This window comes from Uloborus diversus, chromosome 2 (assembly GCF_026930045.1).
Source record: "Uloborus diversus isolate 005 chromosome 2, Udiv.v.3.1, whole genome shotgun sequence".
Lineage (NCBI taxonomy): Eukaryota > Metazoa > Arthropoda > Arachnida > Araneae > Uloboridae > Uloborus > Uloborus diversus.
The window spans coordinates 18,688,493-18,739,710 of record NC_072732.1 but is presented as its reverse complement, the minus strand read 5'-3'; the positions used below and the strand labels follow the sequence as shown (position 1 = coordinate 18,739,710).

Sequence of the window (51,218 nt, the reverse complement as noted above, 5' to 3'; positions counted from 1 at the left end):
TTTCCACCAATTGAGGATACCAAACTAAAACTTTGGAGAAATCGTTTTTTTCGAACCAACCTAGCGACCAATATGTTTTTAACAAATTGGTTCATATCTTAAGGGCTGTATCTAGATTTTAGTATTAACGATTTTACCAATTTCTAAATACGAAAAGTAATTTATTTAATGAGGAAAGTAATTTATTTTGGAGATGGCAATTGACATGATTTTTTAATCGCCATTTTGTTTATCATTTAGTCGAAATTAATTTCATTTTCAAATGCCTGAAAACATTGAAAATTTGGGAAAAGTGTAGCTACAATCCATGAATCTTAAAATTTATAACAAATGGGAGGGAAGAGGGGAAAGAATGACAAAATCTGTCTTATTCAGTTCCTTGCTACATCCTGCAACAAAATTTTAAAAATCATCTTTCTCATGTTTCGGTAACATTGTTTGAGGTAAAATTTTGTGACTCACACATTTCATATGCTACTAGTTATTTAGTCCCGAATGCAGTATTTTGGACATTCTTTTGTACTGCTTGCTTTTATCTTACTTCTACTGCATATTGTCAATCTGTTTAGCACAAAAAAAATACTATTCTTTTTCGTTTTCTGCACTACTTGTAATTGAAAAAAGAGTTGTTTTATGAGAAATCTATAGTTCATTTTTTCTTCTAAACTTACAACAGTTGTTTCTTAGAAAGTTTGAACAATACTGTAAAACTATGCATTCAAGTACTAAAATGCCAGACACTGGAAAGTGTAAATGAAGTGCCTTAAATAATTTTTTATTCTTCTAGAGTTTTTAAAAATAATTAGATAAGACATTAAAACTCCTAAGCGAAGTGTTTCAACTTTATTTCTTACTAGTGGTACCCGCACGGCTTTGCCCGTAATAGAAAAATTAAAAGGTCTTTTGGTTCGCCTGTATATTTACAAATAATGTATGGTGAATTTTCCCACCAATTGGCTTGTACCCATGTTACGGTTCCACGTTATGATAATTTCGTATCTCGCCAGTTGGCTTGTGCCCATGTTACGGTTCCACGTTATGATAATTTCGTAATTTACTCATCCATCTTATGATAGTTTTGTTCTTAAAATTGGAATAGAAAAAGAACCACGTCGAATTCTCGAAAAATCGCTTCGAGGTGCACACCCCCATGCTACAAACTAACTTTGTGCCAAATTTCATGAAAATCGGCCGAACGGTCTAGGCGCTATGCGCGTCACAGAGATCCAGACATCCAGACATCCTCCGGACAGAGAGACTTTCAGCTTTATTATTAGTAAAGATCAAGTGTATAAAATTATGAATCGTCCAAATGGGCAGCTTATTATTCTCTGTTTACCTATTTTTTAAATTTGCACACCATTTCTTTTGAAGTATTTTTTACTTTTGATCATTTAAAATTTATTTCATTGTTGCATTTGTCGGTGGGCTGAAGGGGGTGATCACCAATTAATTGTACCGAAAGCCGATGTGAGCATGTAACAACGCACTATCTTTTCTCCTCCCTCGCTCTTTCTCTCTGTCGACTGCTGTCAATGAGTTGTTGACCCAAAAACTATTTTTACTGTGTATCATCTTAGTCCGCAAAAGAGTATTTAACCTTTTTAAAAAAATGATTGCCTATTCTTTTCCTAACATTTTTGCAATTCCAATTTTTCCTAATAAGGCTTCAAAATTCAGAATTTCGTATTCACTTTTAAAAATTTCCTCCGGGGGAATCTCCAGACCCCCCAAAATTGGAGATATTCTATACAGCACTTAAAGGGGAATCCTACATCACTTAATACCATTCCCTCTATTAAAGTCAATCAAATGAGGACAACAGACAACACACAAACTTTGGTACGCGAACTATCTTCGCGTTCTAGTCATGGAACCGGTTCATTGACGGCAACCTTCCCCTACATCACTGCGTGCTTGATACTGCTCACTCGAGGAAACTTTAAAATAAATTTAAAAACTACTTCCTGAAGGTTAACACATAGACTAATAATAAGAATAGACCGAGCTATGGCAACCCTTTTGCTGCTCACAAACCTAACCATGTGACTAGTGGATATCCTAGCAACAGCGAGCGTTGATCAGACGATCAACGCCGGCGAGAAATAAAATAAATAGAATTGATGGAACACGGAAGAATGATCTTTTATGGAGTCCGATTTGTAAATTTATTATTCTAAGTTGTAAATATTTTGTTAATATAGTAAGTTTTTCGTTTAGATAGTATTGCGCATTTTCTTTAGTCAATTTCATTAACTCTCTAAGCAATTAAAGATGCAAGCGCCCAAAAAGAATCGGCAAACGGTAAGATTTTTACCTACAATTTCAGTTTAAGATATCGATTAGTATATTTTTGCGTTAACGCAAAACGTTTACGCCATTGCGTTCACGCCAACGCTGACGTAGCAGTTCCAAATGAAATAAAAGTTACTGAAAACTGTGAGCAAAAACTAAGTACTAATGTCAAAATGATGCATAACTAAAAAAAAACAATTCAATCTCTGCACCTGGGAAAAAAATTATAATGAAAACACATTACGTCTTAAAATACATGTCGAGTGCCAAACTATAGATAATGTTGCCATCTAGCAACCATGCTGCCAAAGTTTTCGCCAAGCCTCCCACCAGTCACATGATGTATCCATGAACCAATTTTTTCATCAGCAAGTCCGGGCAAGCAACCCGTATTCATTGTAGTTATATATCGACGGGATTCAATTTCTACAGTTACACGTTGTGATAGACTCGATTGATTGCAAATATTTCTACCTTTTTGCCCCTTTTTAGCAATTTAACACTGCGAACAAGCCGATATGAGTTCACGGTTTCCCAGGAGTCCGTGGACCCCTATTCTAGAAAATCTGACATAACCTGGTTTCTTATCGAACGATAACTGGGAAGGAGTCTACAAAAACCAGAAGAAAAAGGCAGGTGGTCCGTGAAAAAAGTCCGGAAAGTTTTGATCTGAAATGGAATTTTTTTTTATCCCTTTGCATGTTTTTGAGCAATTACATTGTTTATTGTTCTCACTTGACTGTTTTTGACGTTCCTATGATTTTATTTCCCCCCTTCTCCCTCTGCACCGTCGACCGGCCCGTCCCGATGCTGCTCCTCTAGCGAAACCCGTCTCCAGGTTGCTTCCATATCCTGAATACACACGCATACATACACACCTACACACACACATACCAACACACTCATGCCTGCACACAGGCACAAACACATACGCCTACAGACATATACATATACACACTCCTACACACACATACATACACACATATGCACACACACATACCCACACACACATACAAACACACGCCTACACACACATACCTACGCACTCATATGCACACAAACATACCCCCACAAACACACACATACATACACACACATATGCACTCATTCATAGCCACACAAACACACACACACACATACCAACACACTCATGCCTGCACACAGACACAAACACGCCTACACACATACATACACACAAGCCTACACACACATACATACACACACATACACGCACACACACACACACACACATACACACTCGTGGTTGCGAAAAACATAATTTGAATTCAAGATGTCAAAATTCAAATTAATTTTTTTTATAATTTTCTTTTATGTAGCCTAAGAGCGATGTCCCATTACAGACAAGGAAGAAATATACATTTTACAAAATGTCCACATTACGACACCCCTTTTTATCCTTTAATGACTTCCTCACTTATCGAGAGATTCTTCTTTGTCTCTTTTGCTTAAGAGCTGTCACTCGGAACCTGAAATACAACCTGTTAGAACAATTCGATCGTAGTACTTCAACCTTGTTCCCTTCTGGCTATTGCCAAACAGCAGACGAAGGCTGGAGTCATAGCTGAAGGACCATGGTCAGTATTTTGTAGCAAAGCGTCGTAACTTAATATGGACCTCAAATCTGACAAGTTTTATTTCCTGAAACCCATTTGCTTTTCGCGAGGAACAGACAATACTTTATTCGTAGGTCAACCGACTCGTTAAGAAGTTAAAACTCTTAAAAGTATTTAACTGTGACGATGTACAGTCAGAGATATTTTTAACGATTTTACTAGAGCATTGAAATATTATATTACTAGTGGTACCCGCACGGCTTTGCCCGTAATAGAAAAATTAAAAAGTCTTTTGGTTCGCCTGTATATTTACAAATAATGTATGGTGAATTTTCTCGCCAATTGGCTTGTACCCATGTTACATTTCCACGTTATGATAATTTCGTATCTCGCCAATTGGCTTGTGCCCATGTTACGGTTCCACGTTATGATAATTTGGTAATTGACTCGTCCATCTTATGATATTTTTGTTCTTAAAATTGGAATCGAAGAAGAACCACATCGAATTTTCGAAAAATCGCTTCGAGGTGCACACCCCCATGCTGCAAACTTACTTTGTGCCAAATTTCATGAAAATCGGCCGAACGGTCTAGGCGCTATGCGCGTCACAGAGATCCAAACATCCAGACATCCTCCGGACAGAGAGCCTTTCAGCTTTATTATTAGTAACTAGTGGTACCCATACGGCTTTGCCCGTAATAGAAAAATTAAAAGGTCTTTTGTTTCGCCTGTATATTTACAAATGTATGGTGAATTTTCTCGCCAATTGGCTTGTACCCATGTTACGGTTCCACGTTATAATAATTTCGTATCTCACCAATTGGTTTGTGCCCATGTTATGGGTTCCACGTTATGATAATTTCGTAAATTACTCGTCCATAATATTTTTGTTCTTTCAATTGTAATAGAAAAAGAACCACATCGAATTTTTGAAAAATCGCTTCGAGGTGCACACCCCCATGCTACAAACTAAGTTTGTGCCAAATTTCATGAAAATCGGCCGAACGGCCTAGGCGCTATGCGCGTCACAGAGATCCAAACATCCAGACATCCTGCAGACATTCAGACATCCTCCGGACAGAGAGACTTTCAGCTTTATTATTAGTACAGATAAAGACTATGCAAGACATTTTTTATGTAATTAAATAAAAAGTCAAATTTAAGGTAAAAAGTGCTCGTTTTAGCTTTCGTGTTGAGAGAGTTCAATATATATATATAATGCTTTCAGTCGTGTTCTGATGATAATTAATATCTGACGTATTTTATTTTTTTGAGCAATCGCGATTGCTTATTGCTTTCATTTAAATATTTTGATGTTCTATCATTTTATTTTCCCACCGCCACCCTCCGCACCATCACCGTCGACCGGCTCCTCACTATGCTGCTCCTATAGCGAAAGCCGTCTCCAGGTTGCATCCATGTTCTACACACACGCGCATACATACACAACTACACACACACACGCATACATACACAACTACGCACACACATGCATACATACACACACACATACACAAACACATACACACATACATACAGACACCTACACATACACACACACACGCATACATACACACACACATACACAAACACATACACACATACATACACAAACACATACACACATACATACACAAACACATACACACATACATACAGACACCTACACATACACACACACAAAAACATACACACGACTACTCACACATCCATGCCTGCACACAGACAGAAAGACATATGCCTACACACATGCACATACCCCCCCCCCTCACACGCTATTCAGACACACAACTACCCACACACTTATACCAGCACACAGACACAAACACACATGCCTACACACACATACCGCCTACACACAAACACACACGCCTACATACACACACTCGTGATTGCGAAAAACATAATTTGAAATCAAGATGTAAAAATTCAAATTAATTTTTTTTTTAGCCATTTACATGAAAATGAGAATTTTCAATTAAAAATGACCTAATCGGAGTCCAGTTATGCGGAAGGCAAGGAAAAAAGAACACGGTCCAATGACCCGATTATTTGTTGATTTCCCCCTGGCTTGGGCATGGGGACTCTGAATACCGGAACGCGATTTTATTAAGTATGAACAAGCTAGTAAACACTACCGGGAAGTTTTATTTGTGATGCTGACACGTGATGTTCCTAAAATAGTAATTTATTAAACTACATGTGGGAGTGTCGAGTTAGTAGGAATGTATTTGGATTTTGAGGCTGACAGGACATTCAAATTTTAATCCAGCCGCTATTCACCGGAGATGAATCAGTTTAGATATTTGGAGGAAGTGGCTTCCGTGTAAGCCCATGAATATTTATCAACACTTACTTTATCGAATACTAGTAGTACCCGCACGGCTTTGCCCGTAATAGAGAAATTAAAAGGTCTTTTGGTTCGCCTGTATATTTACAAATAATGTATGGTATATTTTCTCGCCAATTGGTTTGTACGCGTGTTAAGGTCCACGTTATGACAATTTCGTATCTCGCCAATTGGCTTGTGGCCATGTTACGGTTCCACGTTATGATAATTTCGTAAGGTTCGGATTATTATAACCACGTTATAATAATTCATCTCATGATATTTTTGTTCTTAAAATTGGAATAGAAAAAGAACCACATCGAATTTTCGAAAAATCGCTTCGAGGTGCACACCCCCATGCTACAAACTAACTTTGTGCCAAATTTCATGAAAATCGGCCGAACGGTCTAGGCGCTATGCGTGTCACAGAGATTCAGACATCCTACAGACATCCTCCGGACAGAGAGACTTTCAGCTTTATTATTAGTAAAGATAAAGATAATGGTATAAAATTGAAAAGAAGTACTGGAGCTGAGCTAATATGCATGTGAGCTACTAAGCAAATTAAGCCCGGTCCTTCCTTATATCTGTAATAAACTTATAAATAAAAGTTCGTGCATTACATCCGAGTCTAACTCCCTGAGAGGAACTGCATAAGAAAAATTTAATTTGTTGACTATATTTCCGTATGAAGTCGTTTTCTTACGCCCCAGCTAGTCTTCATTTACCTTATGGACTAAAGTGATTAATCGAGGCAGTAATTTCCTTCCTCGAACGGAAAATGTAGGTAGAAAACTAGTAATTTATTAAGCCACTAGTGGTACCCGCACGGCTTTGCCCGTAATAGAAAAATCAAAAGGTTTTTGGTTCGCCTGTATATTTACAAATAATGCATGGTGAATTTTCTCGCCAATTGGCTTGTACCCATGTTACGGTTCCACGTTATGATAATTTCGTATCTCGCCAATGGGCTTGTGCTCATGTTACGGTTCCACGTTATGATAATTTCGTAATTTACTCGTCCGTCTTATGATAGTTTCGTTCTTAAAATTGGAATAGAAAAAGAACCACATCGAATTTTCAAAAAATCGCTTCGAGGTGCACACCCCCATGATACAAACTAACTTTGTGCCAAATTTCATGAAAATCGGCCGAACGGTCTAGGCGTTATGCGCGTCACAGAGATCCAGACATCCAGACATCCTCCGGACAGAGAGAGAGACTTTCAGCTTTATTATTAGTAAAGATAAAGATAATGTTATAAAATTGAAAAGAAGTACTGGAGCTGAGCTAATATGCGTGTGAGCTTCCAAGCAAAATAAGCCCGATCATTTCTTACCTCTGTAATAAACTTATAAATAAAAGTTTGTACATTGCATCCGAGTCTAACTCCCTAAGAACTGTGTAAGAAAAATTTAATTTGGTGACTATATTTCCGTATGAAGTCGTTTTCTTACGTCGCCAGCGTGTCTTCATTTACCTTATGGACTAAAGTGATTAATCGAGGCTGTAATTTCCTTCCTCGAACGGAAAATGTAGGTAGAAAAGTAGTAATTTATTAAGCCATAAACACTCAGTTTAGAGACCAGAAATCCACTAATAGATAAAGGTCTGTCCTTTTTTGTCTATTGTAGCAACAGAAAGCTATCAGTCAATAACTTTACTACAGAGAAGTGGCAACGGTCCAAAGCACAACAGTTAAAAACTCATAAAAAGATTACAAATAGACCCAGATTGATGTAGTCGCAACTAATGATAAATTTTTTTTCTTGAAAAATACAAAAATGGAAGCGTCGGTAAATTTTTGTTTCCATCAGCCAAAAGTACTACTTTTATTTGAAAAAAAAAATTGTCACTGAAGCTGATAGAATGAGCCAAAAAAAAAAAAAAAAAAAACATTTAGCGAGAAAAATCTTTTGTTTTCATAACGTTTAATTTTTAATTGGCTTTTTAAAATATCTGATTTTTCAAACAAGGCGTGGTCTTTATGACGTCACAAGTGATGAACTTTGGCGCATATCCACTGGCGCACTGAATGCCTACGCTTGCTCTCTACCGCGTTTCCAGGTTATGATTATTCAGAAGCGAACTAAATATTGCGCTCAACACTTGCTATCAACCATATCGTTGCCAACACATGTGAGTAAAGATACGAATTAAATATTGCGCTCTGCGCTAATGGTATCTGTGAATGGCGTTTTATCACTTGTGATGTCATGTGCAGAAGCGTAAAAAATGAAATTGAATCTGCGCACCGATTAAAATAATGTTTAAAAAATATTAAACTTTGTCAAATTATTTAAAAGATGGTCGGATCCTATGTTTTTAAGCATGCTTTTTCAGAAAAAAAAAAAAAAAACTCTTAAAATTTCGGAAACGACCCCATTGCAAAACAAGCCTTTCACAGTTGCGATAATCTAAAACTGTATACAGAACGAACTTTTTTCAAAATTATTGACACAAAAGCAGCGATAAAAGTCATTAAGTATACTAATAACATATTATGAAGGTCATTTTACACAAAGGGGACATAGAAATTTTAACGGGGTGTTTCTAGTGTCGTTTCCGTTTTGGGGGGGATCTCGTTCAAGGGGATGCTCAGTATTATTTCAGTGGTGGGTTTCAGTTTATGTTTGGATTCGTATCTATTCATTTTCATGGTTTCTCGCAGAAGAATAAAAAAAGAAAGAAACAGAAGAGAAATGGAAATTAAAAAAGAAAAACACAATTGAGGCAGTGAGAAGCAACGGGATGTAAGTGGCAAAATTAAAAATTTGTAGAAAACTAGTACAAATAATAAGGGAAACGTCTCCTTTGTCTTTTGGCAAGAGATAGCCCTGGTAGGTGCGGCTGTACAGCACGATTTAGAAACAAAATTCAATGAAATTCTACCTAGTACGTTCTCTTTAAATGCATTTTACTCAAAACTTGAAAATGTCCACTTACATCCCTTTGCATCTCACTGCCTCAATGGGGTTGTTTCCTTCAGTCAAAAGTACTACTTTTAGTCACTGAAATTGATAGAATGAGTAAAATAAATAACATGGATCCAGAAAATACTTTCATTTTCCCAACAGTTATTTTTTTAATAACTTTTTTTAAATGTCCGATTTTGAGAACAAGGCGTGGCCTTTATGACGTCACAAATGATGCAATTTGGCGCATGTTTCTACCACGTTTCCACGTTATGATGATCAAGAAGCGAATTAAATATTGCGCTCTACGCTTGCTATACATATATACCATATCGTTGCCAATACACGTGAGTATAGATGCGAATTAAATACTTTGCTCAGTGATTGGCAACACTGAATGGTATTTCATCATTTGTGATGTCACACGACAGAAGCGTAAACAATGAACGCGCACCGATTTAAGTAATTTTTTAAAAATATTAAACTTAAACAAATTATTTAAAAAATGGTCAGATCCTATGTTTTTAAGTATGCTCTTTCAGAAAAAAATACTTTTAAAATTTTGGAAACGACCCCATTATTAAAGAAAACAAATCTTCTTTTCCCAAAAACAACTAAACATTCACAAAAATCGCATCATAAAAATGATTTTTGAACATCCAGTAAGAATATTCGAGGGTAAAACACCGTGAGAATTTGTTGTTCAATTCAATCATTACAATTTTCAGGCACTGTTTAAATATTAGTCTTGTTATTAAAAACCGCGCAGAGGTGCTGAGAGCGGAAATGTTATTACATGGTAAAACGAAAAGTGGTTTTGTAATCCAGTTCAAGTTGTTGCTGTGACGGGCGAAAATGAACAACAGGTTTTCTTCGCTGACATTTCGAACGAGGAAGGTTCGAAGGATCAAGACACTTTGATCAGAACTCGACTTCCAAGATCCGGAATCGGACCGATTGGTGTCAGACGTCAGACAATCATTTAATCCACTTTTTTTTTTTTTTTTTTTTTCAATAAAAGACTTTGCCAGAAGCGTAAAGGCGGAATTGTAACCTCTAAAATCATTTAAGGAAAGTCTTCCGAATTTTTATTGTTTTCATCGTGTCGGTTTTTGTTTTTTTCTTTTTTTCACTTTTTCCCCGTGTTCCATTTTGGGGATCATAAATAATATTTCGCTTTCTACCAGGAAATGTTCTGTCGATGCTATACTTAGAGAAGGTCACGTGCTTTTGGGAATTAACGCTATCTGCCGGATAATCTTCGCAGGTGGTTGTATAAATCTGATATATATTGATGGAAGGAGGAAAGTTTGTTTCTGCTTTTGCTGAAAAGTTTAACAAATTTAGATAAAAATTATCACGAGATAAGAAATTCTGCAACTATTTCTTTCGTTTTCGGACAACGTTTTATTAAAACTGATGGGAAAAAATGGTAGGTCTGAGTTAAATACAGTAGGCTCTCTGTTTAACGACGCTCTATTTAACGACTTTCTCTATTTAAAGATGGTTTTTCACGGTCCCAGATGGTCAACTATAGTGTTAAAAGCATTCTATTTAAGGACGCTTTCTATTTAAGGACAATTTTTTATGGTCCCTTGAAAGTCGTTAAACAGAGAGCCAACTGTAAATACTTTTGTGCTGCAAAGTAAAATAAGACATAACAACGTCAAAAAGCGCAAATTGCAGATTGCTGCAGACACGTGTTTTGGTGTTACAAGGAATGCCTTTTCCAATGAAAAGAAATTAGCTTATGGAGGAAAAGACTTCCGACAAATGCTTTTGTCGGATGTCTTTTCATCCATAAGTTCATTTCTTTTGCATTGAACAAGTCAATTTGTGCTTTTTGACGTTGTTAGTTCTTATTTTATTTTACGGTAGTACAGGTTATTACCAATTAGGACAGATTTAATGCGTTAATAGATTGACATATAACATTCCTTTCTGGCCCTAGTAATCACTTTTTATGTAAAACAACCGTCAAAATTAAACATACTGAAGGATTGATGTTTTTAGGATCATTTCAACGATGGAGCTGGAATATGTTTCTCTGTAAAACTAGCTTTTGGAAATTTTTTAACTTCATAAATTTTTGCTACCAACCTACAAATATGCGTCAACATCAACTTTTTTTTTGTTTTAATTTTCCAAAATGGTGTTAGATTTTCTAATTTTTATATTTAAATTGAACGATTCTGATTTTTTGGGGGGACAGGTTGTGGGATTTTGCGATTTGTTAAAAATGCGCTACATTTATCGCCCAAAGTTCTTGAAATACTTTCAAGCATTAAAAAAAAAAGTTAGAATCAGTTTTTGATTGTGTGATTGCAATTCACTTCTTCAACTAATATTTCATTCGCAACTCCAATAAACTATAGGGGGCGCTGCAGCCAATGTCTAATGGCGGATGAAAAAGGTAAAACAAACAAATGCTGTAACTTATTACTTGCTTTGACGCTTAGTGAATGACAGTAATTTTTCATCATGTTTGTGGAAAGCTTTCCATTCTATTCTTCTGAAATTACATTACATCATAAATTGTCTGAAGCCTGTAATTTACCCCAAAGAAAACACGTGGAATGGAATGTTTTACCTTTTTCTTTTGTATTGTTAATCACCGCAAGGTAGCGTACTCGAGCTCTGGAGTTTCGAATTCTTAAATGAGATATTTCAACAAACACTAATATTTGAAGAATGAATCTTTCACACAAATCTTACCAGGTTTATAAATAACTAGGGGAAAAAATTCGAATCGGAATATCTACTACTTTTGTGTATTTCTAAAATGTGTAAATTTCTGCAATTAACGTTATTGTATCTTCAATTTTTTTCTCTATTGACGCCAAAAAGATAGCGTCATAGATCACGTGACATTTTTTTCTTATAGCTTCTACAACCGTATATATTCGTCGAATGGGGATAGATCGTGAGATTTCAGGTCCCTTTATCTTGTCTCATTTTTAAATTTAAAGTTAAGTCAATTTAAAGTTAAGAAAACTTTTAAATTGTATCTTCACGGTCACAAGTTAAGCTTGCGCCATCTAAGTGAATTGCTTCAAAAAAGTTTTATTTGTTATTAATATTTTTATTATTTTGGGATAATTTAGCATTTAAATTAAGAAATTTTAATAATTTCGAAATATGATGCAACTCATTTAGAACAAAATTCAAGTTCTCTGTTTTTTACTGCTTTTAGCAGAATTATTAACTTTAGAATTTCTCTGCGGTTTGCAGTTAATATTTTGGGGTTTTTTCCCAGTTTTTCTTCATGGGTTTTTCCAATTTTTAATTTGAGTAAATCAGTATCGTATTTAAGTTTATCAACTTCTCCGAATTTATTTTCTTTGATTTTTTCCATAAAGAAATCATATTCATCTTTTCGCCTTCTTTCGGCGGCATTTAATTTGTTATTTAGTTTTTCGTTAAGTAACAACTGTTCGTCAAGGTTACTTTGCAATTTGAGCATAATAGCATTTATTTTGTTATACCTTATCAGAGATGTATCATATCTGATTGTTTGTAAATCATATAAAATTTCTCTATCAGCAACATTAAGTTTATTAAAGGAAGTTATGTCAAAATATGCATTTATTGAATCATTTGTGGAACTAATTATTTCTTCATAATTAGCATTTTCAGGATTATCATATAATTTAAACTTAATTAAATTAATCTTAGTTAAGTAATCTTTAATGAGACAAGAATCATTAAAGGAACCAGAACTCACCTCCGTACAAGGCCCCGGAAATGGAATGCTCGTCGGGAGATTCGTTGTCTGGAAAATAAACTCATTTTTTCCATCCGTGCATACGGCGTTGTCGTAATTAGTTGGAGGGGATATGAGATCTTCGAATGGGGGGAACAGATCTGAGATTTCAAGGTCCCTTTATCTTGTCTCAAATAAGATTTTTACAAGTTACTAAATTTTTAAGTTGTAAAACTTAGAAATTTAAATCATCACGGTCACAAGTTAGTCTTGTGCCAATTAAGTGATTGCTTCAGAAAAAAAGAAAATATCTTCATGATATTTGGTAATTAAGTACTTTGTGACTGTATAAATTTAATATTTAAACAGTTTAAATTATCCGCGAGAGATGATGCAACTTATTCTCTGGTTGGCTAGGTAAGGAATCATGGGAAAGCGCTCTCATTGGCTGATCGCAAAGTTGGTGTAAGCCTCTTTTCAGATTTTGTAATTAATTATGAATTTTTATTAAATTGTAGTTAATTATTAATTTATTTTTTTAAGAGTCACCCGGATGGGGAAATAAACAATGGTGATGAATTTTAACAGGAAATTTTTGACATCCTTCCCTGCCAGCTATCTCTACAACCTTACTTCAAACTTCGCCAATCGGGGATTGAACTGAGTTTAGAGTTTTTCTTTTCTGTGATTGGGTGAAATGTCGTTGACGGACTTATGAAACGAAAATTCGTTTATCAAAAACTTAGTTAGTGCTTTCCTCTGAAATATTTTACCTCAGAAGAGAAAGTTAAGTAAGATTGCATTTAATCCTGATTTTGAAAAAAAAAAAGACAGTGCCTTTTACTTCAATGGAACAGTTATAGATTGTTAACAACTACATTTGTTACTCTCGTGTTAATCTACGATTGTCAATTCTAGCACCAGACTATTTTGTGATGGAGCATACTTTGATTACATTCGACTATGACGTTATTTATTTCTCAAAAACCTTTTGGCATCCGTGGCAATCATTTAAATAATGATCTTTCTTTTCTTGCAGTATTGTCTGTATCGATTGTGAAACGGCAAGTTGATGGTCAGAATGATGCTGAACTGTGCAAGAATCGATCTCCGACGGAGTATTTTCGTTTGACATCAGACGACGACTGCAGAGATGTGGTCAGGTGTTCGGTACAGGGGCTGCTCGCCCTGAGGTGCCCCTCTGGTCTGGCATTCGATATCGAAAAGCAGACCTGCGACTGGAAGAACAACGTCAAGAACTGCGAACAGCTGGAAAGTAAGTTTACTCTAAATTGATAATCTTTTCTTCAGAAACTCTCCCTACCAACAAGTAAACACAGAACGAGACTACAGTTCTACCTTTGTTGGAGATCATCAGAATTAAATAACCGTAAGACGGCTAAACTAGTGACAGATGAATTTCGGCTATTTCACTTTGGTTCAAAGACGGGACAATACCATGTCACAAGGTCCTGAATACTACGAAACCAGAATTGAAACATATAATAAACCATTAAAAATCGATCATTCACATAAAACTAATTAGTTCTACCAAAAATATTTGTTCATTTATCAGGAGCAAGGAAATGATGCACTTTTTAATACAGTAAACAATATTTACAGCACGATATAATTCTTACCGTTGCCATCGGGATGACCATTTGAACATCCAATTCTTGAAAAGCGCCTTGCTTGTCATTGAAACCCAAGAACTCAAGTAGTGCTGCTTCGCCATTTTCTTCATTTCTGAATTTTTAACCGCCCCAGCAACATTATTTGGAAAAGAGAGGAATAATTAAAAATTAAGGGGTGCAAAGGAAAGTATTCTTGGTAGCCAACGAAAGGATGCAAATCATACTGCAATGAAAAACCACATACATACCGTCAGAAAATCCCAGAGCTAGGCTGGGAAATTCATTCGCATCCACTGTATCCAACAGACCTTGTGTCCTCAAATTTTAGTTTATTCTTCTCTTTGCAAATTTCTTTGGTGGTAAAACTCTCACACACACACACACACAATAATGAGATGAAGATGTCAAAACAGCACTACTTGAAATCTTCGTCTCCCCAGACAAGGCGTTCTTAAAAAATGGAACTTATAAATTACTGTCAAGAAGTCTTAAGCAACAATTTAAATGCTATCTTACAGCAAACATTGTAAATATATTGAAAACTACATCGTTTTATTTTTCTTCACAAATCGGTATAGTTGTGTCACGGAGAGATCTCTACATAGTATAAAATGAAGTGTCCAAAAAGCGTCTGTTTGTTTAAACTCGCAATACTCGAGAACTACCCGGCCGATTTCGCTGAAATTTTCACAATTTGTTCCTTTAAGTCCTGAGAAGGTTTGCAGACCAGTTCGAAAAAAATTCGATGAATAGTTCTTTTTTTATTCCAATTTAGGCCCAATTTTCACATGAATTCCCGAATATGGGGGTTAAAAATTACTCGCAATTAGTAATATTATATATCGTTGGAAAGGGAAGAATTTTCCGTGTTCTACGCAATTTGTTCCAACGCTCTAACTTAATTGCGGCGGGAGTTATTTACGTTTTTAGCTCGAATTTGTTTAGGCTTAGTTGAAATTTAGGCACTACTTTCCTTATTAAATTTATCAATAAAAAGTGAATGAATTGTCCTACAATTTTCGTTTTGACACCATTGAAAAGAGCTACCTTTTTTACTCCAGATCTAACTCGACCTATGGTCGGAAGTTTAATTCTCTATCTCCATTAGAAAAAAAGTTACAAGCGAATGAAATGAAGTTCAAAAATCTGTTCTCTATTCAAGTTTTTAACCATTTTATTTTGCGTTTCCACGGTAACGCTTTTTGAATCCATTGTTTCTATCTTTCTCATTTTCAATTCTGAAACTTATTTTATTTTGTGTTTCCATAGTTACGCCTTTTAAATCCATCTTTCTCATTTTATTTTAATTTCTTAAAAGTATTTTAATATCTGTCGTCATTGTTTGGAGTTGAAATTTTGCATGATGATTTTTTTTCTTTTATTTATGCCTGATTGTTGAATATACGTCACTTGACACAATTTTTGTTTTCAAAATAGACCGGGCAAAGCCGGGCAACGCAGCTAGTAGCAGATAAACTGGAAGCGGAAACAAAACACTTCAATTTGTAGTAGTTACAATCAGCAAAAACACGCGAGCACGAAAAACCTTTACTGCTACTGCTTGCGCGTTCTTGCTTATCCTACCTATTACAAAATGAAGTGATTTGTTTTCGCTATAGTTCATCCACCTTCTCTCCGGGGGTAAAAACTATTGAACATTCTGGTTACGTCATATTACAAACGTATTTTGTTGCTACAAAAACTTCAATAACATGTACTACACGTCGTTGTAACGCTGTCCGGTAAAAAGCTTATTAAGTTGCTTTTCTGTGGATATATTTCCGTGTGCAATTGTGTGTTACCTACTACATGCCATTGCGACGTTGCCATCTTTATATAAACTGGTTTGTCGTTTGCTAAATATAAGTGACATTATGTGAAACCAGGGTTGGCAAGTTTCTGCCGAGGCGGTTAAAACCACTGGTAGAAACCGGTTGAAACCGGCATGGCAAAAACCACTTTCTGCCACATTTGTGGCAGAAACTGGCAAAAACTCACAAAATGAAAAAAAATTAAATTATTGACATGCAATAGGAAGTGCATGGAAAAAATAATTATTAACCAAAACACAATTTAATTACGATATAACCACAATTTAAAATCAAATGTTACATTGTTTGGACCCTGCACTTGCTTCTTAGAAAAGGTGGTTTCTAAAATCTAAACAGTTTCTCAATCTAATATGTACAAATGAGAAACTTTAGAATATTCCTGCAACAGAAGAGCTAGCAGGCAATGCATGAAGGAACAAGCAATGTTCGTGAAACTTTCATCTATTGTATATTTTTGTTTACTGGTCCACCATGTAGTAACTGAGGTAGTGGGAGAAATTCAACTGGAAAAATAAGTTTCGAGAAATAGGGCCAATTTGCTTTGCAAAGATGTGACATTAGGTACAAAATCTATGTTAATATTGGCAAGTAAAATTCTGGCACTTTCTTCTTGAAGCACGTGATAATTTCAATCACAAACAATTTAGATGAAGCATATAAGTGAGCAAATTAAAATCAGAAATGCCTTTTAATTTTGTATGTCGCTCCTCTTTCCTGAGCACCTATATGATTTTTCGTCCTTTGTTAGATTAATCCAAACATTACGAGCATCTGCAATTGAAAAGTTCCCTTCTCGAACAAAATCAAGGGCATTAGCATAGGATTTTATTTTTTTTAAATGATGAAATGAAGTTTAATATTTTAGTTTACTTAAACGAATATCATTTAGCAATCACTTAAGTAATTAAAGATGCTTTTTAGTTTTTGACAGTTTCTGCCGGTTTTTACCGGTTGTAACCAGTTTCTGCCACTGGCACGGCAAAAACTAGTTTCTGCCGGCAGAAAGCCAACCCTGTGTGAAACTGGTTATTAAAACGTTGTTGCTCTATATGAGCACACTTTTATAATACTTATCTGTCTATTCAATATTCAAATATATGTGCTGCGAAGTTTTTTCGTGCTTTCGTTTCATTGATCCCGTGAATTGCAGCCTTCTTCTTTTTTCCTTATCTTTCTGTTAAATCGCTTGAAAAGGAATTCGAAAATCTCCCTCGGGCGTCGTTACTGGCATTTGCAACCTCAAGCCTAGGCTGTTTAAATGAATAGATTTTTCGTGCCCGTTCTGTCTTTAAAGTTAGTCTAAGGGCTTTTGAACCATTTGTAAAAACCGGATCATATTTCGACAAAATAAAATAATAACACAGAATTACTTCTCTTGAAACCAATGGCTCCGAGCACCAAGCCCATTGAAGAAAGCAATCACAAAATGCGCATACGAAGCTATTTGAATATTCATACATTCCGTAGGTTGGGAAAATATCCTGAAGCAGTGAAAGGAGAACTGGTTTTTCCAATTCGTCTTCTTCAAAAGCTATTATACTCACAAGTCATCGACATCCACCATCCACTCTTAATTTGCATTTTGACGGTGCACAAAACCTGCACCCACTTTTAAAAGCATGAAACGTATGCTGATAGCCAACTTGAATAGAATGCACAAAATACATATTGAAAGATGTAATTTAACCACATTGCGCGACTAAAGCCCTCGTTACATAGTTGAGCTTTACAATATTTGAAGGAATTATTTATGATGATTTTAGTGAATGTCCTTATTATCCCATGAAAATTAACAAACCATCAGACAGTTTCATGAAAAGTAAAAAATATTACAATTTCAACAAGAGTTTCAAAAAGTATCTGAAATTGCACAGCAGTATTGATGAAAACATTTAAAATACATAAATAATCTTTCAATGTATTTCGATATAGTAATTTTGAACTGTTAGAACATCTTAATGCACTACACCAAGGCATCTTCACATTAAAGATAGCGTTTAATAAAAAATACGAATAGCAAAGAGAAAATATCTAGTATTCCGCACAGTGAAATCACACAGGCAACGACACAAAATGGCGGACTGAGCCCACGTGACTGCCCGCCTCCAATCGCAATCGAAAGCGGCGTGGAGTGCATGGATCAAAGTGTGTCGCTACTTAAGAGAAGGATCCAGGGCTTTATGCACGAGCTTTATGCACGACAAGTGCGATAAATTACAATAATTTGTTTTATGTTCAATTACAATTTTTCATGTTCTTGATTACCTAATCAAGCCACCTGTTAGGTATGTCCGTTCACAACAAAATGGCACTTCGCCCCGCTTTCTTGAACGCAGAGTTTAGTTCAGCGCGGGGATGATCGATGAACAGATTCTGATGCTTTTAAATGAGATAACCTTAACTTTGGCGCGCATTTAAGGGGGTCTTGTACACATTTTGAAAAATTTTTTTATTATATACTTTAGAGTTTTGAGTTTTTTTACACTGATTCACCATTTAATTAATAAGCAAAATCACAACATAAATAGGAAAAAAAAAATTTTTATATTTAAATGTAATTTGTTTTTTTTTAAAAAAATGGGGTTGCTTTAAATTGCTATAACTCAAAATATTGTTGGTCGAATTTCATTTTTTTTTTTAAAGTATGCACAAATATCTAAGCTTTAATTTTTATTCGGCGATTTTAAAAATATTGATTCAATAAAAAATTTAAAATATTTGAAGAAAAATTTCGAAAAATTCGAAGATACTTTTTTTTAAAAAAAATCATATTTTTTGCAGTAAACGTTTTTTTTCAAAATCGCCGAATAAAAATTAAAGTAAACTGTTTGAAAAAGACATGCTCCAAGTTTCCTTACTTTATCTTCATTAGTTCCTGACTTATAAGAGTTTGAATGCAAGAAATCGGGAAAAATTGCATCATGGAGAAAAACGCGTTTAAAGTTTTAAAGTTCAATACACATTAGTTAGGTGCGGGCAACAAAACGAATTATATCTTTTGTTCTAATAAAGATAGAAACGCGATTCAAACGTCCTTTTAAGCAGAAGAAACGGACTAATTTTTAAATGGTTAAAAAAAATTGCAAAATTTGACGATTTTTGTGTCCCGGACCCCTTAAATGTGCAAAACAGTCTTAGTGTCCTCTACGACAAAATGCTATGATCATAATCTTTCTTCCGAAAACAGCGAAATAGAATCGTCGGATACCACGTGCCGAAGGCAAAGCCAAAAACTATTCTCCTGTAAAGCGAACCATAATTACTGCTTTAAATATAACTGTTAAAAGTTTTTGCCCAAAATTTAATTTTCAAACGGGGTGGAAAAAAGACTTTCAATGTAGGTAGAATGTTCCAAATAAATTTAAATTAATTCATAAAATCTCAACAACACTGAAAGTTTGGACAATTCATGCCTATGTCTAGCCGAAGAAGTTCAATTTTTAAAAAATAATGCCTGTCATCATCATCAACAAATACATTGCAAAGATAGATATATTTCTTAACGGTTTATTTTAAATTTTGATAATGAATCATTTCTATCATTTTTGCACTACATTTTTACAATGTTGAAGTAATTTTCAGGATGTATCTTTGACTCTTTTTCTGACTTAATCTATTCAGAACGATAATAGAAAAGAGTTAAACACAATCAAGTATGTTTAACTCTTTTTCTGATTTAATCAAATCATCTGACTTTGTTTATTGAAATAAATAAGTATACATGATTTAGTTAATCAAACTGATTTACTGTGCTTTTTCATTTTACTGCTCTTCGTTTTTAAATCATGTACCATCAACAATGTGTAAAATGTAGTGAAAACATTTCCTTATTTTTTAAAAGAAAACATCCTGTTGTGTGAAACGAAACCAATATCGTAAACATTGAGCAGCTTCATGATATATATATATATATATATATATATATATATATATATATATATATATATCTTTTTATATGAAACGAAACCTATATCGTAAACATTAAGCAGCTTCGAGATAGTAATTTTTATAAGAAAAACATCCTGTAATATGAAACGAAACCAATATCGTCACACATTGAGCAGCTTCGAGATAGTATTTTTATAAGAAAAACATCCTGTAATATGAAACGACAATATCGTCACACATTGAGCAGCTTAGAGATAGTAATTTTTACAAGAAAAACATCCTGTAACATGAAACGAAATCAATATCGTCACACATTGAGCAGCTTCGGGGTAGTAATTTTTATAAGAAAAACATCCAGTAATATAAAACGAAACCAATATCGTCACAAATTGAGCAGCTTCGAGATAGTAATTTTTATAAGAAAAACATCCAGTAATATGAAACGAAACCAATTTCGTTACATAATGAACAACTTCAGGGAGAAGATAGACAGTAATCATACATAGAAATTTTGAGCCCGTTAATTCAATCCTGTTAGACGTTATTATAACTTCTTGTAACATGACTGTACAATGATTTACCTGTGAATCTGAGTTTCTTAATTTAGTTACAGAATATTGTATAAATGCAAAAAGGTATTGATGGTTGTTTTGTTTTCAGAGCCTCGTCTAGCAACACCACTGTTGGCGACAGACGAACCTTTATGCGACACTGGCAAGCTGGCCTGTGGGAACGGCGATTGTATTGAAAAGGAATTGTTCTGCAACGGACTGCCCGACTGCAGTGATGGTTCAGATGAAAATGCTTGCAGTAAGTTTTAGCACTGCTGATTTTGTATATACAGTCAACGCTCGATATAACGACTATCTCCGTCCCAGAGAAAAAGGTCTTTATAACGAATGGTCGTTATAAGAGGTAGAATTCGAAAACTATATATACATGTATCATGCATGTTCCGTTGCTCCAATAAAATTGGCACTTTTTCAAAGATTCCAGTTAAATGCCGAAATTATTTTTTATCTTAGGATTTTTTCAAAAAATTATGATAGCAAAATATTATGACCAATATTACAGAGATGCAAAGCTGTAAGGATATCCACTTCGTAATCTTCACCTTCCTCGAGTCATTTCAAGCTACAAATTTGTTTTATTGGAAAAAATACCGGAAATAGTGTACGCTGAAATCAATCACTGTATTGAATTAAAATTGTATTCGGCATAACGGTCGTTATGCCGAAAGTAAATTAACATTGAGTTCATGGGGAAAAAATTGGGGCTTTTACTACTAGTCGTTATAATGGAAAGGTCTTTATAATGTGTGGTCGTTATAATGAGCGTCAACTGTAGTAGTACTTGCTATGTTCATTTTAATTAATTTAATTAATAGTGCGAAAACTGTGAAGTGTCATAAATTGATCAAACTCGACGCAATATTTACTTAAATTGCCAACAGACAAACAAAACCCATTCGCTATCAATGGACGTTGTATAATACCATCTTTGAAGACAATACAAATTTTAACAAAATGACTCGTGAGAGATTTTTATAAATGTTTTCCAATCATTTCAGTAGCTGAAATACGTGAGCGCAATAACTTATCCTGGATGTTTATAATGCAGTATCGGATCTACGATTTTTTCAAGCCTGGGGCAAATCTTGAAATTGCCGCCCCTGCGCATCATCCTTCGAGTTTTTATATTGAGTTTCAACGACAGAACACAGAAATAGAGTGAATTGCCACCCCTCAGAAGTTGCCGCCCAGGGCAAGGACCCCGGCTCCTCCCCCCCCCCCCCCCAGATCCAGCACTGTTATGTTGTAAACAATTACTGTAAACATACAGGTTGTCCTGAAAAAGACTCACTGTTTTCAAAAATTTATAACAGGAGAACGGTTAATGATAAAAAACAAATTCTTGTAGAAAATTCTTGTGGTGGACCCTAAATTTTCCCCTCAGAGTTCCAAATTTTAGTTCAAAAATTTTTTTAATAAATGGCGCTGCACATAGTAAGCCGGTAAGTCAAAAAAGAGAATTGAAATTCACCGATTTTTCCTCCGACTGCGACATGGGATAACAACCGACGATTGTTTGAAAATATTGTTTTGTTCTTTTGTTCATTATTTTCGAAAAATTATGATGTAATTTTCTATTTTTTTCTGATTTACGGGCTTACTACCTGCAGCGCCATCTATTGGAAAAATTTTCAATTAAAATTCGGAACTCGGGGGAAAATTTTTACGATCCACCACATGAATTTTCTGCAAGAATTATTTTTTTATCATTTACCGTTTTCCTGTTACAAATTTTTAAAAACAGTCAGTCTTTTTCAGGACATCCTGTATATGTTAAGTGAAAATGTTAGCGTAATATTTTCTTTTGCTTCATTCGTTTTTCTACTTCTTCTCAGCTCTAACAGGCTTTAAAATTTACATTAATATTTAATTTCTCAATGTTCTTCTAATGCAATTTAAATCCAAAAAATTGACAAAAGAAGAATTTTCCATTTCGTACCATGACAATTAGAAGTGCTAAATATGAATACATCAGAAGTTTCCACCTAAACTATATGCAAGAAATGCTTTCTACATTTAAGAAGGCGTTTTCTTAATATCAGTTTGCAAAATGATGCTCGAGATTATGAGCTGAATTTATGTAAAATACATACAAAGGTATTATTTACACAAGAATTCAATCCTCAAAAATAATAATAATAATAATAATAATAATAATATAATAAAATCGTTGTTTCCATTTACCTCAGAGTGCAGGATTATGGGGTAAATTGAAACACTTAATTGGCACATCAAAACAGCTAGGAAGGTGAAGTTCATGAACAAATGTTGCTAGTAACCTTCACATGACAAGTAAAACTAGTTGAAACCAGTTAGTAGTTTACAATTGCTGATCTTCTGAAGTGTGGGGGAACCCCCCAAATATTCGAGCAGTTGTGCTACTGTGGAATCCCCATGCAGTTATGGAGATCCCAATTGAGGCAGTGAGAAGCAAAGGGATGCAAGTGGCAAAATTACAAATTTGGAGATAACCAGTATAGATGGTAGGTGAACCTCTCCTCTGTTTTGGGGCAAGAGATTGTACTAGTAGCCCTGGTAGACGCTGCTGTATAGCATGATTTAGGGAAAAAAAATCAATGAAAGCCTATCTAGGATCTGATCTTTAAACGCGTTTTTCTCGAAATTTAAAATAGTCCACTTGCATCCCTTTGCTTCTCACTGTCTCAATTGTGGAATCATGTACACACCCCCGAGGTGGAGTGTGAAAGTCTGCATTGGCAGAGCGTGTTTGTCACTCGAACAGTGAGGATGTAAAGGGTGTCCCAAAATTAACACAAGATTTGAATTTGCCGCCATTTTTGTAATAAATGGTTGGCAACCCTGAAAAAAGAACGATTTGACAGCTGAGAGTTTAGGGTAATCAAAAATGGAGCGTTATACGATACAATAACGCGCTTTCATTATTGAACAATTGTTTCAAAAATAATGAAAGTTGAGGCTGGTCAAGCAGTTACTGTTAGTGGCGCTCGGTATCGCAACACGGTAATGCACGGGTGGTTGTGGGCTTGTCGACATAGACCTTTGAATTCAAAAATAACCCCACAAGAAGAAATTTAAAAATGTTAAATCACACGATCTAGGGTGCCAATTCTGATGACCGAAATGAGAGAGTACGCGACTAGGAAATGCCTTATGCAGTCATTGAAATGTTTCACTCTCTCTAGCTGTATGGTACAATAACACCCCATTTTACTAACCCTAAACTCTCAACTGTCAAATTGTTCTTTTTTCATGGCTGCCAACAATTTATGGAAAAAATGGTGGCAAATTCAAATCTTGCGTTAATTTTGGGACACCCTTTAGTTTTGTGCAATAAACAGTGCTTGAACGGAGTACAGTATTCTGTAATCAATTACAACCAGGACTGCAGAGTCGGAGGGAAAACTGCCAACTCCGGAAGTTTTAGAGCATTTGACTCCGACTCCACAAGCACTGGTAGAGTTACGGTCTTTGAGGGAAAATGTCTCACTCCCACTCTTGGAATTTTGAACCTTCGACTCCCGACTCCGACTCCTTTTCCCCAAAATCAGTCTGACTCCGCAGCCCTGATTACAACCACCACAATAGGAAAATGTAAGATCACTAAGGATAAAACAAGAACTCTTTTCGCAGCGTCATCTTTCAACAATGATGACGTCTAGACGATTGTTTGGAAAGAGGCGGAGCTCTCAGAATGTCTTCTTCATGTTGCCCAGTCTTCACTCACTAATAGTTTAGTTTCAAAAATTACTACACGCAGGGTCGGATTTGGAAGTGTGAAGGCCCCGGGGCAACGAAGGAGTGGAGGCCCCTAATCAGGGTTCGAAAAGATCATCATATTTTCGAAAATATCCGATACTTTGATATGTATCCGAATATTTTGATATATGTATATATCCGATATTTTCGATTTAGAAAATTCCCATTCAAGCCATTTCGTCAAATAATTTTTAAATTTTTGAGCTCAAGAAGCGAGAAGTTGTAAGAATGACCTGCAAAGTTAACCATTTTTCGGATTTTTTTTTTTTTTACTTACTTTATTTCTTTTTAACTCATAGGTGCAAATTACAAATTAAATGAATTTAAAAAAAAAGCCATTGAAATGCTCGATCAAACTAGTATGTTGTGGCCATCACGAAACTTTCTTCTATATTTTTCCTTTTTCTGATCCCTCCCCATGCTTGACGAGGAAGCAATATTCCCAACAAAAACAAAATTACACATGCAAAAACTTGACGACCATCCCAATGTCTGAATTATTGCAAAAGCAAAGCAAAGAGCGAAAATTGAAAGTTATTTTAAAAGCCTTGCTTGAATTAATTACAAATATTTTATTTGTTAACAAACATAAGTTGGCAACAGTTAAAAATTTTAAATCATTGAGATAATATTTCCGATCATTTCCATACAATTAAAATCACGAGAAATACGCAGACGACAATCTATTACGATTTATCTTTCTTATTTCCTACTCCCTCTGGGGCCTTGGAATTTAAAATCAGAAACCCGAATTTCTGTTCAGTCAGTTTAGATCAGAACTGATTGCTATCAGGAAGGGTCTGCAGTGTGCTGTTCAGCGGGAGGAGTGTTTCCAGGAAATCTGGATTTTGACTGACAGTCGTGCCTCAATACAGCACCTCGCTAATTGGAGTAATGTGGGCGACAAGACCAGCCTGGACATTCTGAGTCTACTACATACTCTTTCATCAGGACATACAATTCACTTTCAATGGATCCCTTCCCACGTTGGAGTTGAGGGTAATGAAAGGGCTGACTTTTTGGCTAGATCTGCTGCTGCGGAGGGTGTGAGCCCTTGTGGAGATCTTACTTTCAGTGAGATCTCCACAATTTCAAAAATGGAGCTCAATCGCCAATTTAAAACACCTCCCAGACACGCCTGGTATTTTGCAAAATGTCCTGGTGAGTCCTTTAGACTCAAGGGTAGACTCCTCCAGACAACATATTCGAGATTCCTGAGTGGCCACACAAAAGCTCTTAGATTCTCTGGGAATATCAAGACTTTTCCGGAGTGTCACTGGTGCTCTGCTGGAGAGGTTTCACCTGAGCACATTCTATCTTGTTTGGGTTTTACGAAGGACGAGGTCCTTAGTGACCCATTGCTGTTCTTGGATTTTTTGCAGATATTTGGATTCATGGGGGTTGTTTAGCATTGCTAAACATGCCCGAGATAAGTCAAAAAAAAAAAAATCTTTCTTATTGTTGCATTAATAAAGCTATTTTTATTCGCTAAAAAAATAATGATAATAAAAATAAATCAGCACCTCTTGGCGCGATTGGCGCCAAAGTTGAACCAAAGCCTGTTTACATATGGATTCACATATATTCCAAATTTCAACCAGAACGTAGCATTACTTCTTGAGATAGGGCACTCACAATGGAAAAAAAGAACGGGTGATTGCGCTTCCCCCCTTTTTAGCTGTTGACACCAAAATAAAATCAGCTTTTATACCCACTAAGGGCTACTTGCCGATAAATTTTTCTTTCATTCCGTTCATTATTTCTTGAGATACAGCAGTCACAATTGACGACAAAAAACGTTCTATAGCTCAACCCCCGTTTGAGTTATTGACACCAAAATTGAATCAGCACCTGTTCCTGTTACTGGCAACATATAGACCAAATTTTGTTTGATTCCGCCAGTTACTTCCTGAGGAATAGCAATCACGCGTAACTCAAAAAACGTCCCATTGCTCCACCCCCCTTGGATGAATTCGCGCCAAAAACCAATGGGCACAAGTTCACATAGGGGCACATATGTGTACCAAATTTCGTTCGATTTCATGCGATAGTTTTTGCTGTAGAGCGGCCACAAAAAACTGGTCACACACAGACGTGACACACATACACACACACACACACTCATACACACACACATACAGACAGACAGACATTTTCCAAAAATAGTCGAAATGGACTCAGCACACCTCAAAACGTTCGAATCCGTCAAAATTCGAAATTCGAAAATTTGCACGAATCCAATACTTTCTTCTATATATTAGATATAGAAGAAAGTAATAAAAAATTGATAGTAAATGGATACTTGCAATCAGGGCTTTCTGATACATCGATAATAATATTATTTTTGTGCAAGCATTCTTTGTAGGAATACAAAAAAAAAAAAAAAAAAAAGACTAGGAGAAAGAACGTAAAATTTGCTGACCCGTGAAAGTTAGGATATTTTGTAAAAATTTTACTGTGGGGGCCCCTTTGTTGTGGAGGCCCCGGGGCAGTGGCCCCGCCTGCCCTCCCCTAAATCCGGCCCTGACTACACGAGTGGATATAGAGTTTTTACCCCACCCCAACTGACCCTATTTCCATTTTCCCCCCGTAAATTTCTTTCCACGGATTATCCTTTTTGACCAACTAGTTCGTAGGCTTCCTGTATTGCAAACTGATTGATGCATTTTCCCTCCTAGCTGTGGATCGCGACCCCAACAGAGCTCCCCCGTGCGACCAGACGCAGTGCGTGCTCCCGGATTGCTATTGCTCCCCTGATGGCACCCAGATCCCGGGACGACTGGAGCCGAACACGGTGCCCCAGATGATCACGATCACTTTCGACGACGCCGTCAACAACAACAACATCATCGTGTACGAGAAGATGTTCCGAGATGGAAGGAATAACCCCAACGGCTGTTCAGCAAAGGGAACCTTCTTCGTTTCTCACAAATACACAAACTACTCGGCCGTGCAGGAACTGCACAGGAAGGGTCATGAGATAGCAGCACACTCTATCACGTGAGTATCATCCTCCACATCTAAGGCCCCTATATAAAGGGTGTCCCAAAATTAACGCAAGATTTGAATTTGCCGCCATTTTTGCAATAAATTGTGGGCAATCTTGAAAAAAGAACAATTTGGAAGCTGAGGGTCTAGGGTTATTACAAATGGAGCGTTTTCGATTCTATAATGCGTTTTCATTATCGAACAATTATTTGAAAAATAATGAAAGTTTGGGCGGGTCAAGCAATTTACTGTTATTGGCGCTCGATATCGCAATTAGGTAATGCGCAGGTGGTTGTGGGATTGCTGACATAGACGTTTGACTTCAAATAACCCCATAGGGAGAAGTCTAATGATGTAAAATCACACGATCTAGGGTACAATTCATATCACCGAAACGAGAGAGTACACGAACAGGAAATTCCTTATGCAGTGATTGAATTGTTTCGCTGGCTGTATAATAGCATAACACTCCATTTTTACTAAGCCTAAACTCCCAGCTGTCAAATTGTTCTTTTTTCGTGGCTGCCAACAATTCACAGCAAAAATTGTGGCAAATTCAAATCTTGCGTTAATTTTGGGACACCCTTTATATACGAGCCGACGCATCAGCTTAAGATCAGCCTTTTTGGATCGGAGCGCATGTTTGAGTGGTTGTCTTTTCTGGCGAGTTATCGCGTTGGTGATTGTTCACTGTAAGCAATTATTAGTGGCACGTGAATTGTTTATAAAATAAAATATTATTTCCTGCAAATTTGGCGAAATCCGAAACTTTGCTGTGGTAACCTAAGCAGTGCAACAATGAAAAATCCGATCCAAAATAGCTAAATTTAAGCTGATGCGTCGGCCTATCTATATAGCGGCTCTAACCAAATCACATGCGCGAATGCAGACGTAGCTCGATTTTATGGTTAAACATTGGATTGATGTAAAATTTAGTTAAAAAAATGAAAACAATTAATTCGAAATTTATGACAAATAAATTTTCTAGATGGCACAAGCCTAACTTTGTGACCTGATGATTAACTTTGTTAAGTTTTTACAATTCACAAACTGGCTAACTTAAATGAGACTAAGATAAAAGGATCTGTAATCCCACGATACTTGCCCAAATTTGAAGAATATATCGTCGGCTCAGAGTAACAGCAAGATACCTTTACAGTTGTTCTGAGACGACGATATATACAAGTTTCTTGGTTCATACGCTACATGCAATGCATTCAAACTGGCTAACCTAAATCAGACAAGACCTGTATCCCATGATATATGCCTAAGTCCGAAGAATATATCGTCGCTTCAAAGCAACAATAGGATATCTTACTGTTGTTAGCAGGTTTAGATGGGTCTTACTATTGCTCTGAGGCGACGATGTATACAACTTTCTTGGTTCATACGCTACATGCAATGCATTCAACCTGGCTAACCTAAATGAGACAAGATAAAAGGACCTGTAATCCCATGATATATGCCTGAGTTCGAAAAATCTATCGTCGCCTCAAAGCAAGAGTAGGATATTTTACTGTTGTTCTGAGGCGACGATATCATTAGGATGCGATAATAAAGATCTGGTTATTATGGCAAATTTGCACACGTATGCTTATCATAAAGATTAAATTTACAGTGTCTACCTTTATAATATTTTTCATTTCCTATCAATCTTAAATGATAGGGATTAGTGATCTGGAAGTTTTGAACTCAGATGAAGTTTTGCTTTTTAAGTTCTTTTATGTTGATGTTTTTCCTGAAAAAAACGTAGTTTTACACCTTCCCTTTTTTTTCAAGTAAAATCTGCATAAGTTAAGCCTTGAATGAACGCAAACTACCTGTAACCATGGCGACGAAAATGTGTCATTTCAGTAAATATTCAAACAACGAGCTTGACTCATTCTCGTCGTCATGGTAATCTGAAAACTCAGAGCGACATCAACTTCGGTCAAACGAGCTTAATAAGCAATTCGTGATTGCTCAAAAATCTTTTAACTCGTTACGTAATGACAAAGTAATAGTAATTGCATTGTGCGCTGGATGATATAATGTGTTGCACGAAAAAGTGTTCAGTCTGCTGCCGGAAGCACACCGGTCACGCGAAGCGCTTCGACTCAGAGTAAAACCCCTATAAGAGGGCAGGTCCACTTATCCGGCATTTTGGTTCCAAAACAGCTTTGTATCCAACCATGTTTCCAGTATTTATAAATACGTTATAACATTTGCTGGTTGCTATATCGTAAAACAATTGATGTTCAAATGAGTAAAATGTCACTTAAAAGGGGTCCCTTAACCTTCAAAATTTTCAATTTTCTGGAAAAAATATATGTTATGCATAATTTAATTCTGAACAATTCGATACCTCATTTATTACCATACGTAAAAAACTTTTCAAGTTATCGTGAAAATGCGAAACTTTCCCCATAGAGATTCATGTTAACAGGATCAGTTTAAGCCTCTTTTTCTCAAATGCCGGTTTCTCGTTTTGCGCGCATGATATCTTAGAAAGTTTCTTATGTATTTCCGCAAATCTTTTCATGGCTGTTTGCCTGGTTTATTTTTATGATCTGAACCTAAATTTTAACTAAAAATAAAAGTTAATATTAAAATAAAAAAATATTTCCCCCCAAAAATGTTGGAAATTTTTGATGATAACTTATAAAATTTCGAAAATAAATTAAATAATTTTTAAAAAAAAACAAATTTAGCTTCAGATCATAAAACTAAACCAGACAAGCATGCACAAAAAGTTTTACAGAAATATATAAGAAACTTTCTGAGATATCATGCGCGCAAAACGAGAAACCTGAGAAAACGCAACCCGAGAAAAAGAAGCTTAAACAGCTGCTATTAACATAAATCTCTATGGGGAAAGTATACGCATTTTTTCGATAACTTGAAAAGTTTTTTGCGTATGGTAATAAATAAGGTATCAAATTGTTCAGAATGAAATTAGCCATAACATATATTTTTTCCAGAAAATCGAACATTTTGAAGGTTAAGGGTACTTAGACCCCTTAAGGTGAATCTAAAAAGTTAATTTAACTCACAAATTCAACAAAAATGTTTTGGGAAATGTTTATCGTTGAGTGTATTTCCACACTTAATTTATTTTCTAACTTGTATTAATTAAATCTTTTTTATTTACAGAAAAAAATAATCAATCATTAATCAAGCAACTCAGCTAAAGCTTGGGCACCAGTTTTCTGCAAACGAGACTTCCTTATAAAAACAAATTTTGTGCCCCAGCAATTTTGGAACCAAAATGTCGGATAAGCCCCTTTATATAGTGACCTTAAATCAGAGTAGTTACCGCTCAAAGGCTTCTATATCACCAAAAGTATTGGGACACTCAAAAATTCACATTTTTAAGGATTTCTCGAGAGATAAGATACCAATTGCTTTGTAACTTTTGTCACATAGTAGGCATGCTTCAGCTGTCATTTTCCAATAGAAGTTATATCGCCGATGCATTTAGGGGATCAGCAACAAATTGAGGAAAATAAAAATGTTTTTTGATCATCGTTCGTAGTCAATAGCTGAGAATAAGCGTAAATTTCAGACATTCATTAGCTGACTATTTCCAACTATTTAACGTACTTTCGGAAAAGTATCATTGATTTTCATGAAAATATAAGCATTTCTTTCAAAACTAAGAATTTTATTTGAAGGTTTTTGGCTCGTAACACGCAAAGTTTTCCATCAAAATTTACCAAACTTAATGAAAATTTGACAGCATACAAGAGAAGTTTAATACTAAAATTTGACTGTACTTTAAACTGTTGCAAATTTGATGAAATATGAACGTTTAAAGCAATTAATTCTTGAAATACACCGCCAGCTCAGTCATTTCCAGCCGAGGACTGCAGTTTCGTGCTTATTAGCACTCATCAGCCCGGCATAGGAAAGTGACTGAGCTGGAGTTCCTATGCCGGGCTGATGAGTGCTAATAAGCACGAAACGGCAGTCCTCGGCTGGAAATGACTGAGCTGACGGTGTATTTCACGTATTTCTGCTTTAGCCCTGGCTAATGGGCGGTAATTTACTGAATATACCTTGCCTCGCGTTCAATCTTCGAGCTGGACCGAACCATTGCTTCGGTCACTCGTCTGGTCTGCTAATTCTATATTAGCTACCAGTTTGTTTCGCACTCTTGGCTTCCTTAAGAGGTTTTCCATCTCCAGCTCAGTCACTTTCCTATGCCGGGCTGAGGAGTGCTAATAAGCACGAAACTGCAGTCCTCGGCTGGAAATGACTGAGCTGGCGGTGTATTTCACGTATTTCTGCTTTAGCCCTTGCTAATGGGCGGTAATTTACTGAATTAATTCTTCACTGCACATTAGGGTGGTCCAAAAAAGGCCCTTTTTAAAAAATTTTTGATTTTTATTGGTCCTACCCCCCTCATTTGGTTCCATCCGAGTAAAAAATAATTATTGTGAAATTTGAGCTCATAATTTTAATATTTAGAGGTAGCTCAACAGCCTCAAAGTTTCGCGTTTTATCATTTTATGCCATAAATGCAGATTGAAATAAAATTGATGCTAGGAAAAGTATATAATTTATTTAATTAAAATTGCCAGCATTTTGTAAGTTAAAAATAGTTACATAATAATATTTCAATAGTTATGTATATGACTTTCTTTAGTACACATTACAAACTCTGCTTTTTACATCCAGGATAAGCTCGTCAATGTTCTGTGACAACTTGCAACAAAAATTGGAATTGTTCTTCATTGTGTGTCATTTTTCCATTAAACTCTTTTATAAGGCTATACCCCTTTCAGCATTATCATTAACCACTGAAATTCTTTGAATAATCCTTCTTGCTTTTTTAAAATCCTCCTGAAGCTCCCAGATTTCTGGATCTACGTGAATGAAGGTATCAGGTAAACCCATGCTTTGGAAAAATGAAATTGATCCCTTTGTCACAAGTTCTTCAAATTTCATATCCATAAAATGTTTTAGCAAAATCTTAGGGCACTCCACCACATTATTTTTCTCATTTACTTCATTCATTGCATTCACCATCTGTCTTTTAATGCTGTGTGGCACTTTATTGGCAAAAGGGGGGTAATGCCACGAGCTCTTCTGACAAATACCACAGGTGATTGGCAAATTTCTGTGTTGCAGTTTTGCTTATGTCTTCATCAATCTTTTTATACTTCAATAAAGATTTCATCAAAATCGCTATACGGTGCATTTTGAGGCATAGAAGCAGTCATCCAAGCCTTTAAATACACATGTACAACAAATATGCATATTTTTTCTAATCTCTTTTCTTCTATTGACGTGATGGTAAATTGACAGCTAAACATCCATATTTTGAAACAATACAAAATTTTGGACATCCATCCAGCATGATGCATGGCCCCAGGTGCTACAAATTTGATACCATGTGGAGGAGCTTTACCAAGAAATATTTAACTCTTTGTTCAAGACATTCTTGATAATCATCTCTCGCTTGCATGTCATGTAATAATCTATCAGCAAACACTATTGTATCATCCTTTACATCTGTCACTTGTGCTGAAATGTCCTTATTGTTGATGCCTATGATGCATTTGTCTTTGTCTATGAATTCCCAGTAGGCCTGGAATCGTTTAAAAAGAGGTGTGTCTGGTGCGGAAGAAAAACCCAAACATTTATTAAACACCGCAACAATAATTAATTCCATAATGTGATGTCGACATTGAAAATACAGTAACCTTTTCTTTAGTTTTTGATCTAGTAAAACACGGGTATCCTTGCTTTCCCCGGTATTGACACTCATTGTGTCAAGGCATATTGCAGAAACTTTGTCAGTTAGGCCCCAGTCCTGCAAAGCTTACCTTCTTTATTTTTTTTGTGTCATTGTACTTCTGTTTTTTTTTTTTTTTTTCAATAACTTCCATTGTTAATAAAGTTTTTCTAACTTGGGCTGACAGTTTTGGGGTCTTTGTACGGGTATTCTGGCTTTCTGCCAAAATGTTGTTATTTCTTGTATTGTATTTCTTGAAGATTCTCTTACGGTTTTCTTTAATTCAATATGGTTATGAAGAAACATACCCAATGCCATTCAAATTGAAGCTAGTTTACTACCTATCAGCTAACTTATGGTTGAACTAAGAAGATAAACCTCTGATTTTGATCTAATTGATGTATTTGCCATGCTCAGTTATTTTAAAGTAAAGAGACATATACATTTCAGAAATAACTGCAAACTGCCATTCCAACAGTGGTGAAACCAAAACAATTAAGAATACATACGTAAGCAACGACAAGTTGAAAATTTATTCGATCACGACTGTTAAAGGAATAGATTTTATGTATTTACTTGTGTTTACAAAACTATTTTCATAATGGCTATTGTTAAGTCTCTATATAAAATAGCGATTTTATAAAGCAATTGTTTTCTTGTTAATAAAAATAGCAATTGTATTTTACCTTAGTGAGGTCAATGGTCGTGTGTCGTATTCGATCTATTCAGCAATGATGAAAACTTTATCTGCATTGAGCTACCTCTAAATATTATCGAAATGTTTTCAAATTTTGTCTGATTTATTTTTTAATACATTGGAACAAAATGGGAGGGTAGGACTCAAAAAATTTTCACCTTCGAAATTTTGGACCACCCTACTGCACATGCGCGAAAGATAGCAATTTATAACTTTCATAATTTAAAACCCAACTGGGATCCCCAACTCATAACAAAATTCCAGTTCAATATCTCAAAAATTCAGAAAGTTATCAGCGATCTAATGCGACGAATTTGAATAACTCTTGGATAGACGACGAATCGAGAGAGATCGTCAAAGAATCTCATTTTTATCATGAATCACACCAGGGGTGTCCACAGGGGGGGATTATGGCGCAAGTTGCGCCATCAAAAAAAATTTTTTTTGGGGGGGGGGGAATTTTTTAATTTTTTTTTAAATGCATTTATTAATTTATTTTTAATTTAAAGTAGTTATTTTTTTATTTTGTTTATATTTTATTTCATTCATTTTAGTTTGCGTGCGTGTGTGTGCGTATGTCATTGGCGAAGCACCGAACCTTTCTAATAAAATAATAATAATTAAAAACAAATAAATATATAAAACATATTTTTAAAAAATAAATAAAAAAATATTTAAAAAAAATAATAAATTTAAAAAAAAGAGGGATAAAAAATAAAAAAAGGAAAGACGGTTGAGAAACATTGGGGGGGGGGGGGATTTGCGCCATTGAACTTGGGGGGGGGGGGGATGGGCAACCCTGAATCACACTGAACTATTGCAAGCAAATGTTGCAAACTTGTTACGATGTTGCAAACTGTTACGATAAACAAAATGAATGGGAGAGAGAGGCATAAAATGAAACAGTACCGTACGTATAGCATGCAATAATAAAATGCAGCACTGTAATAGTGCTGTACAGTAGATACAGTAATTATATTCGACGCACTCTTTAGTTGTTCAAGCATATCGAAAATTTTTTTCTTTTCTTTACTTGTCTGAAACTTTCTCTTTTTCTTTCCATTTTCATACTTTTGATAAAGAGCGTGTTTTGGTGAAATTATATTTCATTAACTTCATTTTTAGAATTTAAAAATATAAATGAACGATGTGGAGTGGTTATTTATTAACACTAATAAAGCGAACTTTAGATTAGTACGGTGGGTGGAACTTTCATTTTCAGTGATGCAAATGGGAAAGTCCATTTACGAAACTAATATTTAATAGCTAATAACGAAGGCGATACTTAAGCCTTGCGACTCCTTTGCGAAAATTTTCTTTTTCGTAAATTCGCGGGCGAGGAATTCGCGTAAGCTCTAAAATTCATTTCTCATGAAAAACTCGCATTATAGTCATTTTGCGTTTAAGTGTATATCTTTGGAAAATTTAGAAATTGCTCTAAAAATTACATTGCTTTTTTTTTCGAATAATGAATTCAGATATGAGAAGAGTACAAGATTACATCATTAAAAACGCAAAAATTAAGTAAAATGATGTAATTGATCAAATTACAAAAATATTAGTGAATTTATAAAAAATGTAAAAGTTAATTATCGTGTATTATATTATAAGGATATAAAATAGTCATGTTTACAAGATTTGAATAAAATTTAACGAATACACAAGCTTTTATTCGATAACTTATAATTTTATACTTAAGGGAGGCTATAGGGGGAAAGCTCAAGGGGGAGGGACGGGAACTTTTAGGAAAATACTCCCTTCATTAGGTACTAGCAACTGGCAAAAATTCAGCTTGTCTCTATTTGTTCCGACAATAGGTAATTTTTGGCCTTCATTGACTGGACTATCTAGCAAAAATTATGATAGATAAGAAAATATGCCTGTGCCTGAATGTCAGGCGCAGATAAACCTAAATTACTATTTTGCTGGGGTTTTTTTTAAGTCAGAAGGCGTGTAATGAAGATTTGTTCATTAACGGACTGTTTTTTTATCATTACAGGCATCGAAACATCGAGAAATATTGGACAGATGCCAGCCTGGACACTTGGGCCAAAGAGATGGCCGGAGTAAGACTGATCCTGGAACGCTTTGGAAACATCACTGACAACTCCATCGTAGGCGTAAGGTCACCATACTTAAGGGTCGGTGGCAATGCGCAGTTCTCCATGATGGAAGAACAGGCCTTCCTGTACGACTCCACCCTCACTGCACCACTCTCCAACCCCCCACTGTGGCCATACACCCTCTACTTCAGAATGCCACACAAGTGCCATGGAAATGGACAGAACTGTCCCACTAGGTGAGATGCATGTCCTGTAACAACTTTTAAATTCCCAAATCTAAGTTTTTATAAACTTTAAAAAGACTTTTTTCTTTCAACTGAAATCTCTCTTTATTTTGAAGCAAACCACGATTGATTTTAACGAAACGTTTACTCAAAAGATTAAATGTGAATGAATTAAAGTTAAAAAAGTGAAATGTGGTCCAATATTTTCACACTACTGTCTGACCACGGATTGTACGGAAAGACAAACATCCGTTTTACAGCCGGAAATGGACAAATGTATTACTTTTAGCGATGTCAGCTTTTGCAGAAGCAGAGTCTCATCCAAATGAGCGGAATACACTCCTCAAATTTTTATTTTTCCCTCTCATGCAGATAGGTTCGTCTCATCTGGACGTTTGAAAATTCCATACAATCCGTGGTTGGACAGTATCTGGATAACCATATCAAGTTTTTAAAGACTTTTTTCCCCCCTTTCAATTGAAATCTTCCTTTATTTTTAGGAAAACCACGATTGATTTGAACATTTTTTTGTTTAAACGATTGAATGAGTAGCTAAAAAAAATGAAGTAGCCCAATGTTCCAGCAGCACCTGGTTAACCACCTAACTCTCTTAATTTAATTTCTTGAAGGTCACACGCTGTATGGGAAATGGTGATGAACGAGTTGGACAGGAGAGACGATCCTAACTTCGACGAGGAGCTTGCAGGATGCGCCATGGTGGACAGTTGCTCCAACATCATCTCTGGAGAGCAATTCTACAACTTCCTCAACCACAACTTCGACAGACACTACAAGACTAATCGTGCTCCTCTTGGTAAGGCGTAGAACATTATTTAACTTGTGGCCTTGTTTTATACGCCTCCAAAATCGGACAAAAAAAATTAATTTGAATTTTGTCATCTTGAATTCAAATTATGTTTTTCGCAATCACGAGTGTGTGTGTGTGTGTATGTAGACGTGTATGTTTGTGTGTGGGGGTATGTGTGTTTGTGTGTAGGGGTATGTGTATGTGTGTAGGCATGTGTGTTTGTGTCTGTGTGCTGACATAAGTGTGTGGCTAGTTGCTTGTATGAATGTGTGTAGGTGTGTGTGTGTTTATGTGTTTGTGTATGTGTGTAGGCATGTGTGTTTGTGTCTGTGTGCAGGCATGAGTGTGTGGGTAGTTGTGTGTATGTGAGTGTGTAGGTGTGTGTGTGTTTGTGTGTGTATGTTTTTGTGTATGTGTGTAGGTGTATGTATGTGTGTGTAGGTGTATATATGTATATGTGTGTAGGTGCGTGTATGTATGCGTGTAAGTGTAGGATATTGACGAAACCTGGAGACAGTTTTCGCTAGAGGTGCAGCATCGTGAGGAGCCGGTCGACGGTGATGGTGGGAGGGTGGTGGTGGGAAAATAAAATCATAGGAACGCCAAAAACAGTCAAGTGAGAACAATAAGCAATCGTGATTGCTCAAAAAAAAAATGTTAACGTTTGTTGACGTCAGTGGAGGATTTACCATTCCTCAATTGCGAAGGTGGTGTGCCCCATGACATTATGTAACTTTTTCTGGATGAATCATCAATGAACGTTAAGTCCAAATACGATATCGTTCTTCGGTATCGACCTTTGACTGTGTCACAAACAGCAGGATTTCTGTCATAACTTTCACGAATATTTTTAGTATTTTTTAAATATTGCATCAGTTGTTTGAGGATGAATTCAAATACATAGTTAATCCATTTAAAGAACATTTCATAATTATTTTGCTGGATGATTTATCGCCATCTGCCACTTATTAGGAATTACTACTCGTTGTCAAATTCTTACACTGCATCTTTAAAGGACTAATTATATCAACCCTCAAGAAACGATTTTATTGGCCCTCAAGAAAGTTTTATTATCTATCAAGAAACACTTCTGTATCCATTAAGAAACAATTCTATCGACCCTCAAGAAACAATTCTATCCATCTTACATAAATAATTTTATCAAACCTCACAAATACAACTGCCCCAATAAATGAATAATACAGGCTTCAAGGTTCACGGAAAATAATTCATTTTTGTATCATATATCTCAGAGTTTCCCAAACTGTGGTCCACGGACCCCGGGGGTCCGCGTGATATCCAGCTAAAGCGTTAAATATAATTGAGATTGAAGGACGAGTAATGATATTTTAATTCAAAACGAAGGCACATTTATGAGGAATAAAAAACTTCCTGCTTAAATACATGCAGGACGCAGCAGCCCCCCCCCCCCCCGGAACTCAACGCACTACACATTAATTCATTTTGTGTGCATGACTTAACACACTTAAACTAGGCTAACAGTGTTTTGTTCACTAACTTAAAAAGTTCATTTTTATTAGTAAACTTGTCGAAATTTGATGATAACATTTTTATTTTTAAATTTCAAATCGAATTTCACTTCCATAACTCACAATAGTAATGTAAGAAATGAGAAACCAGACAAGAGCTCTGAAAAGAATACAGAAAGATTACAGAATAATGAATAAATAAATTTAAAGGAAAAAAACAGCGTTAAAAATATTAGGAAAAAAAAAATAACTGTGTTAAAAAAAAAAAAAATCTCGCGCGCCGGAGGGGGAGGGGAGGTCCGCGAAGTTCGTAATTTTTTCGGAGGGGGTCCGCGGAGGTCTGAAGTTTGGGAACCTCTGATATATCTAACATTGAAATTGTATTGTCTAAATTGACACCTGCTTAAAAGATAAACTAATTTTATTTCAGGTCTATACTTCCACGCTGGATGGCTTAGACTCAACCCCGACTACTTGGCAGCCCTGGTACAGTGGATGGACGAAGTACTGGGTAAGAATGACGTATACTTCGTCACCATGACGCAAGTGTTGCAGTGGATGCAGTCCCCCACTGAGCTGTCATCTATCCGGGACTTCGCTCCCTGGAAAGAAAAGTGCGATGTCAAGGGACAACCCTTCTGTTCCCTGCCAAATGCTTGTCCTCTCACCACCAGAGAGCTTCCAGGAGAAACCATTCGACTCCATACCTGCATAGAATGCCCCCAAAACTATCCATGGATCGAAGACCCCACAGGAGATTTCTACGCCTTTAAGAAGAAGTAAAGGTGGTGTGATGTCGAATCATGACGTTCGAACACAAACTGGAGCGAGCATTGCGTCACCATTCCTGAAGACTTAGCCCCCATGTCAAGAACATGCAAAGTTAAACTACGTAATTTTCACCTGATAATAAATCCATGCTTCAATAACAAAAAAAAAAAAAAAAAAGTCATCGAAAACTAAATGGCCATAAATAGGCCATTTAGTTTTCGATGATATATTTATGCTGACGACGAGGGCGAATAGAGAAGGGAGTGACATAGGGGACACGACTCCCTCTTTCTTAACCAATCAGATATATATTCAGTAAATTGAATTTTGGATATTTTATTCTAACCAATTCGTCCCAGACCACCTATTTGTGCTCAAAAATTGTCTTTGCCCTTCTCTTTCCAATAATGACACTCCCTCCACTCTCAAACCAGAAGTTGCGTCCACTCTTGGCAGACGAACATACACAGAACAAATCATTTTGAGCAAATACAGTGAAATCCCGTTACAACGAATACCAATACAACGAAATTTCCGTTTCAACGAAATAAAATTTCAGTCCCGATTTAATTCCCAGTACGTTGTTTGAATTCCATTATAACGAAATTCCCGTTACAACGAACAAAATTTGCGGTCCCTTGAAGTTCGTTGTAACGGGATTTCACTGCTGAAAGCCTGATTTAGATAATTCTTAAATAAGATCTGATTTAGATAATTCTTCACTATAGTCATGCAATCTGTTAATGACTGAGAAACGGTCGTATTGACCAGTCAAATCAAGCTTCCATTAGCCACCTGAACCGCCAAATTCAGCTTCTTATACCCGCATTTACCAGCCGTGTTGAACTTCAGTCATACACTCAATCGTTCGAGGTCTTTTGATTGGATAAAAAAGGCTTTGATCGACGATTTAACTGGGCTGGTGAATAGGATCGTTGTTGGTAGAAGACTTCGATCATCGGTTCGGGGGAGTGTCTGAAGAAGGGTTGAATCGGCTGATGAATAAGGCCGTAAATGAAACCTTAATTATTTGTTCCTAAAATGCAACTTAAAAAAAATACTTGACTGAATATAGATTTAAAAAAAAAGACTAATCAAATACACAAACGCAATAAGTTAAGATATATTTTCACGTGATAATCAGATGAAAAATATGTATTGACATTATTGTTAGTATGACGATATGTTCGCTCCAACTTTGTAAGTTCAATGCAAAGAACCGTGGTTCACTTAAAGAATGGCGGCTCCACCATAAAATGGACACAAGTGATTCTTGAGATTCAAAAACCGATGACTCTTCAAACGTTATACTCACTGAATTCTAAAAATGATTCTTCCAAAGACAAATTAAAAACAATCACAACTTAAATTTTTTTTTGAGCTTTCTGAATAATTTTTAAATTGGTACACTTCAATATAAATTTATTTTAATAACCAAAAAATTTAAAGCGTCAATGATTTAAATGCGCGCACTCAAAGCAATATTTCTTCATTTACATTTTTTTCAAATTCTTTAAATTGAACATAAAATGCACTAGGAAGAGAAAATATATTCTCAATGAATAATTTATCAGAGTGTGTAAGGTATGCTTAATATAATACCGCAAACAAGATCTCAAGCAAGATATAGCCAAAAATTATTTTGTAAGTAAATGGTTATACCCTTTGCATAACTATTTCATTGGTAAATTATTTGTACCATAAAACATTTCTCATTAGCAGTTTTATACATACATAAACAATTCATTTAATGATTACTAACTTTTTGTAGTTATTACGTTCAAGCATATAAACTTCAAAATTATTTATTCAATGCAATTTAAATACTGAAAAACTTACGTTTTGTACAAAAACATTCATTCTACACATATTACTTTTAGTACAAAAACATTACTAGACAGCAGTCGTTTCTCAATTGAATTATTTATTGGGGACATAAAACCAAAATGTGCTTTTACACTACTACACTTCATTTTTCTCTTGATATTTTATCGAAAGCATGCACTTTTTTGCTAGTAAAAGTAAAATTTTTTGCGGATGTATCTTTTCAGGTATCCTAAATACTGAAATAAGATCATCAAACAAACATGTAGCTGATGCTGTGATCAATCTAATTTAGCTAAATTTTAGTCGCAGGCATTTTTTTTAGTCCAGGAACTTTAACACCACAGAAAACATTCGAATTATAGAAATGGTGAACCCAAGACCAATCAAAATCGATGATACATTGTTCACGTGATAGAATCTGGAGCGTATTTCATCCAATCATCGATGTTATTGCAGTGATAATAGTTTAGGTAGTTATTGATGCAAAACTCCTCATGCACGTTAACATAATAAACACATCGTCGTGCATTCCAAGTTTTTGCAGACTTTTATCCACGGCCTCTGTACATATGTTACGATGAAGGTTCCTAAAATGAGTGAATATTTTTTGTAAGTTGTGACTAATAATGTGCTGCAATAAAATGTACCTTTTGTTTTGTAAAATGCCTTTTGTTTTACTTTATCTAAACAACACGATTTGATGTTTTAAAGACTCAGGCTAAACTGCAAAAATCCAAGGGCTTAAAAAGAGAGAAAAAGAAAATTCATCTTTAAGGCTACATTCGGAAACAAGCCGTGGTTGCACCGGTGCCACCGCAAGCGTCGCAATCAGCCGATTTTTGGTGCTACCAACCAGAGTTTGGAAATGCGTACGGTTTCTCTCTAGTGGCCGACCCGGTTGCAACCGCTCCCACTGCAGACTAGACGTGGTTAACCAGATCACGTGGTATTTTTTGGCCAATACGATCGTGTTTCAAGTTTTACACTCTGTGGTTGGAGTGTCGTCTGCTGCTGAACTAGAACTACCGCGGTAGAACCACAATAGGGAAGTTGCAACCTACTAAATGTTCATATTTTGGCTATTGCATATTGTTAATTGACTCTCAAAACTAAAAAATTCACCATCGCCGAATTTTAAAACACCGTGGTTGATTTTTAATGAATTTTTAAAAATCCACGCGCAAAAGTGCGCTCTTCTGAAACGTCACGAGCCTACGTCACAGGGCGCGAATGGGCAGCCTTCCGCCGAAGATCCCTTGTTTTCGCTAGGGACATTTTGAGCGCATAGATATTTTTATTTTTTAGAAATTCAATAATCCTTTTGAACACACTATGGAGGCCGGATTCGTTAAAGCACAATCTAAATAATCTTCCTCAAATAATATTAATGGTGATATTCGAATATTTCCGAGAGGATGAGAGGTTTAATGTTCCAGAAACGCGAGGAGATAAGCCTTTTATGTTTCATCTTCGAAGTCGAATGCACGTACTTCGATTTCTCCCATGACATGGGAACCGGTTCGCTAGCGTTTCTCTCCTATCGGACGTCACTTCCTATGCCATCTGACGTCACAGGCGCTTGAACTTTAAAAATTAATTTAAAAAAAAACTACTTATCGTATCGCAAAAATTTTTTCACCTATGATGTTCATACATGTTACTCTATCATATAAAAATAAAATTGAAAAATCGAAAACTTCCTTATTGTTCGGAAACACCTCAGTTCTACCGGACTCACCAGATTCCAGTGACGTCATAACCGCAACCTGACCAACCGGGGAGATATTTCCGAACATAGCCTGAGACACAAGCAAAATATTTTGTAGAAGACTTTTTTTTATAAATAAAAAAATTGAATAAAATATTTCATTGTGCATTGAGTACTCAATGCACATGTAAAGTATTTTTTTAATGAGTATATGCTTGTAATTCTAAGCATCTCTGTGAATGTGAAAAAATTTAATGTAACTAAAACGTTTCCCATTTTCTTCAATAGCTTTTGAGTGAAAGGCTATATTTATAGCATACAGATTAGCTATCAACTCAAACAGGGGAGGGGGCACAGAGAGACAGAAAAAAAAAAAAATTCAAGAAATTTTGAAACTTCAATTCTTTTAGAAATTTTTTAAGGCGGATTAGTAATGCAGCTTAAGTATACAATCATTTGAGACACAAAAATTTTCATTATTATTTAAAGTTTTTGAAATACAGTAGACCCTTATTTTACGCGGGTTTATTTTATGCGGTTTTGATTATATGTGGTTTAAGATTTGACACCTTTATTTTATTTTACGCGAATGAGTTTCAGTTTTACGGGGATGCGGCAATGCAAACAGATAAAATTCTCCCCTCTTTCAAAATCCAAACTCCTAAAGATTGCAGATTACGCGTAATCAACTGCATTTTGGCGTGCTAATAATCGAGCTTGAGCCACTGGAGACATTTTAAGCGATAGGTTCCAGAGCTCTTTCCAGAATTAAATTTATTAAACTCACACAGCTCAGAACTCACTGGAAGAAGAGCTTTTAGGAGTGACAAAGGAGGCCAAAACCAAGGAGGATACCGATGTCAGTAACGCACAACCAAAAACGTTCACATTGAAAATTTTGAGCCATTCTTAGACCAGGGGTGATTGTGAGTTCATCAAAAAATACCTGAAAGTTTCAAAGCGAAAACGGGGGGAGGGGGTGTAATCTTTGGCCCCTATTACTTAAGTGCACCTTTGCCATAGTATTAAATAGTTCTGAGTCAAAATATTGTGTGGACATTTAGTTAAATTTTTAATGGGTTACAAAAGTACTTATGAGCTGGTGTTATACAAATTATCTTGACATTTGTCCATCTTAAGGCTCTTGCAGGTGTATTTGATGAGTATAATATATATTTAAAAAAAAATTGCGGAGGTAGGGAGATAAAAGCATAACGAGAAAAGAAACATAATTCCGGTATTTTCGGACATAAAAATACTGGAAATACGTCCGAAAATACCGGAAATTCGGTAAAATACCGGAACACAATCACCCCTGTTAGACAATAGAAATTATTTTCCTGATTTGTTAGCGAAGGAAGATTCTATCATGGAAATGACGTAAGTGATCATGGATGCGTTTATGCTCTGAAAAGAATTACAGAAAAAAAATTCCTAATGACTGCTAAAAGACAATCATAGTCAGCTCCTCTTTATAAACAGAACACGAAATTAGTATTCTTTATGCATGTTGTGCATAAAAGTCGATATAAGTACACATTAAACTAATTATACAATTTGTCATCACTAGAATGAAGTATTTTGTTATCTGCGGAACCAAACCGCTATTTTAACACTAGTATTGGGTTCCAATTTACACGGTTACGATTTATGCGGCATTTCCATGGAATGTAACCCCCGTGTATAACGAGGGTCTACTGTAATATAAAAAAGGAAACCATTTTGTCTCATAGTGAGACAACATGCGGGGCACAGTGAGGCATAATACAGTAGAAGACCATTATAACGCACACCTAAGGACCAGAGTTTTTGCGTTATACAGGTTTTGGCGTTATATAGGTCATTTCACAAATTTTTAAACTAATATTCAAAATATATCTATATATTAACACTTAAGAATGAGTTTTATCTGTAGTGAGTATTAAAGCACTAATTATACAATGAATCATTCAAAAATAAATATGTTTTTTATTGCAAGAAAGTGAAATATCCTGCACTTCTGCTGGCTTCATGGTTTGCATAACAGATGTGTCTTCAAGAACCATCTGGTATTTTCATTTCACTGTGAATGCTAATTTTCATTTAAATTAGCATCTTTGAATTAAGATGAAAAGATGAAAAACTGATTCAAAATTTAATTTTCCTAACAATTTTTATGTTAGCAAGGCAAAACAGAGGGATTTTTTAAACTTCAAAACTTATTGTTTACTTCTGAAAAGTTGTGTGGTTTATAGAGAATTGCGTTATGCAGGTCGGCATTATAAAGGTATTCTACTGTATGTTCAATGTTTAAAATCAAAACTAAATCATAATGAAAAAAAAAAGATTCAAGTTTCATCGTTCATTAAATTTTCAAATGACAAAAAAGATTGACTCAGCTTTGCAACATTTCTTTTCGTAGGAGCTGTTAACAATTTAATGAGTTTATTCGGAACAGATGCAACATCTGGTGCAGATGGTCAAACAAAAATAATCAAAATGGGATTGCTTTTGAGCAAAAAACTAATGTACAAGTCTCCATCTTTTTTAGCTGCCTTTAGAGCATTTACAACATAAAAATATTTTGCTTGGTGCCAAATTCTGTGAGAACAGTCTTTTTTAAGTAAGTCATGATCTAACTCTACAAACCCAGAAGGTAGATTCTCCCACATGTATGATGGTCTGATAAAATATCAGAGAGCCCTCATTTAATTTCTTCATTCTCAACAAATGTGTCAAATTATTAAAACATTTTTTCTATATTTTAGACGTTTCTTTTTAATTCTTTAGTTTTTGCGTTTTCTTCTTCTATATTTAGCAATGATACTTTTATCCTTTTTATGCTCTTTCTTCATTACTCAACCTTTTCTCTATTCGATCTTTGGATATCCTCTAATATTCTAAGAACCTAAGAAAACGCTCACTGAAACACTAGAGCAAAAAGGCTCTTTTGTATCAGTTTTTTCTATAATATACAGAGTATTATGATCTACTTTATCGAAATGTCCCTTAGAATCTGAAGGTGATATATATTAACTATAAATGAATTTCTCATGGAATCGTTAGAAAATGTCCCTATTTTCGCCTTACATGCTTTAATTCACATTTTGGCAAGGCAAAAATACCTGCAAAGTAACAGCAAGTTGAAAACTCTTGGATCACAAGATAAATTTAAAAAACATCTCTCTCAAATCAAAATTCAAGATGGGGCACAGTGGGACAGTCTCATCCTGACCCAACTACAACTGTCCCACTGTACCCCCACTCCACCTTTTTCTTCTAATTCAACATTTTAACCGTAGAGAAGTCGCGTTTCCTTTTGTTATGCTAGTGCTCGCTCTTCGGTCTTTTCCCCGCCGTAGCGATCCGTGAGACGAAAGCAGAAGAAAGGAAGTGCTAGGGAGAAAATGACACCTGACTAGGATGGCGCGCTATTGGTCTAAATGACCAACATACATTTCCAAAAGGTATGCAACCTTGAAATACCGAAGAAAATTCTCACAACTAAGTGTGTGGGCTGGGGAGAGTCTGACCTTCAGTTACACAGATGGGCTCCATTATTAGAATAAGGGGTAGTGGGATAGAGCGAAATATCTGACAATGGACGGGGAATCGACCGAAGAGCGACTTCTCTAGGGTTAAGGAGTCTATTTAAAGCCTATAATGTTTTGAATGATAATAGCTACATCAGTAGAACAATGAAAGTGATCAAATGGCTAATTTTTATTCATAAAAGAAAATGTTATGAATCGATGCATGCAAGTCAAAAAAAAAAAAACTACATTGCTTGCGTAACCTTAAATCAGAAAAATAACGATCATTCAATGGCAAACGTAAGCAACAACTTCATGTCAAAGAATCCACCCGTCTAATTGCTGCAGATTCATAGGTACCTAGAATCATTTACCGATTTTAATTAAAAAATTCAAATCATAGCATTGTTTCACTATACCCCCCAAGTCTCAATGTGCCCTGCTCTCCCTTATATAATGTGTAGATGGAAACATACATTGATTAATCAAAAGAAAAAAAGCAAACATATTTTGCATACAATTCAATATGGCAGCAAGATTCGGCATCTCAAGTAGTGATGCAGTCATAACTGCTGGGAGTCTATGGGCTAGGAGAAAAATGGAAGAGATATATCACCAAGTTCGCATCATTTTTTAAACCAAATTTGGTGAATAATAATTAAGTTTGATAACTTTTCGAAACTTGTGCGTCAATACGGTCATGAAACCATCAAGGTCAAGTGACATCTGAGATTCATTCAACAGCCAATCAGAAGCGACCTTTAGGCAGACATAGATACATCTATAGTTGGGACGGATTTTATAAGCAATACTAGCTACGTTGCCCGGCTTTGTCCGGTCTACTTTGAAACAAAATTGTGTCAAGTAACGTATATTCAACAATCAGGCATAAATTAAAGAAGAAAAAACATCATGCAAAATCTCCCCTCCAAACAATGACAACAGAAATTAAAATACTTTTAAGAAATTGAAATAAAATGAGAAAGATGGATTTAAAAAGCGTAACTATGGAAACACAAAATAAAATAAGTTTCAGAGTTGAAAATGAGAAAGATGGAAATGAACAATGGATTCAAAAAGCGCTACCGTGGAAACGCAAAATAAAATGGTTAAAAACTTGAATAGAGACAAGAGATTTTTGAACTTCATTTAATTCGCTTGTAACTTTTTTTCTAATGGAGATAGAGAATTAAACTTCCGACCATAGGTCGAGTTAGATCTGGAGTAAAAAAAGCAGCTCATTCGATGGGTGTCCAAAAGAAAACTGTGGGACAATTCCTTCGCTTTTTATTGATAGATTTAATGAAGTACTGCCTAAATTTCAGTAAAGCCTAAACAAATTCTAGCTAAAAAAGCAAATACCTCCTGCCATAAGTAATTTAGAGCATTGAAACAAATTGCGAAGAACGCGGGAAATTCTACTCGTTCCAACGACATGTAATATTAATATATGCAAGTAATTTTTCACTCCCATACTCGGGAATTTATGTGAAAATTAGGCCTAAATTGGAATAAAAAAAAGAACTATACATCAATTTTTTTTCAAACTGGCCGCCTACAAGCCTTCACAGAGCTTAAAGGAACAAATTCTGAAAATTTCAGCAAAATCGGCCGGGTAGTTCTCAAGTTTTGCGAGTTCGAGCACACGGATGTTTTTTGGAGACTTCATCTGCACAATGTCGAAAAAATCATTGCCTCGTGATCCTGACAGTTGAACTTATAGAGCGCTAACAAAATCTAAACTGCTTGGGAATTGTACAGTGAGATTTTTAAGGATGTTGATGTATAAATCAGAAATCTAGTAATATTCACAAACACAGTTGTACCGTAAGATAAGAAGTTATAAACAGGATGAAAGAACAAATGTATTTTGTAAAAAACGAGACACACAATTTATCAATTTGAATGAAACAACTGAAAACTTGACAAAAAAATTCATTTTGATGGGTTGGAAACAGACCATGAATGATCAAACCCAACACTACAACATAAAAGGAAAAGTTAGATTAAGAATTTGCAGAGGAAAAGTGTAAAAACACTGAATTCTTCAGAACCTTGATTCAAATAATTGTTAAAATGATTTTATTTTTGCTAGCCTAACCACAAATTTACGTATGAGGAACTAAGCTGAGAAATTCAACTTGAATCACAAAACCAAAACATTGATATTATTTAGCTGCGGTACTTGATCTTTACAAGTTTTGAGATCATTTTATGTGTAAATATGCAACCAAAAAAAAAATAAATAAATAAATAAAAAATTCCCCCGAAATGTATTGTTTAGCTTATCAGCTAATATGGAGGAGGAAAATTTATTGGGTGAGTGCAAAAGTTCATGCGGAGTTGCAATAGATGGCGTTAGAACGAGCGTAACGTGTTGTCATTAATACCACTATCTACGTAAGTCAGATCGTTGGAAAGGTGACGTGTGCAGCTTTCATTCCAATCAAAATAACTTGTGCAGATACAAACTGCTTCGAAAAAGTTACTTTTAAAATGAGTGTTGATAAAGTGCATTTACGGCACGTTATGCTTCACAAGTTTCGGAAGGGAATAAACGTTGCAGCAGCCGTAAAAACCATTCAAGACGCTTATCAAGATCAAGCACCAGCTAAACGAACTGTGGAAAAATGGTTCGCAAAATTTCGTTGCGGAGATTTTAAGCTGGAAGACGAGCCACGCTCAGGTCGACCTTCCGACATTGATGACGACGTTTTGCGTTCTTTAGTTCAGAATACTAAACGAATTTCAACAGAGGAAGTTGCTACAGCACTTAACGTTGACCGATCAACCGCTTTTCGGCGTTCAAAAAAAATTGGATTTGATTTAAAGCTCGATATATGGGTGCCCCATTTGTTGACCGAGAGCAACAAAATCCAGCGAATTTCTGCTGCCGTATCTTTACTCGAGCGGCTCAAAAACGAGCCGCTTTTGGATCGATTAGTGATGGGCGATGAAAAATGGGTCCTGTACAACAACGTTCAGCGCAAACGCACATGGAAACAGGCAGGTGAACATGGTGACACAATGGCAAAGGCCAGTTTGCACCCGATGAAGGTGATGCTCTGTGTTTGGTGGGATTGCAAGGGTCTAATTTATTTTGAGTTTCTCCCCGCCGGCCAAACGATTGATTCGGACAAGTACTGTCGTCAATTAACTAATCTGAACCGAGAAATCAAACAGAAACGTCCGAGTTTGTCAAATCGCAAAGGCATAGTCTTTCATCAAGATAACGCTAGACCACACGTTTCAAGACAGACGCTACGCAAACTGAACAGCCTGAAATGGGGAGTCCTAACTCATCCACCGTATTCTCCTGATATCGCACCATCGGATTATCACTTATTCCGGTCATTGCAAAATCATTTAAATGGAAAAAAACTTGACTCTTTGAATGCCTTACAAAACGTCGTGTCTTCGTTCTTCGAATCTAAACCACGCAGTTTTTATGATCGGGGCATCCGTATGCTGCCAGAACGTTGGAAGAAGATTATAGACAATGATGGAGAATATATCATTGATTGAATAAAGAGTTTTGCTTGCCTAATCACTGTATGACTTTCTTTCACAAACTCCGCACGAACTTTTGCATTCACCCGATATTTACAATAGTGCTTCTAAATGCACACGGTGTTGCATGATTCAGTGAAATCTAGCTGATTGGCTACTTTTTGTTGTAGCTGACATTCTAAAATTTCATTGCCAGATAATCTTTGAGAAGCTTTAAAATTTGGCTAAAAATTATTTAAAGTAGCCTCTATTTTCTGATCGACTCAAATAACTGTGCTAGAAGGAAAAAAAGAAGTTCAAAAGAAATGAAAATTGAAATGAATAACCAAATTCTTAACTTTGGAAAAAAATTATTTTTTGGCTTTTTTCCACCAAGGACGGATCCAGAAAGTATTCAAGGAGGGAGCGATCGATTTCTCAGATACCTACCCTTTTATAAATTTCCAAATCTCCCCCTCCAAACATCCTAAAAGATCATCTCAAATGAGATTTTTCTTTTTTGGAAAACTTCCTTCCAAAAAATTCCAGAGGAGTGTACGGAACCCCATTTTTTACTTTTAAGTTATCAAATGTGTCATATTATTGCTCTTTTTTTTTTTGGACTTCAATCAATGCAAAAAACTTTTCAGAGAGAGCCCCCAAATCTAATCTAATATCATCTAAGATAAAAAAAATTGAATTTTTGAAACTGCGAAAAACTTCATGTACAAAGTTCTGATGTGTTAAGAGATATGCTACAATTGCATTTTCAAGCCTACAATTCTGAAAAAAAAAAAAATCCGAGGGAGAGCCCTCTTTTGCCTAACATTATTGAAGTTACGTTTTTCGAACTTCAGTATGAAAAATATGCCAAGGGAGAGTTCTTGTACTTCGGCTCAAGGATGGGGTGATTGCCCCCATTGACCTTCCCTTGTATCCATCCTTGTTTTCCACTTTGCTCCAAGTTCCCCCACAAAAATGTTCCCGACAAAGCGCAAGGTTGTGAGAATTACACACTTTTAAAAGAAATCTCATTCAAAAAATATTTCAATGTTGAACTTTCTTGCAATTTTGTCATGTCTGTTATATTGAAGAATAAGATTTAAAAAAAAAAAAAAATTCTTCTTCATTTTTAAAAATCTAACTATAATTTCAACAGAAGACTATCAATATTACAGAAATAGAGAGTAGGTAGCCTTGAGAAAAGTATATTTCTTTGAAAGATGCCGCGAACGGAAAATGTTTGGGAATTACATTGAACCCTTCCAAGCAAAGCGATCAGAATCTACAAAAAGGTGAAAATTATGCTTTACCCATTCAACATGAAAGTGCTTAAGATAAATAAATACCTTTGTGCTGAACAGTAAAGTAAGACAAAACAACGTTAGAAGAAGCACAAATTTGCAAATTACAGCAGACACGTGTTTTGGCGTTACAGGGAA

General features: G+C 35.6%; 1 protein-coding gene across 1 annotated transcript; it reads left to right on the top strand.

The window, feature by feature from the left end:
- The first annotated feature begins 13,779 nt into the window (after positions 1–13,779).
- On the top strand, positions 13,780–41,829 carry LOC129235085 (chitin deacetylase 1-like). The gene is made up of 6 exons (XM_054868764.1): positions 13,780–14,092; positions 20,831–20,980; positions 27,159–27,480; positions 35,884–36,183; positions 36,801–36,985; positions 38,900–41,829. The coding sequence occupies exons 1-6, from the start codon at positions 13,780–13,782 to the stop codon at positions 39,250–39,252; spliced, it is 1,623 nt and encodes a 540-aa protein (XP_054724739.1). The 3' UTR covers positions 39,253–41,829.
- Positions 41,830–51,218: the final 9,389 nt, after the last annotated feature.

Coding starts and splice junctions, on each gene's coding strand:
- LOC129235085 (XM_054868764.1), top strand. CDS start 13,780: ATGACGTTATTTATTTCTCAAAAACCTTTTGGCATCCGTGGCAATCAT. Junction 14,093..20,830: donor GAACTGCGAACAGCTGGAAA/GTAAGTTTACTC, acceptor TTTTGTTTTCAG/AGCCTCGTCTAGCAACACCA. Junction 20,981..27,158: donor TTCAGATGAAAATGCTTGCA/GTAAGTTTTAGC, acceptor TTTCCCTCCTAG/CTGTGGATCGCGACCCCAAC.